A 72,089-nucleotide genomic window follows, 5' to 3' on the forward strand; every position below is an offset into this window, starting at 1 on the left:
GCCCGCATCTTCCCCACCGCCTCCCTGTACTTCTCCTGGTACTCCGGGTCCAGGAGGTGCGCCGGCCTGCGGACGCGCGTCACCCTCGCCTCCGGCGTGAAGTCCACGATGGGGACCCGTGACGCCGGCGGGCACGGGAAGTCTCTGTTCGGGTCCGAGCACTCCACCAGCTTCTCCGTCACCTTCTCGCCCCGCCGGCAGCTCTCCACGGGGTTCGCTTCCAGGGCGATGGAAGCCAGATCCGGGTACCCGACGAAGCTGGCGGCCACGCCGCCCAGACCGGTCAGCACTTCCCGCCGGGGCAGCCAGAGGAGGCGGCTGTCTTCGTCGTCGCCCCGCCGGCCGCTGGCCCTGCACTGCAATGTGCGCCGCCGCCGGCCGGCAGCATTCTTCTTGTTCTTGGGAACCGTGGATGGGCATGCAGAGGGTGTCGGGGCGATAGCAGTCGCCGGGACGAGGAAGCTTGAAGCGGCGCTGGCCGTCGCCATGCCGCGTGGACAAATCAGCTGGAGCCTGGAGTACGTTAGATTGTAGGCTGCCTAGATTGTATCTTGGGTATTATATTGCTGATGAGTGATGAGTTGTGCTGGGAAAGCACGAGTGTGCCTCCGTATATCTCTACAACTGCCCCCGCCCGCCCTCACTCAGCCACGATTCCCAGCCGAGCATCCCGTTGCCCGCCCACCCAACGCCGTGATTCGCGGGCGCTAGCCGCGATTCCCCGCCGCCGAGGATCTCGCACGCGCCCGCGCGAGTCACGCGCACGTCGCGCACGTCGCGCCCGCCAGGCCGCCCGCGAATCGCACGCCCCCGCCCCCGCCCCCGCCTCCGGGGTCCCGAAAACCCCGCCCGCACCGCACGCCCGATTGCGACTCCGTCGACGGCACCATCCGCGGGCGCTGGGGGCCTGGACGGCTACATCGTCTCCGACTGCGACTCTGTCAACGTCTTCTTCCGCGACCCACTACGCGCACCCCCGAGGACGCCGCCGCCGCCACGCTCCGCCTCCGCGCCGGCCTCGACCTCGACTACGGGTCGTTCCTCGCGCTCTATGCCGGCTCCGTCGTCGTCGCGGCCAAGGTCGCCGACACCGACGTCGACGCCGCGCTCCTCAACACAGTCACCGTGCAGATGCGGCTCGGCATGTTCGACGGGGACCCCGCGGCCGGACCGTTCGGGCGCCTGGGCCCCGCGGACGTGTGCTCCAGGGAGCACCAGGATCTGGCGCTCGACGCGGCGCGCACCGCGTCATGCTCCTCAAGAACCGGCGCGGCGCCCAGCACAACAGGGACGTGCTCCCGCTCCGCCCCGCCCTTCGGATTGAAATCCAGCCGCGACCCAAGAGATAAGAGTATTTGGGATTAGTAGATAGGATAGTAGAATAGAAAAGGAGCACTTTCGCTGATGATTACGGCGGAGAAGAGCCCCGAAAGGGAGGAGGAGGAGGCGAACCCGCGCGCGGAGGCTTTTCTGGAGATCATCTGCCGCGTCCCGGCGGGGGAGGTGGAGGCGGCGCTGTCCGCTTGCGGCATCGGCCCCACGGCCGAGGTCGAGGAACTGGTGCTCAAGTCCCGCGAATGCTACAAGCGCCCTAAGTCCGCCGTCCGCTTCTTCCGCTGGGCGGGACAGTCCGTGTCGCACACCGCCTACGCATGGAACCTCCTTGTCGACATCCTCGGCAAGGCCGCCATGTTCGAGTCCATGTGGGACGCCATCCGCTCCATGAAGCAGGAGGGCGGCAGCGGGCTCGTCTCCGTCGCCACCTTCGCCTCCTACTGCACCGCTGGCAACATCAAAGATGCAATCGCGGCCTTAGACGTCATGGACCGCTACGGCCTCAAGCACGACGCCGTCGCGCTCAACTCGCTGCTCTCGGCGATTTGCCGCGTCGAGGGTCGCGTGCAGGATGCGCAGGACGTCTTCGAGCGTACCAAGGCCACCATCCCACCCGACGGCGACACGTTCGCGATACTGCTCGAGGCATGGGAGAAGGAGGGGAACGCGGTGCGCGCCAAGAGCGTCTTTGGCGAGATGGTCGTCCGCATCGGCTGGGACGCAGCCAACGTATCCGCGTACGACTCCTTCCTCTCCACTCTCGTTCGGGGCGGCCTGTTGGACGAGGCCTTCAAATTTCTGCAGGTGATGCGGAGCAAGGGCTGCTTGCCGGGGATCAATTTTTTTTCTACAGCTGTGGATCTGGTCGTCCGCAAGGGTGACTACCTCAACGCCGTAGCCATCTGGCACATGATGGTCTCTGAAGCCGGCCTCGTTCCCAATTTCTCAATGTACAGCGCCATGATTGGCCTCCACTGCAATGCTGGTAGCATAGACGATGCTCTTGGGTTGCTTGACGAAATGCCCCTCAACGACGTCTTTGCAAATTCTGTCACATACCACACCATACTGGAAGGATTCATCAAGCATCGCAAGGCTCGTGAGGCTGAAAGTTTCCTAACGGAGATGAGCAAGAATGAGCAACTACCTACTGCATCCAATTGCGCTGCTGCTATCAGCTTGTTCTTTAAGGAGTTTAACCCATCTGCATCAATCGACGTGTGGCGCTGTATTGAGGAGCACAACATTACCCTAGCTGAGGACTCTGCCAAAGAGCTAATAGCAGGGCTGCTTGATTTTGGCAGGTTTACTGAGGTGACGAAGCGTGCTGATGAGATGATTGACATGAGAGTTGAGTTGTCACGGTCCACAATGGAGAATATGAAGCGTGCTTTTGCTAAGGCTGGCAGGCACCAATCATATGACAACATTGCAAGAAGGCTAAAGCGATATTAGCTGCACATGAATGCTTTAATCAGCTGGTATGTTTTCCTTCCACATGGGTGTAATTGACTGTGTACTTGAGTACCACTGTTTGTATGTGATTGCTGATTATTTGCTTGTGTCACTCACTTCCTAATTCTGCATTTTCTATCTTCTGCTCTCACTAATAAGGAATTAAACTTCTCCACATATGGTTCGAATGAGCCATACCTTGCTGATTCCACTACTGGGAGCCTAGGATGCCCATGAACCCTTGAGTATGCAGAAACTCCAGTAGGCCTTATTGCCTTAATTGTGTCTAAATAAAATAGGTAGCGAGCTTTTATGTTTGACAAGTGCAGGTACCATCCTTGGGACATTAGAAATCTCACCTTTGCTGAAGTATTCATAAGGTACAGATTTGGTTCTCAATTGTTGATTAAACTGCATCCTAGATTGTAAGTCCTAATTGGTACCTGAATTTATAATGCAGAAGTTACACTTTGTTTATGAGTTTTTGCACTATAATTATGTCCTAGCGCGTCACTGAAAGCATGCATTTGTCATGATTAGCTGGAAGCATACAACAAAAGATTGTTCGCCTAGACGCTTTGCTGCAGAAAAATGTAAGCATAAATGATGCTTCTGTCCTTGATCCTCCTGCGTTCTGTTTTGACAGACACGGAGTTCGACTAATTTATTTGTGCCGTTGCAGCTTAAGGGACAAGATGATCTCAAAGCTCTTGTTGAGAGCAACACCAAAAGCATCTCCGATCAGCTGACTGTTCTGACTACTTCTGAACTCCTACTCCAACAAACTGGATGAGATATCCTCAACCCTTTCAATCTTGCCAAAACAAATAGAAACAGATTTGAAGCAACAGAGTGACACCTTCCGAATTTTTAGAAAAGACACGGAGGTAGCCCTTGAGTTTCTTATGCAGTTTTTGCCAAAACAACCTGAAAAATATGTGCATTCACCAGGCAGTTTTCAGAGCGGTTGAACTGCAGCTAAAACAGAATAAAAAAGACGATAGGACTGGGTTTGGGCATGGCGAGGACACTTTTTAGAATGCCAAATTCATGAATAATTTTACATTGTTGAGCTAACCCTTTTATTTTAGGCATTCCATAGATAAAAAGCAAAAATATCAGACCAGCACTCGGATTGTCACCTTAGCTTTCAATCGATTTGTAGTACAAAAAACAACAAAGAACTATCGTCACAGTTCAGGTCAGGATTCACTCATCAGCATGCAACTTCAGTGTTTAGTCTAATATACGATTTCAGAGCTATTGGCGTACAAAACAATTGAGAGGCCTGAAATATTTATAAGAAAAGGCATTCCATCCGTGATAAACAATATTCTCAGGAGAGAATGGAGTGAATGGCCAGGAAGAGAAGGAAGTAAAAGGACCAAAATAAACCTCAACGTCAGGAGCTTCTTTACGGCTCCTCGAATGGCGGTGATGCGGCGGGCACTTCTACTACGGGCGACGCCGCCTTCGCCTCCCACTTCAGAACGGTCCATCGAGGAGCCCGCCAGCCGCACCACCGTGGAGCCAGCCTCCTGCAGTCATACCGCTCGTTGGGCCCCTCGGCGTGGCCCGCGCACACCCGGCCGAAGACGCAGGACACCAAGGTGAGCAGCAGGACCGCCACGAGCACGTCGAAGGTGTCAATGGGCCTCGAGGAGCTATGCAAAGGCCTGCGACCGTCCGTGGATCTCCCATGTTGAACTGTTGATGCTCATTCCAGCATACTCCCGTTGCAACGCACGGGCACACATCTAGTATACTATATGACACATCGAGATGCCCTGATCGAGCCAACTATTCGCTGCTCGATCGCTCCATTCCAAAATGCTGCCATTTTCAGAAGTGGCCTACCCACACTTTGGAATATTTATAGGTTTTATAATTTGTTTACCATGACAAACTACATGCATGTACAGTACCACCGCTTCATCTTCACACCTTTCACTTTAGTACCATAATCCTTCTTTTTACCAATATGCTAACATTGTGATATAGATAAATAAATGGGAATATATCTGGTGCAGACCAATCCTTTCGTGCAACCGTGCAAACTTCTAATCTGAGTCACATGATGTTGATCCAAGGGGACGCACGGGAGTGGATAATTTTGCACTTAACCGCACACTCGTAATCACACTTTTGCAAATATCCCCTCTCACTCCCCTGCATGCCCCTTGGATCAACATCACGCGTCCCAGATTAAAAATTTCCACGGTTGCACAGAGAGGTTGGTTTACACCAGGGAACATATAGCAAATCTAGCCATGTGTAGCAATGCAAGGCAAAAATTTACCAAACTTTTATGGATAATATCAATACATAATGCCTCCACTACATATGTGTTTATGTTTTTTTCCTTTCTAGAACTTTAATGTAACACCCTGAATTTGGGGTATAAAATTTCTTTTCTAATATCCACCAAATTCGGGTGTTACTCTCTCTCTCTCTTTTCCTTAATTTTCTTTTCTTTAACTAAATAGTGGAGAGTTATTTTGCGTGTGAGTGTATATATATACATATGTTGAGTGTAGTAAAATAGAACCTAAAAGGGTCCTTGATTTTTGCATAACATGCCGAGATATTTTATGGTATGTTGAATTGTTGTGGTGGTGCATCCATTCAAACTCAAGAGGTATATTTGAATTTCTGATTCAAAAAAACTATATTTAAATTAAAATATAAATAGATAAAAGATAGAAATAGACTAAAATCAAATAAAAACAAAAGCCTTTCCTCCCTCAGCCCCTGCGGCCCAGCGCACCGCGCGGCCCATCCCTGCTTCCCCCCTCCCTCCTTGGCCTGCGCGCGGTCCAGCGCTATCGCGCGTGCCCGAGCCGGCCCATTAGCGCGCCCCAGCGCGCCGGCGTCCCGCCTAGCCGCCAGGCCAGCTCGGCCCAGCCGCTGCCCCGCGTCCCCAACTCCCGCAGCCCAACCAGCGGCCCACCAGCGTGCAGCAGCCCCGCCCCCAAACCCTAGGTCGCGCCCTCCCCCAGCCGCCGGGCCCGCCTGTCAGTGGCGCCCCCGGGCACTGTTTCTCTTCCCCCACCTCTCTCTCCCGTCTGAGGTGCCCCACGTCGCGAAAACCTCGTCAACCACCACCCCCACGCTGCCCATATTCTTGCCCCAGTCCTGCTCGACCTCTCCCCCTTCCCCATGCCCGCACCTCTCGCCAGTTCTTGCCCAACTCCGTCGCGCTCGTCTCTCTCTCGCCCAAAAATGACCGTCTACCGGAGGCCACGTCGAGCCCATGTCATTCGCCTCCGTCCGCCCATGGTGAGCCCCCCTTCCTCTCTCCATCCCCTCTTCCTCCCCCTCATTGCGCTCGGTGTGGCGGCCGCTTGCCAAGGCCGGGGCTTGGTCGAGCCGGCCCGTGCACCCCGTGCTCCCGTAGCCCGGTCGGCAGTGGCCGAGTCACCACCGCCGTTCATCGGCGTCGCGCAGCCCTTTCGCGCCGTGCGCAGTGCCCTCGCCTTACCAAGCGACGTCGTGAGCCTACGTAGCCCCTTCGCCGTGTGTCCACGTCTCACCATCGCCGCCATCGTGCTCGGCTATTCCCAAGCATCGACGAAGGACCGACGACGCGCCATCCATGTCCGCACGTAGGTGGGCATCGTCGATGCGTTAGTATTTTTTTGTTTCGCCATGTCGCACGTTTTAATAATTAATTATACTTTTGTTTAACTAACGTTAGTTAATTTGACCTTTTAACTAAACTAATTTATAGTAGTTAACTTATGCTCTAATAAATCCATGTCAATATTAGTAACTCAAACGTCTTGCCCAAATGCTCGTTTATAATAAATACGATATTTGTTAGTGATCCTCGAGTGTCGCGCACTGTTGTGCGCGTTGTTTCGTGCACGCGTAGCACGTCGTCAGGGTCCCGACGACATCCGTCTACCCCTACACGACGTTCGTCTACCCCCCAAACCCGTTCGTCTACCCCTACCCCCCGTCTACCTCGTCTATCCCTGCGCTAATTAATTTCCTATTTAATTGTTGGTCAGTAAACTGAATACTCAATCAGATTAAAATTATGGTTTTTGTGTGCGTCGTGTGTGCCACTTACTCATGTCGCTCGCCTTGCCGCGTGATAATAAATTGTTTACGCTTACGAACACTCATGTTAACAATGTTAATCTGTCGGGTCATATATTTTAGATACTTAACTTAAGGCTCGCTCGATTAATATTTATTGGATTAATATTCTAAACAGATTAAATGTATAGTGTTCAACTTGGGCTTTTATAATAAATATTAACATGGATAATATTAATTTAACTACCTTCTACTTATTTAACATTCGTTTAGTATAATCATGTCACCTATTCAGTTATTCTCGTCTGTCGCGGGTACTGTTCCATGTGAAGTGGCGTGCTGCTTCGCGCGTCATTCACGTGTTGTCTGTGCGTTGTCCGTGCGTGATGTGTTCATAGTCGCGTGTTGGTTGCGCGTCATTCGCGCTCGTCGCGCGCTCTGTTTCGTGTGTCGTCAGCGTGCTGTGTCGCGCGTGTCCGCGCGTCGTTTTCACGCTGTCGTGTTATTTCGTGTATTGTAAGTTCTCCTCGCGTAGAATCTCTCGTGTTAATTAAATTACTTATTTGACTGACATTCGTCAGCATAGCGGATTAATCGAACTAAATTATAGATATTAATTATATTTGACAATATCGAATTAGATATTATGATTAAAACTCGTTTAGTGTGGACGCGATAACCTCTCGACCGTAGCCTCGACCATTGCGTTTCTTTGTCCTCGTGTGACCGTAGTAACACACTCTACTTTATTTTGCGTATTTTATTATGTTTTACTTGAATGGTGTAATGTTCTTATGCATATATGGTTGTTTGTTTGTGCCTGTTTGTATTCATTGTGCGTCGTGAATAGACTGCGATCCATTTCCGAGCTTCGAGGAATCGACGGTCAAGCTTCGGCAACCAAGTGATCTAGCTCTTCGAGTTCCACGAAGTTGAAGACCCTGAGCATCTGTTTGGTGAAGGCAAGTGTCCCTTGACCCACTTATGTCCTATACATTCCTTAATTCACTTTCCGCATTTACACAGTTTATACCTAAGGATTGACTAGCTTTTATTATCCATGTCCTTGCTTACCTATTTAGGTTGGATTATTCTGGTTTAGCTTCATGCTAGTGCTTCATATTAATCAATGAACATGATGAGATTTATCAATGATACGTTGTTTCCATTCTTTATTATGACGATATACTTGTGGCATTTAAGGGGACTCGAGCGGTTTCTCGAGTGCCTCTCCGTAAGGACCTGTTCGTTGGATGACCGCCCAGAAAAACAGTGCAACCATGAGTGTGGAATGGGACGCCCTTAGCTGAATAATTAGAGGAACCGGGGGTAGTTCGCTTCGCCGTCGTGCCGTTATTGGGACTCGATGTATGCGGCTCGCTCTGCCAAGGTTGGTTCGCCCCTTGGGGAGGAGTGCGGTGCATTTAGGAAACCTAACGGGCGGCTACAACCCCAGGGAATCTTTGTAAAGGCTACATAGTGATACCCTGTTGGGTCACCTTGGTAGTGATCAATAGAGAGTCATGATCTCCGGGCAGAAAGGGAATCACGACTTGTGGGTAAAGTGCGCAACCTCTGCAGAGTGTTATGAAACTGATATATCAGCCGTGCTCGCGGTTATGAGCGGCCAAAGGAGCTCCATTGATTAGAGATACTTGATCAGAGATGTTTGGATTACAGGTGGTGATGAGAATGATGGTTTTGGTATTGACTATGGTAATAGTAAGTGGTATTCTTTCCGTTTGGAGAGGGTACTTTTGGGTTAACAACTTGGGTTAATACTAAAATCTGGCTCTCTCTACTAGTAATAATAATCTGACCAACTAAAAGCAACTGCTTGACTTACCCACACATAAAGCTAGTCCACTACAGCCAAACAGGACATTTGCTGAGTATGTTGATGTGTACTCACCCTTGCTTTACACACCAAACCACCCCCCCTCCCCAGGTTGTCCGCGTTGCAACCACTACTCAGGAGAAGATGAAGCCATAGAGGAAGACTTCCAGGAGTTCCAAGATTACGACGAGTTTTAGGCGTGGGTTAGCGGCAACCCCCAGACGGCTGCCTGTGAAGGCCGCGTGTATCTACATTTCGTTTTCGCACTTTGATTATTGTTAAAGACTATGTGGATTTCTCAGACATATGATGTAATCGACTATTATTACCTTTTTATGTTATTATTTGAGCACTGTGTGATGATGTCCAGTTATGTAACTGATGTGTACGTGAATTGCTGATCCTGGCACGTACATGGTTCGTGAAAGGGAAATAGGCTTACACCTTTTCCCAAATTGATTTTGGTGGTTGAAATGCCCAACATAAATAATTGGACTAACTAGTTTGCTCTAGATTATGAGTTCTACAGGTGCCAAAGGTTCACAACAAACCAATAAAAAGACCGAGAAAGGATTCAAATAATGAGAGCTAAAGTCAGCCGAAATGTGCCCTGGTCTGGCGCACCGGAGTGTCCGGTGCACCACCGGACAGTGTCCGGTGCACCAAGGACTCCAACTCCGAACTGCTCACCTTCGGGAATTCTGGAGGCCGCTCCGCTATAATTCACCGGACTGTCCGGTGTAGCACCGGACTGTCCGGTGTAGCACCGGACAGTGTCCGGTGGCGCACCAGACTGTCCGGTGTGCCAGCGGAGCAACGACTACTTCGCGCCAACGGTCGTCTGTAGAAGGCATTAAGTCAGAGCAGAGCCAGATGGCACACCGGACACTGAACAGTGCCTGTCCGGTGCACCACCGGACTGTCCGGTGGCCCAGAAGACAGAAGCTCCAACGGTTGGAATCCAACGGTTTGGTGACGTGGCAGGCGCACTGGACTGTCCGGTGCGCCATGCGACAGCAGCCTTCACAAAACGGCTAGTTTGATGGTTGGGGCTATAAATACCCCCAACCACCCACCATTCATTGCATCCAAGTTTTCTGACTTCCCACACCTTACAAGAGCTATAGCATTCAATACAAGACACACCAAAGAGATCAAATCCTCTCCCAAGTACTTAGTTCATTCCAAATCAAATAGCGACTTGTGAGAGAGTGACTTGTGTTCATTTGAGCTCTTGCGCTTGGATTGCTTCTTTTTCTCATTCTTTCTTGATTCCAACTCAATTGTAACCGAGGCAAGAGACACCAATTGCGTGGTGGTCCTTGCGGGGACTTTGTGTCCCGTTTGATTGAGAAGAGAAGCTCACTCGGTCTAAGTGACCGTTTGAGAGAGGGAAATGGTTGAAAGAGACCCGGTCTTTGTGACCACCTCAATGGGGAGTAGGTTTGCAAGAACCGAACCTCGGTAAAACAAATCATGATGTCTCGCTCTTTATTTGCCCGCGATTTGTTCTTCACCCTCTCTCTCGGACTCGTTCATATTTCTAACGCTAACCCGGCTTGTAGTTGTGCTTAAGTTTATAAATTTCAGATTCGCCCTATTCACCCCCCCTCTAGGCGACTTTCAATTGGTATCAAAGCCCGGTGCTTCATTAGAGCTTAACCACTCGAAGTGATGTCGGGAGATCACGCCAAGAAGATGGTGATCGGCGGAGAGAAGTCCGCTACAAGCCACGGGAAGGCTCCATCGAGGGAGTCCACTAACAAGAAGAAGGATGGATCCCCTTCACGCATTCGATCGCACAAGAGTGGCGAGAAGAAGAAGAAAATGAAGAAAGTGGTCTACTACGAGACCGACTCTTCCTCGCCCTCTACATCCGGATCCGACGCTGCGTCCGTCACTTCTAAGCGCCAAGAGCGCAAGAAGTATAGTAAGATCCCATTACGCTATCCTCGCATTCCTAAGCATACTCCATCACTTTCCGTCCCATTAGGCAAACCACCGACGTTTGACGGTGAAGATTATTCTAGGTGGAGTGATATGATGAGATATCACCTAACCTCACTCCACAAAAGTATATGGGAAGTTGTTGAGTTTGGTGTACAGGTACCATCCGTAGGGGATAAAGATTATGATGAGGACGAGGTGGCCCAAATCGTGCACTTCAACTCCCAAGCCACCACTATACTCCTCACCTCTCTAAGTCGAGAAGAGTATAACAAGGTGCAAGGATTGAAGAGCGCCAAAGAGATTTGGGACGTACTCAAGACCGCGCACGAAGGAGACGAGGTGACCAAGATCACCAAGCGGAGACGATCGAGGGGGAGCTCGGTCGCTTCCGGCTTCGCCAAGGGGAGGAGCCACAAGAAATGTACAATCGGCTCAAGACCTTGGTGAACCAAGTGCGCAACCTCGGGAGCAAAAAATGGGATGACCATGAAATGGTCAAGGTTATTCTTAGATCACTCGTTTTTCTTAACCCTACGCAAGTTCAATTAATACGTGGTGATCCTAGATACACACTAATGTCTCCCGAGGAAGTAATAGGAAAATTTGTGAGCTTTGAGTTGATGATCAAAGGCTCAAAGAAAATCATCGAGCAAGATGGCCCCTCCACGCCCGAAGCACAACCGGTCGCATTCAAGGCAACGGAGGAGAAGAAGGAAGAGTCTACATCAAGTAGACTCCCCATTGACGCCTCCAAGCTCAACAATGAGGAGATGGCGCTCATCATCAAAAGCTTCCGCCAAATCCTCAAGCAAAGGAGGGGAAACGACTACAAATCCCGCTCCAAGAAAGTGTGCTACAAGTGTGGTAAGCCCGGTCATTTTATTGCAAAATGTCCATTATCAAGTGACAGTGACAGGGGCGACGACGAGAAGGGAAAGTGGAGGGAAAACAAGAGGTACTACAAGAAGAAGGGCGGCGATGCCCATGTGTGCCGCGAGTGGAACTCCGACGAGAGCTCCTCCGACTCCTCCTCCGACGAGGACGCCGCCAACATCATCGTCACCAAAGGACTCTTCTTCCCAAACGTCGGCCACAAGTGCCTCATGGCAAAGGGAGGCAAAAGGAAGAAGGTAAAATCAAGATCCTCCACTAAATATGCATCCTCTAGTGATGAAGATAATTCTAGTGATGAGGAGGATAACTTGCGCACCCTTTTTGCCAACCTAAACATGCAACAAAAGGAAAAACTAAATGAATTAATTAGTGCTATTCATGAGAAGGATGAACTCTTGGACACCCAAGAGGACTTCCTAATTAAGGAAAATAAGAAGCATGTTAAGGTTAAAAATGCTTATGCTCTAGAGGTAGAGAAATGTGAAAAATTATCTAGTGAGCTAAGCACATGCCATGACATTATCTCAAACCTTAGAAATGAAAATGCTAGATTAATTGCTAAGGTTGAGAGTTCAAATGTGTGTGATGTTTCAATTACCAATCTTAGAGATGATAATGCTAGTTCTTTTGCTAAGATTAAAAAATTGAAAGCCTCTCTTGCTAGCCTTAGGATTGAAAATGAAAAATTGATTGCTAAGGCTAAAGAATTAGATGTTTGCAATGCTTCCATTTCCGATCTTAGAGATAACAATGATATTTTACGTGCTAAGATTGTTGAACTTAATTCTTGCAAACCCTCTACATCTACCATTGAGCATGTTACTATTTGCACTAGATGTAGAGATGTTAACATTGATGCTATTCATGATCACATGGCCTTAATTAAACAACAAACTGATCATATAGCAAAATTAGATGCTAAAATTGCCGAGCATGAGATAGATAATGAAAATTTTAAATTTGCTCGTAGTATGCTCTATAGTGGGAGACGCCCTGGCATCAAGGATGGCATTGGATTCCAAAAGGGAGACAATGTCAAACTTAATGCCCCTCCTAAAAGATTGTCTAACTTTGTTAAGGGCAAGGCTCCCATGCCTCAGGATAACGAGGGTTACATTTTGTACCCTGTCGGTTATCCCGAGCATAAAATTAGGAGAATTCACTCTAGGAAGTCTCACTCTAGTTCTAACCATGCTTTTATGTATAAGAGTGAGACATCTAGTTCTAGGCAATCCTCTCATGCTAAATTGCCTAAGAAGAAAACTCCTAATGCATCAAGTGATCATAACATTTCATTTAAGACTTTTGATGCATCCTATGTTTTGACTAACAAATTTGGCAAAGTAGTTGCCAAATATGTTGGGGGTAAACACAAGGGGTCAAAGACTTGTGTTTGGGTACCCAAAGTTCTTGTGTCTAATGTCAAAGGACCCAAAACCGTTTGGGTACCTAAAATCAAGAACTAAATTTGTTTTGTAGGTTTTTGCATCTAGGGGCTCAAGTTGAATCATCGATAGCGGGTGCACAAACCATATGACAGGGGAGAAGAAGATGTTCTCCTCCTATGAGAAAAACCAAGATCCCCAACGAGCTATCACATTCAGGGATGGAAATCAAGGTTTGGTCAAAGGATTGGGTAAAATTGCTATATCTCCTGACCACTCTATTTCCAATGTTTTTCTTGTAGACTCTTTAGATTATAACTTGCTTTCAGTTTCGCAATTATGTAAAATGGGTTACAACTGTCTTTTTACGGATATATGTGTTACTGTCTTTAGAAGAAGTAATGATTCAGTAGCATTTAAGGGAGTGTTAGAGGGTCAGCTATACTTAGTAGATTTTGATAGAGCTGAACTCGACACTTGCTTAATTGCTAAGACTAACATGGGCTGGCTCTGGCATCGCCGACTAGCACATGTTGGAATGAAGAATCTTCACAAGCTTCTAAAGGGAGAACACATTTTGGGACTAACAAATGTTCATTTTGAGAAAGACAGGGTTTGTAGGCATGTCAGGCAGGGAAGCAAGTTGGTGTTCATCATCCACACAAGAACAACATGACGACTGACAGGCCACTCGAGCTCCTACACATGGATCTATTTGGCCTGATAGCTTACATAAGCATCGGCGGGAGTAAGTACTGTCTAGTTATTATGGATGACAATTCTCGCTTCACTTGGGTGTTCTTTTTGCAGGAAAAATCTCATACCCAAGAAACCTTAAAGGGATTCTTGAGACGGGCTCAAAATGAGTTCGGCTTAAGGATCAAGAAGATAAGAAGCGACAACGGGACGAAGTTCAAGAACTCTCAAATCGAAGGCTTCCTTGAGGAGGAGGGCATCAAGCATGAGTTCTCTTCTCCCTACACGCCACAACACAATGGTGTAGTGGAGAGGAAGAATAGAACTCTATTGGACATGGCAAGAACCATGCTTGATGAATACAAGACTTCGGATCGGTTTTGGGCCGAGGCGGTCAACACCGCCTGCTACGCCATCACCGGTTATATCTACACCGAATCCTCAAGAAGACATCATACGAACTCCTAACCGATAAAAAGCCCAATGTTTCATATTTTAGAGTCTTTGGTAGCAAATGCTTTATTCTTGTTAAAAGAGGTAGAAAATCCAAATTTGCTCCTAAGGCTGTAGAAGGCTTTTTACTAGGATATGATTCAAACACAAGGGCATATAGAGTCTTTAACAAGTCCTCTGGACTAGTTGAAGTTTCTTGTGACATTGTGTTTGATGAGACTAACGGCTCTCAAGTAGAGCAAGTTGATCTTGATGAGCTAGATGATGAAGAGGCTCCGTGTGTCGCGCTAAGGAACATGTCCATTGGGGATGTGTGTCCTAAGGAATCCGAAGAGCCTCCACAAGCACAAGATCAACCATCTTCCTCCATGCAAGCATCTCCACCAACTCAAAATGAGGATGAGGCTCAAGATAATGAAGGAGAAGATCAAGAGGATGAGCCACCTCAAGAGGAGAGCAATGATCAAGGGGGAGATGCCCATGATCAAGATAAGGAGGATGGACAAGTTCCTAGACCGCCACACCCAAGAGTCCACCAAGCAATCCAACGAGATCACCCCGTGAACACCATCCTCGGTGATATTCAAAAGAGGGTAACTACTAGATCTCGTGTTGCTCATTTTTGTGAACATTACTCGTTTGTTTCCTCTATTGAGCCACACAGGATAGAGGAAGCACTTCAAGATTCGGATTGGGTGGTGGTGATGCAAGAGGAGCTCAACAACTTCACTAGGAATGAGGTATGGCATTTAGTTCCACGTCCTAACCAAAATGTTGTAGGAACCAAGTGGGTCTTCCGCAACAAGCAAGACGAGCATGGTGTGGTGACAAGGAACAAAGCCTGACTTGTGGCCAAGGGGTATTCACAAGTCGAAGGTTTGGATTTCGGTGAAACCTATGCACCCGTAGCTAGGCTAGAATCAATTCGCATTTTACTTGCCTATGCTACTTACCATGGCTTCAAGCTTTACCAAATGGACGTGAAAAGTGCCTTCCTCAATGGACCAATCAAGGAGTAGGTCTATGTTGAGCAATCTCCCGGCTTTGAAGATAGTGAGTACCCTAACTATGTATACAAACTCTCTAAGGCGCTTTATGGGCTCAAGCAAGCCCCAAGAGCATGGTATGAATGCATAAGAGATTTCCTTATCACTAATGGCTTCAAAGTCGGAAAGGTCGATCCTACTTTATTTACTAAAACTCTTGCAAATGATTTGTTTGTATGCCAAATTTATGTTGATGACATAATATTTGGGTCTACTAATGAATCTACATGTGAGGAATTTAGTAGGATCATGACACAAAAATTCGAGATGTCTATGATGGGGGAGTTGAAGTACTTCTTAGGATTTCAAGTGAAGCAACTCCAAGAGGGCACCTTCATTAGCCAAACGAAGTATATTCAAGACATTCTAAACAAGTTTGGGATGAAGGATGCCAAGCCCATCAAGACACCCATGGGAACCAATGGGCATCTCGACCTCGACACGGGAGGTAAATCCGTAGATCAAAAGGTATACCGGTCGATGATAGGTTCTTTACTCTATTTATGTGCTTCACGACCGGATATAAGCTTTCCGTATGCATGTGTGCAAGATTCCAAGCCGATCCTAAGGAAGCTCACCTTTGGGTCGTAAAACGAATCTTGAGATATTTAGTTTATACTCCTAAGTTTGGCCTTTGGTACCCTCGGGGATCCACATTTGATTTAATTGGTTATTCGGATGCCGATTGGGCGGGGTGTAAAATTAATAGAAAGAGCACATCGGGGACTTGTCAGTTCTTGGGAAGGTCTCTGGTGTCTTGGGCTTCAAAGAAGCAAAATTCTGTAGCTCTTTCTACCGCCGAAGCCGAGTATATTGCCGCAGGCCATTGTTGTGCGCAATTACTTTGGATGAGGCAAACCCTTAGGGACTATGGTTACAAATTAACCAAAGTTCCTCTTCTATGTGATAATGAGAGTGCAATCCGCATGGCGGATAATCCCGTTGAACATAGCCGCACTAAACACATAGCCATTCGGTATCATTTTCTAAGGGATCACCAACAAAACGGGGATATCGAGATTGCATATATTAACACCAAAGAACAATTAGCCGATATCTTTACCAAGCCACTTGATGAACAAACATTTAACAAACTTAGGCATGAGCTAAATATTCTTGATTCTCGGAATTTCTTTTGATGTTTTGCACACATAGCTCATAAATATACCTTTGATCATATCTCTTTTATATATGCTATGACTAATGTGTTTTCAAGTGTATTTCAAACCAAGTCATAGATTGAAAGGAAAATGGAGTCTTCGGCGAAGACAAAAGGCTTCCACTTCACTCCATCGAAATTACTCATCCTTCGCCGTCACTCCGCGCCGCTCTCCAACTTTGGTATAATCTTCACTCATATTTTGTTCGCCAAAGGGGGAGAAAGTAGTTATAAGGGCTTATATCTCACTCAAGTATCCATTTTTGGCGATTCATGCCAAAGGGGGAGAAAGTATTAGCCCAAAGCAAAAGGACCGCACCACCACCAATTTTTCAAAAATTTGAGTTAAGAAAATATTTTTCAATTGATGATTTTTTTCAATCGATATCTTATTAGAATTTCAAGTTGGTACAACCCTTTCAAAACTAATATCTAAAACCCTCTTGAACACTAAGAGGAGGATTTGATTGAGGGAGAGTTTTGTTTAGTCAAAGGAAAAACATTTGAAACAGGGGGAGAAAATTTCAAATCTTGAAAATGCTTCTCAAAATCTTATTCATTTACCTTTAACTATTTGCAAAAGGACTTTGAAAAGAATTTACAAAAGAATTCGCCAAAACAAAACATGTGGTGCAAGCGTGGTCCAAAATGCTAAAAATAAAGAAACAATCCATGCATATCTTATAAGAATTTATTGGTTCAATTCTAAGTAACCTTTGCACTTACATTCTGCAAACTAGTTCAATTATGCACTTCTATATTTGCTTTGGTTTGTGTTGGCATCAATCACCAAAAAGGGGGAGATTGAAAGGGAAATAGGCTTACACCTTTTCCCAAATTGATTTTGGTGGTTGAAATGCCCAACACAAATAATTGGACTAACTAGTTTGCTCTAGATTATGAGTTCTACAGGTGCCAAAGGTTCACAACAAACCAATAAAAAGACCGAGAAAGGATTCAAATATTGAGAGCTAAAGTCAGCCAAAGTGTGCCCTGGTCTGGCGCAGCGGACTGTCCGGTGTGCCACCGGACAGTGTCTGGTGCACCACCAGACTCCAACTCCGAACTGCTCACCTTCGGGAATTCTGGAGGCCGCTCCGCTATAATTCACCGGACTGTCCGGTGTAGCACCGGACTGTCCGGTGTGCCAGCGGAGCAACGGCTACTTCGCGCCAACGGTCGTCTGCAGAAGGCATTAAGTCATAGCAGAGCCAGATGGCACACCGGACACTGAACAGTGCCTGTCCGGTGCACCACCGGACTGTCCGGTGGCCCAGAAGACAGAAGCTCCAACGGTCGGAATCCAACGGTTTGGTGACGTGGCAGGCGCACCGGACTGTCCGGTGCGCCATGCGACAGCAGCCTTCACCAAACGGCTAGTTTGGTGGTTGGGGCTATAAATAGCCCCAACTACCCACCATTCATTGCATCCAAGTTTTCTGACTTCCCACACCTTACAAGAGCTATAGCATTCAATACAAGACACACCAAAGAGATCAAATCCTCTCCCAAGTCCTTAGTTCATTCCAAATCAAATAGCAACTTGTGAGAGAGTGACTTGTGTTCATTTGAGCTCTTGCGCTTGGATTGCTTCTTTTTCCCATTCTTTCTTGTGATCAACTCAATTGTAACCGAGGCAAGAGACACCAATTGTGTGGTGATCCTTGCGGGGACTTTGTGTCCCGTTTGATTGAGAAGAGAAGCTCACTCGGTCTAAGTGACCGTTTGAGAGAGGGAAAGGGTTGAAAGAGACCCGGTCTTTGTGACCACCTCAACGGGGAGTAGGTTTGCAAGAACCGAACCTCAGTAAAACAAATCATCGTGTCTCGCTCTTTATTTGCCCGCGATTTGTTCTTCACCCTCTCTCTCGGACTCATTCATATTTCTAACGCTAACCCGGCTTGTAGTTGTGCTTAAGTTTATAAATTTTAGATTTGCCCTATTCACCCCCCCCCCTCTAGGCGACTTTCAGTTCGCATTCGGTTTGCCTTCTATAACTGGGTGTGACATTTAACCAGAGCTGTAATTTATTAACTAATGCTTGATATGAATTTTTAACGATAAATAAGACATTCATAATTTGGGTTAATATTATACTTGGCATAAATTCAAAGTGTCCTAGTATTGAAGAACGTATCAAAAATTTACATATATGATGATTAGTTATCTTATTACCGCTTGCTTTATGTTTCAACTAGTATTCACATGATTATGTTGCTTCCTATAGTCCCTTTGCATATTCTTCGATCACATAAGTAAAAACATCATTCACCCTTCGACGCCTCTGAAAGGGAGGGGGAAATGTCATGAAGCTATGTTGCAATTTGCATTACCACATACCAAGAATCATGGACCTTAGAAGTATGAATAATTTATTAACATCTTAAACCTTTTCCCCTAAAACCTTTGGAGGGAAGTAAGATGTTGTTGTTCTTTTCAAAATATCGATGGGTACCCAATATTTGAAACCCATGTAGAAAATATAGAAGAAAATATTACGTCACTCAAAAGAGTAAGAGACGAAAGACCACAGAGTCTTTTGTTAAAGGCTATATTCTATACCTTGTGGTTGATACTCTCAAAACCATAGGAGAGACATACTCAACTCTAGATGCTGACTTATAGAAGGAAACTATTCAGAGTAAGATTAACTCAATTATGGCTAATGGAACTTGGGAAGTAGTTGAAAGTCCATATGGGTGCAAGCCTATAGGGTGTAAATAAGTATTTAAGAAAAAACTAAGGTTTGATGGTACTATTGAAAAGTACAAGGCAAGGCTTGTGCCAAGGGTTATACCCAAAAAGAAGGCAAAGATTATGTTGATACTTATTTACCATTTGTTCGTCTAATGACCATACATGTACTACTTTCCTTGGCTATCTCGCATGGTCTTATCCTTTATCAGATGAATGTTAAGACTTCTTCCTTGGATGGAGAGCTAGAGGAAGAGATCCACATAGATCAACCTCATGGTTTTGTATCAAATGGTCAAGATGAAAAGGTGTGTCAATTATTAAACTCTTTGTATGGCCTAAAACTAGCACCTAAACAGTGGCACAAGAAATTTGATAAAGTTTTGACATCAACTGAATCTATTGTGACTGAAGTTGATAAATGTGTCTATTACCGGTTTGGCAAGGGATAAGTGTGATCTTGTGTTCATATGTGGATGGCATTCTAATCTTTGCTAAAAATAATAATGTGATTGAGGAAGCGAACGACTTTTTCTCTAGTAACTTTGAAATGAAAAATTTAGGGGAGGCTGATGTTTTTATTAACATAGAGCTATTTAGAGAAGGAGAAAATGGTGGAGTTAGTCCTGTGTAATTCTATTATGTGGAAAAGGTGCTAACTTTATTTGGATATAATTATTGTAGACCTGCTCCAACTCTTTATGACCCAAACATGCTCTTAAAGAAAAATCATAGGATAACACGAGATCAATTGAGAGACTCTTAAACCATTGGTTCTATAATGTATTTGTCTAGTGCAGTGAGGCCTAACATCGTGTTTATTGTTAGCAAACTCATCTTGTTTATTTATATTCTGAGAGATGATCATTGGCATGCCCTTGATAGGGTATTGTGCCATCTAAAAGGAATTATGAGTTATGACATCCCATATACCAGGTACCCGAGGGTACTGGAGGGTTATTGTGATGCAAACCGGATATTTGAGGCTGATGAGATTTATGCCATAAGTGGATTTTTCTCACTTAGAGGTGGTGGTGTTTCGTGGAAGTCTTGTAAAAGGATCACCGTAACGATGTCAATAATGGAAGTAGAACCCAAATCATTATATACCACAACATAGTTGAAGTTGAGTGGCTCCGTGAACTCCTTATGTATTTATCGGTAGCTGAAAAGTGATATTATCTATCTCCATGGATTGTGATAATCAGGCAGTGATAATCAAAGTGAATAAAGATATCATGAAGTCTAGAAAGCATGTAAAACACGATTGAAATCGGTTAGAGAACTAACGATTATGGAGTAATTGTGTTGGACTATGTCCACACATCTAAGAATATGGCACATCAATTTACAAAGGCTCTTTCACATAATGTGATAGAAGGTGGACCAAGGGAAATGGGCTTGAGACCCACTCGAGATCACGCCATAGTGGTAACTTGTTCGATGTGGCCAGAGATCCCATGATGTAGAATGATGAAACAAGTGGTTGACTGAGGGAGAGACCCCTTAATACAAAGTCCAGATCATTTGAGATGCATGTTTCTCCTTTTCTATAGGGCAAGATGATTAAAATCGCAATATAATGTGGGTGTTGTAATTAAGCAGGGATGTTATCCTATAGAAGACACTATAAGGAACACACCTATATAAGTTCGACTGCTAGTTATAGTCCATGGGATATGGGTAATCTCTAGATACTCATGAAAGGCCTGAAAGTGTGACTTATATTCTTCAGACCGTGGGGATGCTTTTGCTACCTAGTATTAGTTAAGAGCTTTGGACAAGCTTGTTGGCACAAAATTGTTAATTCAATACATAGTCCATTGTTCAATTATGAATAAGTGCAGCCTTAGTCCTAGGTGGATGTTCAACTTAATAGCCTCCACCGAAACACTAGTATATCAAAATAGCAGAACATCTGAGAGTATTCTTTACGTGCCTTAAAATATTTGGTGTGGATTGTTGAATTTAAATGTTCTAGACCACTTAATACATATAATATTCTATTATCCATAGTAAATGCTCGAGAATTAAGAGACTTTAGTCCTATATTGCTAGCAGAAGAAAAAGTTAACCAACAAAAAAAGGTGTACTTTGTGCACACCTTCTATAAAGTTGGAAAAGGAGATTGGTGTGCCACACGCAAGCTCGCTCGGCCGAACCATGGGCTTGGGTGTGTCATGTCGAGACAAACAAATGGTGCAGTTTTTATGTGTTGTGATTACTTTGCAGTATAACCGGGTGAGTCATCAATGGAGTAACTAACAATCTGAATGGCCTGACTGTTACTTGAAGCTGCAAATTGATGATCATCGATGTGACAATTACTTGTAATTGCTAGATTGATGACCATCAATGTGATTGTTACCTATAATTGTTGATTTATGATCATCAAAGCACATTAGATGGCGTCCAGATTTAGTGAATCGAGCTCCTCCTGTGCCTATAAGGGACAGACACGTCTTCTGCTCAGAGCACCAAGTCACCACCACAAATAACCTGCTTAGAAGACCTCCCTCCTATCCCCTCTATGTTTTGCTGCTGGCTTTGCTTATGCATCTCTATTTTCATAGCTCTACGAGCACGGACCTCGCAAGAGCAAGCCTTCAGAAACGACTGTCGTGCAAACACTCGCTTGAGTGAAGAACGGGCAAACACATTTTTGGAGAGTGTGTGCGACACAACTGCTCAATATCTTCCTGCATCGAATCGTCACTACACCGATGTACGTCGACATCAATCGACACAATATCTGTCGTTGGATATATCTATTATGTTACACTTTTTTTTCTTTCAAGCATTTCTACATTTCGGTTTGTCACTAATTATTGAATATCTATTATGTCACTCAGGGTCTGATCTAAGGGGTTTATCGGGATCAGCCGACCACGACAAAATTTGTAAATCCTTTAATAAAACACAGTAAAATTTGGAAAAAATATTATATCATATAGAGAAGTTGACTCTAATGAGTAATGACCCTAATGATATTCTTGGCTAAATTCGCCGCACTAATTTAGTTTTCCTTTTGATTTTCAACAATGTGCCTTCTATAGTTAGAAAAGCCCGTCATATTCACACACTTGTTTAAATAAGTATACATGGCACTAACAACGACGACACCATGTCGCCGTCCACAGGGTACCACCGTACCACTCGGTTTGGCTGCAGCGTGCAGGGGCTGGCAAGCACATGCATGGACTGACCAGCGAAAAGGATCGTCACGAGCGATCATAAACGTGTTTTGCAGTTGTGGGCCCGGTGCCTATACACCAACTATTTGTGACGTCCTATTCTTTTTCGTATCGTACATCATTTTCTCACTCCTTACTTTCTTGTTTAGTTTATGAAATAGAATGAGTTGATTTATCATCATTTTATTCATCATAGACTAATAATTAGTACTAATACGAGGACTGGGTTCATTCACTAACCGAGTGTTTGGTTTGATGAATCACTCTATCCAAAATGAGTTAGTGCATGATGAATTCATTTCTCAAATCTAGTGTAATGATCTCATTTTTTATATTAGTACTAACTAACTAATATAAGAAATGAGGTGGTGATGCATCAACTTATTTCATTCCACAAACCAAACAAAAAAGTAAGGATTGAGAAGATGATAGACTGCTCATTCATCAAACCAAATACTCTATAAATTTATAAAATAAACTTATGACACAACACTTCATCTAGAATGGATTGACTCTTCAAACCAAACAACCCCTTAGCATCACTACCCGATGTGCAGAGGTTATATCATCACATGCATCACATGTATGTGTAGTCCGAAAGGGAACGTTTTGTCTACACCTCTCTGCCACTCAGTAGTCATCATCATCACATGTAGGAAGTAGTCATCGTCACATGCATGCTTGCAAAATTCTGTTGATTTCCGTGCAAAGAGATTCCGACTCCGACTTATTATTTTGTATGATGAGGTGGTTGGCAAAATACAAAATCGTACACACACGGCACATCATTAGTACTACTGACACGTTAGCCAGTACTAGTGTCGTACGTCTTAATTTAGAGCCGGGTTATGTATCGTGCATGAGTCGTTTCGACTCGCATGCGTGCCGGTGAATCACGTTTTAACTCGATTTAATTATCACTTACGGATACGGTTGCTTGCATACTTGTATTGCATTATATTGCACTATTATTGCATATTTCATATTTGCATAATGGTTGCAGTTGCACTGTTGCGAACATGTAGACCTGCGTAGTTGCATACTACTTGTTGTATTGCGTTTCTAGATCAACGTTGATTTGTGGTTGCGGTTGCTTGCTGTTAGCCTTAGTGCAAATGTGCACTGCGGAGCCGAAATTCTACACATGTTAATATTTGATGGACAAAGAGTCGATGGTAGATTTGTTTACAATGTTCCGTTGCAACGCATGGGTACCATACTAGTCCCACGTCATCTTTTTTATAAATAACCTCTCACAGCTATTTCAAATTAATCTATTGCACGCTTAAAATGTAAAAAACGGTGCAAAAGGTGGGGTTTGATCCCATGCCGAGCTAGAACAAGGGCAGGAGACACTAGGTGAGACTGTCTAACCAATATAACATCATGCTTAGATATTTTTAATATTAAATATAAATTGTATATATATATATACTTTTTTCTAAAATAAAAATATATAATTGTGTCGGGTCGAGGCTACAGTCCAAGCACGTCACGACGTTCTTGACTCTTGCAAACATTAGGTCGTTTCTGAGACTATATTGGCGCAATGGACTCCATGGTGTTTCAGGTTGCTGAATTGGATGGAGCAACAATGATTTGTCACACTAACAGTAAAATGAAAGGTTATTTGTTGGTTTTAAACGTTAATAATTGCTACAAAGTAGCATAATTTATATGGAGCACATCCAGTTTTTATTGGTGCCTGACTTTAACAATCACTCCATATTTTGATCCATCTTTTTTATAAGTTTGAGTTCATGTGACTTATTTTAGAAACTTGAGCTCACAAACTTTCTCTTATTTGGTCTCTGTATGGTGGAATTATGTCATTTTATAATCTTTGTTCGTTCAGTAAGTCGTTGTGAACTCTTTTCTAATCGCTCACTATATTGGTTGTGTTGTACCATGACATATTGCATGGAGTAAACAATAACATCAGTTAGCCAAATCAAAAAATATTATACGGAGAGCGGAGACAATCAATAAAAAATCTTGAATTTTTTTGGTGGATAGTTTACGTGGGTATTGTTGTAAGCCGTCGCAACGCACAGGCAACCGACTAGTAATATATAAACCTATTGTGAGAAATATTGAATGGCCTAAGAATAGCTAGGGGTGGGCATTTTAAAACCGAAAACCAAACCCGAACCCGAATAGACCGAATTGTCGGTCTATTCGGATTTTCGGGTTCGTGTTCGGTTCCTATATGTGCTATATTTCGGGGTATGGTTCGGTTCCTAACCTTTAGAACCCGAATAGATCGAATAACCCGAAATAAAAAAACTCTTAATATGTGATGGTATTATTATATGATTTATGAACTTATTAGCTACAAATAATGATATCATCTTAACGATAGTATATATATCTTTGTATGCTATTTTTATAGTCACTTGTTGTAATAATAGTACTTTCAATTAATTATTCATTGTATATATTTTAACAAAATATACTAGTATTTCTATAATTCAGGTCTATTCGGTGGACCGAATAGGCCGAACCGAAATTGTGAGTCTATTCGGGTTCGGTTCCTAAAATATTTTTAAAAATTTTGGTTCTCATTTTTCAAAACCTGAAATTTCACAAACCCGAATAGACCGAACCAAATTACCTAATAGATCGAATGCCCAACTCTAAGAATAGCAATCCACTTCCAGCTAGGCGGCCAGCCCAACTCTATCTTGGAGGCCGCTTATGGCTTGCATGAAGATATTCGTTGGCCTGCACTCATCGCCACGCAAACAACATGCTCCGTTAAACCGTAGTAGCAATCCCTTGAGAAAGAAAGAAAACCCGAAGTGGTTGTTAGTTTTCTTCGTCATAGAAAGGTCGTTGACAACTACTCCTATTAGCCATTCTAGTTTTTAGAAACTTCGTCATAGAGAATAAGTTTTCAAAAAAAAACTAAACTTCCATCCATAGTGTATCGGTAGATGTACTCTTCAGCAAAATTTCATATTAAAAAATCTTTAATGTTTATACGAAAATTAATTTAATTTCGGTACAGAAACAATTTTCACTTGTGGTTGTGAGTTGTGACACCTTTTTCTGAGAACCCCTAGCCAGTCCTCTACAGCCACACCCACGCGTCACAAGTCGTGCCATTGTTCGCACAAAAAAAAACATGTGCATATCAGCATATGTATGCTGGAATGTAACTCAAATTCAAAACTTGGACAGGGCCTGTTTAGTTCAGTTTTTTCTGATCAGCTTTTCTGAGAATCTGGCTGTGGAGAAAATCTGGTTCTGGAAATAATCTGAATATCATGAGGATTACGTGCGGAGGAAGATGAAGTGGTCCAAAAGGTTCAGGATCTAGAAAGCGACGAATTCCTACTATCGTGGCAACTCGATCGATTCTATGTTCATGTTGATTTTAAACGGTTTTTATTAAAGCGATTCTTATACAAGCGGGCTGAAAAGATGGAGCATTTGATAGTCTGCAGCAGCTTTTGGTGGCCAGAAACTAAGAAAAGCCCAAACAAATAGGGCCATTGTATCTAAGGCACTTGCGACTAAGTGGCCGACAATACATTCCCACCATATCTATTTTAGGGCTAGTTTGGCAACTTCATTTTCACAAGGAATTCCTATTTTTCCAAGAGAAAATGAACTAATTTCTCGTAAGAAAATAGAATTCCCTTGAAAAAATATGTTTTCAAACTAGCCCTTAGTGAATATTTAGTAATTTACTAGTAAAATGCTAATGTGTTGCGACAACACATAATCATATTTAATACTCATAAAAAATTGAATATTAAAGTAAACATATGATAAATATATTAGATATTAAAAAGATAAAATAAATATTACACTTTATCTTATTAGCCAAAAGGTCGAAAAAGGTATTAGTCGAAAAGGTGTCTTATCCCTTTTTATAGGTCGTTTGGTTGATCGTCCCCTTCAAATAGCGAGGCGATACTATGTGATAGCGCTATGTTGCATGTGGCTTGTTGTCATGTTGGGTTGTTGGGCCCATTGTTGGACGAGAAGTGTCAGCGTTTTGACCCCGGGGGGTCCCTGGACCGACGAGTAAAATTGTCGCTGCGTGCCCCAGCCCAGATGGGTTGGCGCAAGATGGAACACAAAGGGGGGAAAACCGCGGCTCGTGTTATCCTGCGCCAAGGGGGGATGTGCTTGCGGTAGGGGTTACAAGCGTTCGCGAGGGAGGGAGAGAGAGTGAGCCGGTTCGTCGGCCCGTCCTCCAGCGCGACGACCCTCCCGCATGAGGGCCCTGGACCTTCCTTTTATAGATGCTGAAAGGGAATTAGGCTTACTCCTAGTTCCTAATTAATTTTGGTGGTTGAAATTGTCCAACACAAATAATTGGACTAACTAGTTTGCTCTAGATTATATGTTCTACAGGTGCCAAAGGTTCATCTACAACTATACTAAATCGACTGTCTGGAATACCGTAGATTATTCCGGACAGGAGAAGCTTTTTGGAAAAACAGACCAAGCGCGGACCGTCCGCAACACCAGGATGACCCTCGGACAGAACCAATGCAAAAATCCAAGTCTGCTTTACGGACCGTTCGGAGGAAAAGCAAGGACCGTCCGTGACCTCGCGCGGACCGTCCGGCCTCAGGCGCGGACCGTCCGGTAGGTGAGGAACCGAAAAACCCGAAGGTGACGGGTTCGGAAAAATGAATTATAGCGTCCTCGCGGACCGTCCGGGGTGCACGACCGGACCGTCCGCGACTGGCTTTATCTGACATCTGACGACGCATTAAATGCAATATAGCCGTTACTGCTGACCGTTGCGTTTTCAGCCATTGATCTACAGGCGCGGACCGTCCGGACCAGGCGGGCGGACCGTCCGCGGTCAGCAGAATGGAGCAACGGCTAGGAAGTGGTTGGTGGCTATAAATACAACCCCAACCACCTCCATTCACTTCACCCAAGCATTCCAACCTTCAACATTCAATACAAGAGCTAGCAATCCATTCCAAGACACATTCAAAGCATCCATCTCTCCAAGTTTCACAATTGAGAAAAGAGATCATTAGTGATTAGTGACTTGAGAGAGAAAGTGATCCGTGTATTATTCGTCGCTCTTGTCGCTTGGCTTTTGCAATCGTGCTTTCTTTCATTCTTTCTTGCAAACAACTCAATTGTAACCAAGGCAAGAGACACCAATTGTGTGGTGGTCCTTGCGGGGAAGTTTGTTCCCGTTTGATTGAGAAGGAGAAGCTCACTCGGTCCGAGGGACCGTTTGAGAGAGGGAAAGGGTTGAAAAAGACCCGGCCTTTGTGGCCTCCTCAACGGGGAGTAGGTTTGCGAGAACCGAACCTCGGTAAAACAAATCCGCGTGTCACACTCTTTATTAGATTGCGATTTGTTTTGCACCCTCGCGGACTCGTGTATATTTCTAAACGCTAACCCGGCTTGTAGTTGTGATTATTTTTGAGAATTTCAGTTTCGCCCTATTCACCCCCCTCTAGGCGACTATCAGATGCAAGGAGAGGGTCCAGGTGTACAACGGGAGTGTAGCTATGCGCTAACGTGTCCGGCAGAGAGGTGTCAGAGCCTTGTGTACATGCCATCGTGGCAGTCAGAGAGGTGCTAGAGCCCTGTGTACGCGGTGTCGTGGCCGTCGGAGGAGCGCTTGAGCCCTGTAGAAGCACAGCTGTCGGGGCTGCTGGGACCTTGCTGACGTCTCCTTGCTTCCGTAGGGGGCTGAGAACCGCCGTCGTCATGGACGCATGCGGGGAGCCATCATTACTTGTTACCGGGGCAAGCCTGGATGGGACACCGGTCTTGTTCCCCCGTAGCCCAAGCTAGCTAGGGATAGGGTAATGATGTACCCCTGTGGCGTGGTCGGTCCGAGCCCAAGGTCGGGCGAGGCGGAGACTCCTCTTGAGGCCGAGGCCGGGGTCGGGCGAGGACGCGATTCCTCCCGAGGTCGAGGTTGAGGCCGAGCCCTGGGGTCGGGCGAGGCGGAGACCACCTTCTGAGGCCGAGGCGGGGGCCGAGCCCTAGGGTCGGGCGAGGCGGAGACCTCCTCCTGGGGCCGAGGCCCAAGATCGGGCGAGGCGGAGCTTCCTGTTGCGCCTGAGGCTGGACTTAGCTGCTGTCAGCCTCACCCTGGCGGGTGGCACAGCAGTCGGAGAGGGGCGAGCGGCGCTGTTTTCCTGTCAGGTCAGTCAGTGGGAGGGCGAAGTGACTGCGGTCACTTCGACCTTGCCGACTGAGGCACGCATGTCAGGATAAGGTGCCAGGCGATCCTTGCATTGAATGCGCCTGCGATACGGTCGGTTGGTGAGATGATTTGGCCAAGGTTGCTTCACAACGAAGCCTACCCGAGCTGGGCTTCGGGCGAGTCGAGGGTGCGCCCGTTGCTTGAAGAGGCCCTCGGGCGAGGCGTGAATTCGCCTGGGACTACTGTTCCCGCCCGAGGCTGGGCTCGGGCGATGCGAGATTGCGTCCCTTGAGTAGACGAAGCCTTGACCTGAATTGCGTCCATCAGTCTCTGCGGCTTGTGCTGATGGTGATTACCAGCCGAGTTTAGGAGTGTTGGGGGTACCCCTAATTATGGTACCCGACAAGAAGCGAGGAGATAGATAGACCTGCGCGCTTCGCAGCGTGACGCATGACGCACAAAACCAGTGCATTAAAGGAGTAGAGATAGAGATATTTGAGATCCTAAACAAATTTAAATAAAAAATTTAACTGGATTTCTAGATCCCTTTAAAAACTACAGCTTTGATCTGGATTATTTCTCCATTCAATGTTATTAAAAATCATAAAAATATTATTTTAAATCATTAATATTAAGATTACCTTTAGTGTAAAAACTCTATTTAGATTGTTGGTTCTATTGAGCTTACAACATGTGAAAATCAGATTTACACCATGTATATCGTAAATTACTCCGCACAATATTGCACCACGCCTTAGGGGCGACAGTGTTCGCGTGTGACACATGTTCGTTCTTTTTCTAACGACTCTATTTAAAATAGCCAAATACTAATCATATTGTTGGATACTTGATTTCAATCTCCTAAAGTCGTTGAAAATCAAGGCAACCCAAGTTAGGAACGTGGACCTTCGTCCTATGCTTAACACTTTTTCAAAAGTGCTAATCGGAAGGATGAAGATCTTTAGAGGCAAATGCAAACGAAAGAATGCATAATAGAATAACACAACACAATTGAGTACGAAAACTTATCTTCTTTGCCTTAACACTTTTATTCCATATCCCATTATGTTAAATGATTTTGCAAGCATACCTTCAGCTTCTTAACACAAGGTGTCGCGCAGGTTCTTCGAATGCTAAGCGACACGAAGCTATGATCCTCGAAAAAATGTACTTTAGACAGAGTATTGTTCATCTATTTATAGAGAAGATGAACCGCATTTGTACAAAATTACAACCGCGCCTCTTGAGGTTTTATGCTCAATGTTTACAGATGTTATAGGGATATTGCTGGCTTTTCCCTTTCTTCACACTTTGTGCCTTCATCGTTTTTCGTCCGAGACCTCTTCTTCCCGAAGCTGGCTACCTCGACTCGCATCTTCCGGTTTGAGTGGGGCAGAACGTCCGTGCATCCGAAACCCGAGAATAAAATCCGAACCCCACCTAAACCACGTATCGGGTTAAAAATTGCCCCTGCCCCGAACCCGCTGGGACATGAGACCCGACGGGTTCCCCCAAAACCCGAATATATGCCCCTGTTTGTTTCAGCTTTTTGGAGCTTCTGGCCACCAAAAGCTACTGCGGCTTGCCAAACGCTCAGATTTTCAGTCAGCTTATATAAAATTCGTTTGAGTAAAAACCATTCAAAATCAACATAAACACATAATCGGTTGAGTCGTTGCAATAGTAGTAATCCGTCACTTTCTAGATCCTGAGTCCTATGGACACCTTTATCTTCCTCCGCACGTAATCCTAATGATACACAGATTCTCTACACAGCCAGATTCTCCCCACAGCCAGATTCTCAGAAAAGCTGGTCAGAAAAAAGCTGAACCAAACAGGCCCTATATATGTTGCTCATCCCGTCATCCGGTGCCATTTGCCACGCGTATGCCAAGTTGCCAACCTGAGCCCCTGACGCCTGACGGGTTCAAGTCTGAAGCCATCGAGTCTGAAATCTTATTACTACTTGTGAGTCACGACTCACGAGATCAAGTGAGGCCATGCTGAGCTCACAAGATCAAGTGAGGCCATGCAATGCATCGCTCCAGCCACGAGTACGTGCAAAAGAAAAATAAAGGGCCCATATCCGCTCCGGCTTTTGTATCGGCCAGCCATGCAACGCAATCATCAAAGCCAAGATCAAGTGAGGCCATTGCTGACCTACGTAGCCGGACGCCGGACGGCCGGACCGAGGAGAGACGACGACAAGAGGTAGCCACTAGCCAGGCGGGGAGCAGCCAGAGGAGTCGAAGAGACAGATGGAATGTTGCGGCGGCCGACAGCTAGGGTAAAAGTGGAGAGCAATAGGATGGATTCTGGAGGAGTATTTCATGGGCCATCTTGGGCTATTGGCTGGGCTGCAAGCTACTGTATTCGGGGTCCGTATCGCACCTGCGGGTGCGAGAGAAAACCCGTCCCGAATCTGTCACTATTCGGGTCTCCGAGCCCGCAGACCCATCTGCTCCCGCCGAGTCCAAAACCCACGGTGACCCATCCTGAATCCGTCTCGCTGCCATCCCTATAGATGACCATTTGGCACTAACACGATGGGCCAGTCCAGGCACGGCACGAAAAAGCACGGTACAGGCACGACCCGGTCCAATTAGTATAGTGCCAGTGCCTGGCACGGCACGGTTATAGTGCCGTGCCTGGGCCACTATCTCGACCCGTAGTGCTGGCACGGGCACGACACGGTTACATTTTTTATTTTAAAAATAATAGTTTACATATATTAAGTATAAGAATTCAACATATAACACAATAAAACTGCAGCTGCACTAGTTAGATGGATGCGTTTAAGCCTCTTATGCACTAGGTTGTGGGTTTGAGCCCCCACAACTACACATTTTTTGCTAAATTCTACAATATACTCAGATGGGCCATAGTGCCACCGGACCGGCCCAGCACGACTAACAGGCTCACGGATCGTGCCTGGGCCGCGGCAGCGGCACGCCGGCCCATCTAGGCACGGCACGATTCGTAGCCGTGCCTGGCGGGCCGTGCCAGCGACGGACCGTGTCGGCCCGTTTGGCCATCTATAGCCATCCCTAATTATAAGTGAATCAATGAGTATTGCGTAATACAAATCTCTACTAATTAACTATAACAACTAACAAAACAAGATTACGCATACATCAAGTTGAAGGCTAGCACTAGCAACAATCTACAATCGGCTCAGCAGAATAAACGGACGCAATCTGTAACACCATACTAATGTTTGATGTTGGTAACATTAATAGATGCTAATAACCATTTGTACTATTATACTGCTAGAGAATATATAAATATTGTTGGGGACTTATTCTCAAATGCTATGAATTAAGAACAAGACAACATAAAATGTTAAATGTTAATGCCCTTCGTCTAACGAAGCATTATTCCCTTAAGGATTAATGAGCCTTGGACGAAGGTTAAAGACAATATGATTACGAAGGTTAAAATCTTCGTACTTGAATCCTAATAGATTAAATAAAATAATATAAAATACGAAGCGTGAAAGGTGAATAAATTATAAACGAACAACATTATTTTCATATTATATCGATTTAATACATTTAAGCATTGGGTACAATTATACCTTTGCATTGACAAAAGATTGATTCTCGAATGGTGCGATCGCTATTACAGGAATGCGTGAACAGTAAAGGAATATTGTTCACTATTTATAGACACGGGACACAGCCTGTGAGGAATTACAATTATGCCCCTCATAAGGGATTACAACAGCGACTCAAACATTTATGGATTAAAAGGTCATTCTACTTTTATGTCGGTTTGTAATTCCGAAGCTTCATGAAAAGGAACCTTCGGTCGTCACATGCGGACAGCTTCAGCCGAATCTGTTTCTTCCTACAAGACCTTCGGCGACGAAGCATAGTCCCAACAGTAGCCCCTTCGCGGTGCTAGATCGTTTTTCGTAACGAGCTTGATCCGTGAAAAAAGTATCTTAGGCTTCGGGAAGCCGAAGGTCCGAAAAAACACCTTCCCTGAGCTCGTTGTCGATAAACGATTTAGTTTCCGAGCGCGTAGCGGTCCCACCTTGCAGAGTTACTATTTGGTCTCTGCGGTCCACCGCGCAGCGGGTGCAAGCAGCTGTTCGCCTGGTGTAAAAATCCTGGCGATTCGCCTTCTTACCTACATCACTCGCCTGGTGTAAAAATCCTGGCGATTCGCCTTCTTACCTGCATCACTATATAAACAGACGGGTAGGTGTGAAGTTACCACATCATTCATTGCTATTTGCACTGTTTTGCTGCCAAAATTTTTAACCATAGCCGAAGCTTGACTCTCGAAATCAAACGAAACTCCAGCTCGAAGCCTACTTCGTCAGAAGAAAATCTTCGGAAGAAAAGTATTTAGTTCCCAAAAAATCCAGAATTAAATGGCTAGAGTGCGTTCTACCGCTAGGGTTGAGCGTGAGGGAGGCGAAGCTGAAGGATCGGAGACTGTTCCCATCTCCGAAGCGATGCAACGATCCGGACTGGTAATCTCGGAAGAAATCCCCACTGCTGAAACAGAACAGGCAACTGCCGAAGCGGAAGAAGGAGACATTGAGGAAACTGATTCCGAAGATGATTATCATATTGCCATGCCAAGTAAGCCCAGCCACTTGGACTTCGGAAAGTCGACTGTCTCTAAGGCTGATCTCTCCAAGATGGTGAAGTCGGGTTATTTCAGTGAGAGTCAGAAGAAGCTACTTCGCTTCGGGGGGGAAGAAACTACCCCGAAGCCGGAGAAGGATGAAATAGTCATTTTCAAGAGCTTTCTAAAGGCTGGGTTGAGATTCCCCCTCCATGGGATTATTGAAGATGTATTGAAGAAGTTTGGGATCTACTTTCATCAGCTGACTCCTAACGCTGTCGTTAGGCTTAGTGTTTATATCTGGGCCCTCCGAAGCCAAGCGGTGGAGCCGTTTGCCGACAGCTTTTGTCGAGTTCATGAGCTGCACTACCAGACGAAGGCTAGAAAAGATGGATTGCATGATAACTTTGGTTGCTATAATTTTGCTTATCGGAAAACCACAAAGTTTCCTGTAATCAGCTACCGAAGCAAATGGCCAGCAGGCTGGAAGTCGGAATGGTTTTATGTGAAGGTTGACGAAGACAAAGAGAAGCTGGTACAAAGCCCTCTTGAATTGATCTTCGGAGAAACAAGACCGCGATGTCAAATGTCATTAGAAGGTCCCACTTGGGCTGCCATGGCTGAGTTTAAAATTATTTCAGAGCATATCGGCACAAGAGACCTGGTTCAAGAGTTCTTGGCCTTCAGGGTTTTTCCTACTTTAAAAGAATGGGAAATGCCGAAGCTAGAGGGGGAGAAGAAAGAAGGGGAACTTGTGCGGTTACCTTACTATTACAAGTTTAAGAAATACTTTAAAACACCTTGCCAAGAGTGGCTGGACACAATTGAAATAATGTGCAATGAAATACTCGGTAATTACTCCAAAAAAGAAGATCAGTTGATGACTGCAGCCTTCGGTACCCGTCCGAAGCGAAGACTGAATCGAGTACTAGACGCCTTGGGTTTTGAATACCCTGACTACGAACAACTGAATAAAGGTGTCGAAGGTCGGAAAAGGAAAAGGGTAGCCGAAGCTTTAAATGAAGATGAGAAAGAACTACCAAAAGAGAAGAATATTCCAAAGAAGAGAAAAGTATCATCTCCGAAGCGAAAAGTATCCAACGAAGAAGAGACTCCCGCATCACGCTCTGCCACTGACGTGGAAGAGATTTTGAAGGTAATGACTGAATCCCTGTCTGTGAAGCTAAGTCCATTAGGGCCTCAACTGACGAAGTTTTTTCAGAAGGAAAAGGAGCCCGAAAAAATGAAGAAAACAATTAAAACAAAGAGACAAAGGATCATCGCAGTGACAGAAGTCATTGACAAGATACCACCGAGAGCCTCAGCTCGGGATATACCAGCGGCTGAGGAAATAACAAATATTGAAGTCGCACCTTCAGAGATTGCGGCTACCGAAGCTACTTCAACCGAAGATTTGAACTTGGAAACCACAATCGAACATATCGACAAAATACTGCTAAACATGGCCACAGAAGAAGCTACGACTGCCGCCGAGGAGACCATGGCCGCAATGTCTGGGAAAGAAAAGGAAATCGCTGACGAAACCTCATAGGACGAAGCCTTCATGTTTCAAAATTTAGTTGGACAAGAACTGTCAAAAACCGAAATAGAAGAGCTTAAAGAATATGCCAAATCTTGCGGATATAAACCAGGAGCACTCCTCTTCGGGGGTATTGACGATGAAAAATTAGACTGTATCCGGGATCAAACTGGAGCTAAGGTTATCGGTACTCTATCAAAGAGTATCGGTTTTCCGAAGCTGGAAACGGATATTAGTCGCTACCGACGACAACATATCGTTGGTAGTTTATTTTATTCTAATTTCAAGGTGAACTACTTTTCTCTTGACTTTTATTGTTTTTAATAATGAAGACATTTCTAACGAAGGTTGTTTATGTGCATAGTATGCTGTTGAGTAAGGCTTTGAAAATGCAGCAGGATCTGGAAGACAAAAAACACGAGGTTATAATTGAAAATTTAGAGAGCAAAATAAAAGAGCAATCAGCTACTATTGAAAAGAAGAACTTCGAGCTTCAGGCAACTGAAGGCTTATTGGCAGAAGCCGAGGCTAAAATAACAGAATTGAATACGAAACTTCTCTGCCAATCTGAACAGTTTGAACAAGAAAAGCAAGAACTTAATGCGAAACTTGAAGCCGAAGTCCAACAAAATTCAAATTTGAAAAAATTATTGGCAAGCCTTCAAGACAAATGTTTGGAGTTTAGCAATAAATGTATTCAACGACTGAGAAAAATCTTCCACTCAGTCGGGGCTAGCAGTGGGAAGTTCACCCCGTCAACTGAAGATTTACCAAAGACCTTCGAACATATCGAGGATGAAATTGATGAGCTTGACGAAGTTATAGCCGGGCACGGTGACTTCTGTGCCTGGGTAGCTTCTCGGGGCACTGCTGCAACTTTTCTGAAAGCTGGCTGCGACCATGGAAAAATTGTTAATAGGCCCAATTTCACTCTATCACCATCAATTTTAGATGATATTCCTGACCTCGCCCGAAGCATTTCTAATAGATTTGTGAAGATGATATGGACAAAAGGCGGGCGAGAAAAAGCTGGAGACGAAGCTCGGAGTCATCTTGAACCAGTAAGAAATCATACCTTGTGCTTACCTTTTCCTTCAAACTTGGTTTTTACTCACAACAACTTAATTCATGTAGGATGACAAAGTCGAGACCGATGCTTAAAGAGTATGACGCCAAAGCTGAGGCCCCATGAAGATCAGTAGGAGTAGACTGTAGAAAAACTCAAGAAACTTTTGAAATAACTTTTGTAAATATGGCTAAACAGTTCTTAATGAATTTTGTTCATACCTTGTAATATGCTCTTACCCTTCCATTAATGTATGAGGTGCTTTGATGTGGACGAAATTACCTTTTTGAGCCGAAGGCGAAAAAAACACATTCCCTTCTTTTCGTACACAGCGAAGCATAAAAAACAGCTTTTCCTTTTTGCCGAAGCTCTTCTTTTCGTACACGACGAAGTACAAAAGACAGTTCTTTTCCTTTTTGCCGAAGCAACCACTTATGCTATGATGATGGTTATCCTACATATGCCTGGATGAATGTTTATGAATGCAAATGTTATGATGTAATGTGGTGTGCAAATGAATGTCCAAACACATATCCGAAGCCATAATCACAACCGTTATTTCCTTAGAAACAATCACATATCAGCGTTGACTTTTCGCTGTAAGCCTCCCTTAGGAGCTTCTTCGCCTTTTACTTTCGGCGGTATCAGCGTTGACTTTTCGTTGTAAGCCTCCCTTAGGAGCTTCTTCGCCTTTTACTTTCGGCGGTATCAGCGTTGACTTTTCGCTGTAAGCTCTGCATTCCCTTTGGAATGACTTCTGAGCAGAAAACTTACACTGCGCCCCCTTTGGAGCGACTTCTTTAGTAACTTCGTCGTGCTCCGCATCCCCTTAGGGACGGCTTTCGAGCTTCTTCCCTGTTTCTTTTCGGCACTCGATGGTGTGTTCTCAGTTTTTACATTTACATCTTTGGGGGATTTTGCTCTTATAGAGCTAAAAAAGGAAATTACATGTGATGGCCACATTAAAAACCTTTCTCCCCCTTCAGAAAGGAAAAGGGTGCCATGAAAGAAAAAATAAAAAATATAAAAAATTACATCAAGTTATACATAATATCGCCGAAGCTCATCCGCATTCCAAGATCTAGGAATGTCGTTGCCGTCCATATCCTTCAATCTGTATGAACCGGGTCTTGACGAAGATACTACCAAAAAAGGTCCCTCCCATTTCAACTGCAACTTGCCCACTGTATCTGGGTTAGCCACTCTCCGAAGCACCAAATGTCCTGGCTCAATATTCTTTAGCCGAACCTTTCTATCACGCCATTTGATTGTTTCGGCTTGATATTTATTGATGTTCTCCACAGCTTGAAGCCTGATCCCTTCTATATCATCTTTTTCCACAGAATTATCAGCTTCAGAATCTGATTCTGCCGAAGCTACTACTCTTATTGATCCAATTTTTAGCTTCCTCCGGAGTTATTGCTTCGTCACCAAACAATAATTTGAATGGTGTAAAGCCTGTTGACCTTGATGTTGTTGTGTTGTGGCTCCATACCACTTTGATTAATTGATCTGGCCACTTTCCCCTGGGTTGATTGAAGATTAACTTCATTATTCCTGTCATTATGATGCCATTGGCTCTTTCAACAAGTCCATTTGACTCCGGATGCCTGACCGATGCAAAATGGATCTTCGTGCCAATTTGATCACAGAATTCTCTGAAAGCTTCGGAGTCGAACTGTGTTCCATTATCTACAGTGATGGCCTTTGGTACTCCGAAACGACAAACAATATTCTGCCAGAAAAACTTTTGAATAGTGGCCGAAGTTATTGTGGCTAAAGGCTTTGCCTCAATCCATTTAGAAAAATATTCCACAGCCACTACAACATATCTTAAGTTTCCTTGGGTCGGTGGTAACGGACCTAACAAGTCAAGGCCCCACCTTTGCAATGGCCAGATGGGTTGTATCAGCTGAGTTAGAGACGAAGGTTGTTTTTGATCTCTTGCACATTTCTGACAACCTTCGCACTTTTGAACTAATTCTGCTGCATCCGAAGCTGCTTTCGGCCAATAAAACCCTTGACGGAAAACTTTTCCAAGTAACGGCCTAGATCCAATGTGAGATCCACACAGGCCTGCATGTATTTCTTTCATTAATTCTATGCCTTCGGCTCTAGATAAACACTTGAGTAATGGAGCACAAACTCCATGCTTGTACAACTCCCCTTCTATCATGACATATGGACGAGCTCTTGCCTCTATCCTCCTGTTATAAGTTTCGTCATCTGAAAGGAAGTTACCCTGAAGGTAAGAGATGATCTCAGTTCTCCAGTCTTCACTATAAACAGGAGATATATTGAGGACTGCTCTTTCAAGAAGTTCCACTGAAGGTGCTTTTATTGTTTCGAAGAACACATCCGAAGGTAAGGGCAGCCCATGTGCTGCTGACTTAGCTAGCAAATCAGCATGCTCATTTTGTCCTCGAGGGATATTTTTGACAGAAAATCCTTCGAAGGAAGCTTCAATCCTTCGGACCGTGTCTAGATATTTTTCAAGCTTCGGATCTTTAGCCTTACAACTCTTGTCGATATGACCCGAAACAACCTGGGAATCAGTTTTAAGAATGGCCCTTCTGATTCCCATTACTTTTAACTTCCGAAGGCCCAAAAGCAGGGCTTCGTACTCAGTAATATTGTTTGTACAACTAAAATCGAGTCTTGCTGCATAGCAAGTTTTAACTTTGGATGGTGAGACCAACACAGCGGCTGCTCCCGCTCCGAAGGTTCCCCAAGACCCATCGCAAAACACTGTCCATACTTCGGCATCTTTATTTGTTTCTTCATCCTGAGCCCCTAGCGTCCAGTCAGCAATGAAATCTGCCAACGCTTGAGACTGGATCGAAGATCTATGCACATAATCAATGCAAAATTCATTGAGCTCTGCAGCCCATTTTCCAATCCGTCCAGTAGCTTCTCTATTTCTCATAATATCCTTCAACGGTTGCGAAGAAGGAACAACAATATTGTATGCTTGAAAGTAATGCCGAAGCTTCCTGGATGCCATTAAAACAGCATATAACACCTTCTCCAATTCTGTATAGTTTTTCTTCGATAAACTAAGAACCTTAGATACAAAATATACTGGGACCTGCTTCTTGACTTGGCCATCAAGCTTCTCCTGGACAAGTGCTGCACTTACCGCTGAGTGCGAAGCTGCCACATATAATAACAAAGGAGCCCCTGGTGTTGGTGGGGTTAATGTTGTTAAATCTATCAAATATTGCTTCAGTTCCTCGAAGGCTTTTTGTTGGCTTGGTCCCCATTGAAAGACTTCGGCTGATTTCAGCACTTCGAAGAATGGTAAATTTCTCTCTGCTGATCTGGATATGAATCTATTGAGAGATGCCAGCCTCCCTGTCAGTCTTTGGGCCCCCTTTTTTGTATTTGGTGGCTCCATTCGAAGTATAGCTTCGATTTTACTTGGATTAGCTTCAATTCCCTTTGTTGAAACCAAGCATCCAAGAAATTTCCCCTTCTTTACTCCGAAGACACATTTTTCTGGATTTAGCTTTAGACCAGCTTGTCTAAAACTGGCGAAGGTCTCCTGCAAATCAGCAATGTGATTTTCTTGTTTCGTGCTTTTTACAATGATATCATCAACATAAGTTAGCACATTTCTGCCTATCTGAGACTGAAGAACCTTCGCAGTCATTCTGCTGAAACTTCCTCCAGCGTTCTTGAGCCCCTCAGGCATCCGAAGGTAACAATATGTTCCACTAGGGGTTATGAAACTGGTCTTCGGCTCATCCTCCTTCTTCATCCAAATTTGATGATAGCCTGAATAATAATCTAGAAGACTCATAAGCTCTGACAAAGCTGCTGCATCAACTAAGGAGTCTATCCTTGGCAATGGGAATTCGTCCTTCGGACAGGCCTTGTTGAGATCCGTAAAATCGATACACATTCGCCATTTGCCATTGGCCTTTTTTACCATAACAGTGTTAGCTAGCCATTCTGGGTACTTTACTTCTCTGATAACTCCTGCACTGAGAAGTCTTTTGACTTCATTCCGAGCTCCTTCGGCCTTGTCTTCAGACATTTTCCGAAGCCTCTGCTTTCTGGGTCTGAAGGATGCGTCAACATTGAGCGAGTGTTCAATAACATCCCTGTTAACTCCGCAAAGATCATTGGCTGACCATGCAAAAACATCTTTGTTGTTGAACAAAAACCTTATCAAGGTTTTCTCCTGTTCTTCGGATAATTGGGAGCCCAACAGCACCTTCTGCTCTGCTATGTCCTCACATAAGAGCATGGGCTTCGGCTGATCTGCCGAAGCTGCTTTCTCCCTTCTGAATTTGTACTGTTCACAAGCTTCAGCTCCATCTATATTATGGATTGCTTTTGAGTCAGTCCAGTTTCCCTCGGCCCTTCTGGCAGCTTCCTGACTTCCATGAATAGCAATGAGTCCTTGATCCGAAGGTATCTTCATGCAAAGGTAAGCAGGATGAAGAATTGCTTCGAAAGCATTGAGGGTGCCACGACCAATAATTGCATTGTAAGGGTATTCCATGTCAACAATATCAAACACAACTTGCTCAGTTTTGGTGTTGTTGATGAATCCGAAGGTCACTGGCATGGTGATCTTGCCCAATGCTACAATCTGTCTTCCTCCGAAGCCACAGAGAGGGTGTGTAGCATCATGAATCTTATCTTCTGGCTGTTGCATTTGTCTGAAGGCCTTAGCAAATATAATATCAGCTGCACTGCCTGTATCAACCAAGACATTGTGGACCAGAAACCCTTTGATAACGCAAGAAATAACCATAGCATCGTTATGAGGAAAATCCTTGAGCTGAAGATCCTCTTGGGAGAAGGTGATTGGAACGTGAGACCATCTTGACTTGATGAAGGGTCCCTGCACTCCAACATGTTGTACTCTTCTCTGTGCCTCCTTCTTCTGTTTCTTGTTAGCCGGCTTTGAGCATGAACCGCCTGTTATCGGGAGAATCAGCTTCGGAGCCGAAGCAGCTCCAGCTTGGTTCTTGAACGAAGCCATTGCCTCACGAAAGTGGAAGTGAGTTCACCGGAGGTGGGCGCCAATGTTGGGGACTTGTTCTCAAATGCTATGAATTAAGAACAAGACAACATAAAATGTTAAATGTTAATGCCCTTCGTCCAACGAAGCATTATTCCCTTAAGGATTAATGAGCCTTGGACGAAGGTTAAAGACAATATGATTATGAAGGTTAAAATCTTCGTACTTGAATCCTAATAGATTAAATAAAATAATATAAAATACGAAGCGTGAAAGGTGAATAAATTATAAACGAACAACATTATTTTCATATTATATCGATTTAATACATTTAAGCATTGGGTACAATTATACCTTTGCCTTGACAAAAGATTGATTCTCGAATGGTGCGATCGCTATTACAGGAATGCGTGAACAGTAAAGGAATACTGTTCACTATTTATAGACACGGGACACAGCCTGTGAGGAATTACAATTATGCCCCTCATAAGGGATTACAACAGCGACTCAAACATTTATGGATTAAAAGGTCATTCTACTTTTATGTCGGTTTGTAATTCCGAAGCTTCATGAAAAGGAACCTTCGGTCGTCACATGCGGACAGCTTCAGCCGAAGATGTTTCTTCCTACAAGACCTTCGACGACGAAGCATAGTCCCAACAAATATAATTAGTCAGATGTCCGTGAGTTGATACAGTTTTTATATAACACATAGGTAGAATTTTATTTAAATAGGACAATACTAGCCATAAAGAAATCATGATTAAGTAGCGATATACTCTATGTCGTCACCAAACCTGAGATATATACTCTATGTCACCAAACCTGAGATGTTTAACCGTTCTTTCTGGGAAATAAACATAAATGCAAAACAAAAGACATGTATCATCCAGATTCAACACACCAAAAAAATGGTATTATTTTACATTATCTAGGTAGACCTAATTAACTTAATGGAATTCAAAGGCACAATTCAAATGACACTTCAAATAACTATAACTGCAATTTGTTTTTTTAAATAGAAATAGGAGGGAAAAAATCGTGTGGTCTACGACATACGGACCCAACCGACTTGATCTAACCTTAGAGATGGTAATGGGAACCCGATCCTCAGTTTACGCAGAGAATTCTTCTATTAGGAAACATGGATAGGATAATTTAGTCCCATGGAAATTGAAACAGGAAAGTCTTGTACCCGTTGGATTTGCGGGGACGGGGTTTGGGACTAAACCTCGTCACCGTTCTCCACATACGCGCCCGTGAACTCCTCTTCAGCTAAATTAGTTCACTAATACATTAAAATCACACTAAAAATCCAATACACAACCTGTTATAAAATAACAAATTAAACTATAAAGTAGGTGTCTCTTGCAATTTTTATAAATTATTTTTGTTCAATTTATATTAATTTAATATAATCAATTTAAATTTACATGTAAATATTGTACTATCTTTATATTTTTTATTTGACGTTAAATATGGTAAAATTGAACTACAAAACGTCAAATACAAAAAATAGAGGGAGTATTTTATGACAGGTATGAGAGAAAATGTATTACCGTGAGCGTTAGGGGGGCGGAGACGAGAGAAAAAATATCACCGTGAGCGTTCACGTGAACGGATAATTTTTCCTCACCGTGGGAACAGGGATCAGAAGTTATTCCCCCAACGGAGAACATCGGACATGCCGCCGATCTGCTGGCTCACCTGCTCCCCTTTTACCCTTTCCGATTTCCATTGCTGGATCGTACTATATTATCCGTTCGGAATTTCGGATCGTGTATGGGATGGGCAGGAAGAACCCGGCCGCCCAGTCCCAGCCATCCCATTCCCATGCAGCCGGTTTCTTCCACGGCAGAACCACCGCGCCGTCGCGTTTGCCCGCATGGCATGGGCAGCAGAGGCGGCAGCAGCAGTAGCAGTGCGCCGCACGGCTCCCGCTCTCACTAATCTGCTGGATGGCAGCTCACGTGTCTAGAACCCACCACGCCATTTTTTTGTCGCTACTCGCTAGTGTGCGGGGGGCTTGGTATTTGCTCCGTATCCGTGTGTGCTACGTACTGCAAGAGCAACGGCAAACGTGGTGACGTAAAACCCCAATCCAAATGCGTTCACCTCAAGCGATCCACACCGTTCTTTTACCATCAACAACAACCTCCTGGTTCGGTACTTGGGTACACTGCTAGCTGCGTTCAAGGTTTACTGAGGTGGACGAAAGTGATGGACAGAGTCAGAGACAGGCCATTCAGACAGACAGACAGATGATCGCAAATATTCACCTGTATAAAAAAGATTAAAAAAATGCTAACAAAAAACAGTAACGTCTGCTCCACTGTGAGCTCGCTCCTAGCATGCCACCGCAGAGATTCGCCCCCCGGCGTGATGTGGATCTGCATCCCAACGTGGATCGATCTACACCAGCCCGGCGCCGATCCGCGTCCTCCAATCCGCCAGCTGGTGACCAAGGCGAGCGCATGTGTATCCATTCTATATATATTGCGTACAAACCTCGCCCCACGACAAAAGGTACTCAAACAAACAGTACACCATGTGTCACTACACACTCGCTTAAATATATTACTCCCCCATTCTTTTTTATTTGTCTTGTCGCGATTTAGTTTAAAGATGAACAAATATTTGAGAACTAAGGTATTGCAACAAAGAAACATGAGCGAGGAACTCGGTACTTAGTGACGCGAGGATTATTCTAGCCTAGTCGAAGGTAAGTTTGCGATGTCGCTAAAGTTAGTGGATATCACAGTGGAGTTCAACTCAATGAACAATTGCGGCATAGCTAGAAAAACGATTCGTCCCGATCCCCCGACCCCTGGAGGTATTCTGAAAAGTCTACAAAGCCATCAGCGTACTTTTTTTTTTGAGATGGCCAGCTTACAAAGTTAGGCCAAAATTCGTGAGAAACTCGCTTCTATCAAAAGTTCGCTTTTCCAAGAAAACAGCCAGCTTTTGAAATTTGCCTCTCAAAAGCATCTTTATTGATTTCTATCGCTGCAAAATCATGTAACCGATCACCAACCAGCACAGTGCACAGTATGTTTTTTTATTTATTTTTTCATTCTAAAGCGGCCTTGCAAACGAACACATCAGTCGGACGACAGCGCGAGCACCTGGCCTTTCCACCTCGCCACGGCCGGAGCCGACGGACCCCAACGCCCCAACCCCAACCGCGCGGCCGCTGCCTGCAGAGAACCGAAACCACGAACAACAACAGCCCCACCTGGCAGTAAGCCAGCCAACAACAACAAGCCGGCCCGGCCCCGTGGCAGCCACGCCCCTCGGGTCCTCGACCGTCGTCCCCGCGCCGCGACCCGCGAGGCAGGGACACGAGCCGGCGCCCCCACTCTGGAACCCGACCCGAGATGGCCAGATCGACACTAACCACGGTCAGACCCTCAACCAGACCCCGTGGTTCGTACTCCAATATTCCCTGCACAGGCTCCAGCGGTCGCCTCGCGACCCCGACCCACCTCCCCGCAGCCTCACTCATCTCCCCCGCCCACTTGCCCCACGCCTCCGGGCTGCGACCTCCATCCATCCATCCATGTATAAAGCCGCCAACGCCCGCCTCCTCCTCAGATCCCTCTCCCCCAACTCAGCTGCGCTAGCCTCCGTCAACCCGGGCCGCGCCGCCTCCTCCGCCCGCCTCGCGCTCTCGCTGCCGTGCGGCGCGTGGGTCGGCCGAAGCGGGCTCGTCCGCCGCGCCGCCGCCTTCTCCGGGACACGGCCGCGTTTCGCGGGCGCCAGGGCGCAGATCGGGGCCGCCGTGCCTGCCGTCGAGCAGTTCCAGCGCAGGATGGCAACCCAAGGTGCGTGCGTGCGTGCGCGCGCTTGTCTTCGTCCGTCCGCGCGTGGGGTCTTCCGTCTGGTCGTGGGTCGTGTGCTTGTCACGCGCGCGCGGGGCGGGGCGGGGCGATCTGGGTGACGTTGATGCGTGCGCCTCGCCTCGTCGCGTTCGCTGCTTCGAGCGCTGTGTGCTCGCTCGTTTTGGACTGGGATCCTGGTCAATCGACGGCCTTATCCTTCTACCCGGATCATTGAATTCGAATTATGTGACGCGGTGTTCCTCGCATCGTGTGGATCTTGTCTTCTGGGGTCGAGGAGTAGATGGGTTCGCTCGCCAGCGTTTCACTCGGGATTTTTTCAAGTGAACCAGTGAATGAAGTGACGTGACCCAGATGCGTTGGAGCGGTTTTTGGATGGCGCATCCACCGGTGCCGACTGACCATTTCCCGTGTCGGCGCGTGGGTTCGTTTGATGTCTAGACGAAGATGCCTCTGCTGGTTTCGGTTGGGGGGCTAGGGGTTTAGGAATCGGGGGCGAATAGATTCCTAGTTCTTCTCTCCCTTTACTTTTTGGATGTGGATATTAGATATTCGGGATGGATATTTTAGTATATTCGGTTCGCGTTTTGAGTTGATTTGACTTGGTTTTCACTGAAGCACACGACTCTTTGCACTCAGGGACTCAGCTTAGATTGCAATTTAAGCTAGTGCCTTCATCCTGCAAGCAGAAGCAGAGCTCGATCTCAGGATGTGATGGTTTGTGATCAGTAGTTACAACCTACAGGTTTGTGTGACCTGTTCTGGTCACTACTGATTGAGTCGGGTACCTATTAAGTGATTAGATTAGGATCTGGTAGTTAGGCAGTTATGTCATGCTTCTTTTGGTTCCCTGGTGGTTGAGACTTGAATGTTTCCTTGTGGAAGACCTCGTATGGATCATAGATGCCTTCAGTGATATCTGGTGGTATTGTTTACGTACTATAAGGATTGCGGATTATGTTCATGTGATTAGCAGTTAGTGGAATTTTTTTGAGATGAGGCTCCCACCCCACTTCCGTTAACAATATAACGGAGATCAGCTAATTTGGCTTTGATACAACATTATGGCTATTTCTGAACCAACCAAGCCATTACTATGGTACTAAGCTGTTGCGGGACCTTAGTGCTAAGTAGGCTATAAGGTTGTAGTGCATGATCTATTGACCTATATTTCAGACTGTTGTTTGTACGGGGTGATTTTGCGCTTGTTATTAATTTATCATCTTGCTTTCCCTATTCCCATATGGATAGGTTAAGGAATCCTATAATATAATTGACTAATTTTCATGTGGCGACCAACTTGATGACTCATTTAGTTGACTTGAAATGTTCTGCACCTCAGGATAAATTTAACTTCGGTGAGATCTGTTAATGCAGAGGCATTTCTTTGTTCCAGTAGCTAATCATGTTGCCTTACTTTGTGTGCAGCTACTGTGCATGCCTTCAAGGATATTCTGACCAGCCTCCCTAAGCCTGGAGGTGGTGAATATGGAAAGTTCTACAGCCTTCCTGCACTAAATGATCCAAGGATTGGTAATTGTGCTGCTTCCTTTTGAAATTGTTTTCTCTTTACTTCAGCAGTTGCTAGGTTACATTGCCAACGGGTGTGTATGTTCAGTGTGATTTTAGTATCCTAAACTGAAGAAAAATTATAATACATGCTTGTAATATTACTTCACTTAAGTTCCCCACTTCCAGTCAAAACGAGGTTTTATTAGTTGTTTTCTATTCTCAATAGTCAATAATCCATGTTAAGTGAAAATGAAATATTGACACAATTCTATGGCATTCCTTCCTTAAGAAAGCTATATATTCCCACATCAAATTTGGACTGGTTAATTAACTTTATACAGAGAACATATCACACAATTCTATGGCATACCTTCCTTAAGAAAGCTATATATAATATATTCTCTAGTCATACCTTTTGTGTTTCTATCAATTCTTTAGTATGTGACACAGCAAATTGTACATAGTTATATCTTCTATTGTTGTAACTGAATGTATATTATATCTTTTGTTATGTATCAGATAAGCTGCCGTACTCCGTCCGTATTCTTCTTGAGTCAGCTATCCGTAACTGTGATAACTTCCAAGTTACCAAGAATGATGTTGAGAAAATAATTGACTGGGAAAACACATCTCCAAAGCTGGCCGAGATACCATTCAAGCCAGCTCGAGTTCTTCTTCAGGTTTGAACTGATAACATCACACATGATCTCCTTTGTTTCTAAATGCCCTTTGCTCATCCATTGACATTGTACTTTTAGGACTTCACTGGAGTTCCAGCAGTTGTTGATCTTGCAGCTATGCGTGATGCGATGGCCAAGTTGGGCAGTGATGCGAACAAGATTAACCCATTGGTACATTCATCTTTTCTCGTTGTTATGTGAGATCTGTAAATTTCATCAATTTGTGCTCAACCACGTGTTATTTCCGGAGAAAAGATGAGTTGACATAGGGCAGAATACCAGAAGTTTATATGCTCTATATTTCTGGTGGACACCTATCCATTGTCTTGGCAATTCTTTTTTCTGATGTGCACATCCTTGTTTGGACTGCAGGTCCCGGTGGATCTTGTTATTGATCACTCAGTGCAGGTGGATGTAGCAAGGTCGCAGAATGCCGTACAAGCAAACATGGAACTGGAATTTAGTCGCAACAAGGAAAGATTTGGTTTCCTTAAATGGGGCTCTAGTGCTTTCCAAAATATGCTAGTTGTTCCTCCTGGTTCTGGTATTGTGCACCAGGTAAATGCTCTTGACTTGTCGAAAATTTCTGTAGTGCTACCATGTCTTCTATGTGTGTAATTCCGCCTTTGTTCTTTGTGTACAAATATCAGGTCAATCTTGAGTATCTTGGCAGAGTTGTTTTCAACACAGATGGCATTCTCTATCCTGACAGCGTAGTTGGTACTGATTCACACACCACTATGATTGATGGTTTGGGTGTTGCTGGCTGGGGGGTTGGTGGTATAGAAGCGGAGGCTACAATGCTTGGTCAGGTAAATCTCATGTGGGGCCACTCATCCTTTAATGACAGATTTCTAATCATTACCTTTTTTTTTGTTTTAAGGAGAAAATTGCTCTTCTGACATTTTTCCCACACCCCAAATTTTTGAATGGCTTATTTACTTTGTGCCCTTTTATTTGTTTGATTATACATGGGATTTAGCTAAACATCAAACTCATTATTAATTGGTTTTAGGCTGGTTCACCTGACCTGTTTGTTATTGCCTTATGCAGCCAATGAGCATGGTTTTGCCTGGTGTTGTTGGCTTCAAGTTAACTGGGAAGTTACGGAGTGGTGTCACGGCCACTGATCTTGTTCTTACAGTAACACAAATGCTAAGGAAACATGGTGTTGTTGGCAAATTTGTTGAATTCTATGGTAAGTCCTTGATGCTAGTAGATGGAATGTTCTGTCCTGATGCAATTTAACTATATGTTATTGACATATTTCCCTTTCTCTTCTCTATCCAGGTGAAGGTATGGGTAAGCTGTCTTTAGCTGACAGGGCCACAATTGCGAACATGTCACCAGAATATGGAGCTACCATGGGCTTCTTTCCTGTGGACCATGTGACATTGGATTACCTTAAACTGACAGGCCGCAGTGATGAAACTGTATGTTTTAGTACCTGCAAATGCAAATTATTTTTGGTTTCTATTGCGATGGTAGTTTGTGGCAAACATACTCATAAAATATTTGTCAATGCATACATATCTCCCCCTGTGGGGATGTGTGAATTCAAGCTTCTCTACTTGCGTTTGTTCAGTAGGATCTGTTCCATATTTGTTCCGAAAAGTGACTCACTAAACTTCAAGGACACAAAGTCGTCTCTCCCAAAATTCCATGTCCTATTGCCATCTATACTACCATTTCCATTCAGCGTCTTAATTTCGTATATAGAACATCATTTTGATTTTTGTGAGAAGAATTCTGCATGCACTCCATTTTATAAGTTAAACCTGTTCATTTAGGTGTCAATGATTGAAGCATACCTGCGAGCCAATAAAATGTTTGTGGACTACAATGAGGTAGATTTCTTTACTCATTGCAGCACTTGAGTCCCAGATATTATTTTGTGTGCAAAATATAAGCATATTTGCATATGTTGGCAGCCTCCAACAGAGAGAATATACTCATCTTATCTTGAGCTGAACCTTGATGAGGTGGAGCCTAGCATGTCTGGCCCAAAGAGGTACGATCCTGAGACTCTTCTGATTGGAAGTTACTGCACTTCATATTTTTAGGGGTGGGGTGGGGTTGTATATTGGGTCTTATGGTTCTGAACTTGTAGGCCTCATGATCGTGTCCCTTTGAAGGAAATGAAATCAGATTGGCATGCTTGCCTGGACAACAAAGTTGGGTTCAAGGTAACTGCTTAGCTGTATATCATATGTTTTTGCATAACATTTGCTTCATATGATGTTACTTACTCGATACATGTATGAGTTTCCAGGGTTTTGCAGTGCCAAAGGAGCAGCAGGATAAGGTTGTCAAATTTGACTTTCATGGGCAGCCAGCAGAAATGAAGCATGGTAGTGTTGTTATAGCAGCAATAACTAGCTGCACAAACACCTCAAATCCTAGTGTTATGCTTGGTGCTGGTCTTGTAGCTAAGAAAGCTTGCGAGTTGGGTCTTGAGGTTAGTCCTCTTGTAATGCAATCATGGGCTGTTGTGCTGAGTGCCTTTCTGTGCTTTCTGTTGATGTGAGATAGCACTTGTTTTCAGGTTAAACCATGGGTGAAGACAAGCCTTGCCCCTGGATCAGGAGTTGTCACGAAGTACTTGCTTCAGAGGTATTTGGCATTGTTTAAATGCGTATCAGATCAGGAGTTGTCAGGAGTTATCATTGAAACGTAGAATTTCAATGTGTATCAGATGTCATTTTAATTGAATCTGGTGATTTCTATTTACAGTGGTCTTCAAGAATACCTCAACCAGCAAGGATTCCATATCGTTGGCTATGGCTGTACCACTTGCATTGGAAACTCTGGTGATCTCGATGAATCTGTATCAACTGCCATTACAGAAAATGGTAAGTTAATTATACGATGATTGACTATTTAGCTGTAACAAATTTCAGTTTTTTTCTTTATGATTGGCTTATTGCTCAGCTCTTTTGCACAGATGTTGTTGCTGCTGCTGTTTTGTCGGGTAACCGTAACTTCGAGGGTCGTGTGCACCCTTTAACTCGGGCTAACTATCTTGCTTCGCCACCTCTTGTTGTTGCTTATGCACTTGCCGGAACTGTAAATACTTTTCTCTCACAAACTATTGTAGGGCTGGCATGCTCAATAAACTTCAGAACATCTGTGTTTCTGGTTTCATGGAAGTAGTTAATATTTGAAGTTGTACTTTCAGGTTGATATTGATTTTGAGAAAGAGCCCATTGGATTTGGAAAGGATGGCAAGGAAGTCTACTTCAGGGATATATGGCCCTCGACAGAAGAAATTGCGCAGGTATATTCTGTACTCAAACTTTGTTGTCTTTCAGTTACTATAGTACCATTCATGTATACCGGAGATGTTTATGTCTCAATTATCTTGTAGCTGTAATAATTGTTATTCAAATGCTACCTTACAGGTTGTCCAATCCAGTGTGCTGCCTGACATGTTCAAGGGCACCTATGAGGCTATCACAAAAGGCAACCCAATGTGGAACCAGCTAACTGTCCCAGAAGCATCACTCTACTCATGGGATTCCAAATCCACTTACATTCATGAGCCCCCTTACTTTAAGGACATGACCATGTCCCCACCTGGCCCCTCTACAGTGAAAGATGCCTACTGCTTGCTGAACTTCGGGGACAGCATTACTACAGATCACATTTCACCTGCAGGAAGCATACACAAAGACAGTCCTGCTGCCAAGTATTTGATGGAGCGTGGTGTGGACCGGAAGGACTTCAACTCATATGGTAGCCGTCGTGGTAATGATGAAGTAATGGCAAGGGGAACGTTTGCAAACATTAGGATCGTGAACAAGTTTTTGAACGGAGAAGTTGGACCCAAGACCATTCATGTTCCTACTGGGGAGAAGCTTTCTGTTTTTGATGCGGCCATGGTATGTATTGTGAGGTTTTATTCCTTTTGCTTCTATCAACGTGACCTCCTAATACCCATGGTCCGTACTGCAGAGATACAAATCTGAGGGCCATGCTACTATAATCCTCGCTGGCGCTGAGTATGGAAGCGGCAGTTCTCGTGATTGGGCTGCTAAGGGTCCGATGCTCCTGGCAAGTTCTATTCAGAGTTTATGAGAATTTTACCTTGTATCGGAAAACATATAGTATTGATTGATGAGGTATGCATTGTTTTCAGGGAGTTAAAGCTGTAATTGCCAAGAGCTTTGAGCGTATCCACAGAAGCAACTTGGTGGGGATGGGAATCATTCCTCTGTGCTTCAAAGCTGGTGAGGATGCTGATTCACTTGGCCTCACTGGACATGAGCGGTACAGCATCGATCTCCCTACCAACCTCAGTGAGATCCGTCCCGGCCAGGATGTGACTGTTACTACCGACAATGGGAAATCTTTCACTTGCATCGTTCGCTTTGACACTGAGGTATAAGCATTTAAGAAGACATCTTTTAACCTTTCTAGCAGGTATGCCATTTGCATTGTTATTGAACTAATCAATCACCAATTCTTGGTTTGTTGTAGGTGGAGCTGGCGTACTTCAACCATGGAGGCATCCTCCCTTATGTCATCCGCAACTTGGCAGCTGCGCATAACTGAGGCAAGATCACACACCGTTTGACCCACAATGGCAGTGGCAGGCTCCATGTTCCCAGGGCTAGCGACCTGGTTCTCAATGTAGTGACATTTGTGATGGATCTAGGGGTCTCTTTGTCGATTCAGCCCATAAATAAAGTGTGAAATAAAAGCCGCAGGTGGAGGCAGGAACCTGCTGATTGAGGGAACAGTTTTGCCTGTGTTTGGTTACATGAAATATCTGTTTCACAGATGTGTAGAGCATGGTGTAAATGCTTCCTGTGCTGTTACTTTCGTTTCGACAAATTGATTATGCTGTAGCCCTTCAGGTTTCATCTAGACATTTCGGTGTCTTGGAGCACATTCTTTTTTCTGATGTTGGTAATGTTTTCTGTAGGCTAGTAGTAGCCAATATTATGTTTGGTTTATATCCCCCTCTAATAATCTTTATTACTTTACAAGAAATTGTTGCTTGGAGGGCAAACGTTGCTCACGGTTTAGCTTGATCAGAGCTGAAAATTTGATCCAGCTGTTGAGCCCGAGCCTCTGCGATGCCTTCTCTACTAGTATAATACAAAATGTTACGTACGTATTTTACAAATGACCATTTGGACTAACTTGATGCTGTATGAATAATCGCTTTGGTTCGGTCAGTTAACCTTTCGTTACCGTTCGTGAAACCAAACAGGGTGTGTTAGGTCCGTTGGTGAAACCAAACAGGGCGTGTTGTGGCTAGAGTGATTAGCTCAATTCATGTGTGAAATAGACATACATATGGTGCTCAATTCATGTGTGTACAAGGAAAATGAAAATTCCTTTTAGAAAATTGGGTGCCAAACTAGCCCTAAACAAACAAAAATGTCCTGTTATGAATTCCTCAGAGTCAGACTTGTCTGAAAACGTGCTCCTGGTGTCAAAATTGGTGAAACGTGACAGTGGTGTTGAGAACGTTAGTGAGAAGTGAATTGAATTAAACTGTGGTACATCACGAAAAAAAATCTGTTTTCTTCTGTATGCGCACAAATTTAGGATGACAAAAATATACGTTGACATACAACAACAACAACAACAACAAAACCTTTTTGTCCCAAGCATGTTGGAGTAGGCTAGAGATGAAATCTCTTATGAAAACCTCAGAGCTCAACCCCAAAGAAAAAAAGGGAAACAAAGGCAAAGGAGAACCGAAAAACGACGAAACGGGGAAACACATAAAAGAGATAAAACCCACAAGAACCAGCAAGATCTAAATGGACACAAGAAAAGGTCAAACGATTAAAGAGGAAAAGCGAAACTATAAATCAAGGTTCTGACACGTGAATCGCACACTTCCACCCCTTCCTATCCACAGCGAGCTCTTTATCAATATTCCACTCCTTCAGGTCCCTCTTCACAGCCTCTGTCCACGTCAAGGTTGGTCGACCTCTACCTCTCTTCACATTCTCGGGACGCCTAATTATTCCGATATGCACTAGTGCCTCCTCAGATCTTCGTTGGATATGTCCAAACCATCTCAAACGATGTTGCATAAGCTTCTCCTCAATTGGCGCCACTCCTACCCTCTCTCGTATATCATCATTCCGGACTCGGTCTCTCCTTGTGTGGCCACATATCCAGCGCAACATACGCATCTCTGCCACGCATAGTTGTTGGACATGTCGTCTTTTAGTGGGCCAACATTCTGCTCCATACAACATAGCCGACCGGATTGCTGTCCTGTAGAATTTGCCTTTTAGTTTGTGTGGCACCCGGGGGTCGCATAAGACACCCGCCGCTTGCCACCACTTCAACCATCCAGCTTTAATTCTATGACTGACATCCTTATCGATGTCTCCATCCTTCTGAAGCATTGATCCTAAGTAACTAAAAGTGTCTTTTTTGGGTACCACTTGCCCATCAAGACTAACATCGCCATCTTCATACCCCATGGCACTGAAATCACACTTCATATATTCCGTTTTAGACCTACTAAGCCTAAAACCTTTTGCTTCCAGCGTCTGCCTCCACAATTCCAACTTTTGCGAAACACCACTCCTACTCTCCTCAATAAGTACCACATCATCGGCAAAAAGCATACACCACGGTATATCTCCTTGTATGTCCCTTGTGACCTCATCTATCACCAAAGCGAAAAGATAAGGGCTCAAAGCCGACCCTTGATGTAGTCCTATGTTAATTGGAAAGTCATCGGTGTCCCCATCACTTGTTCGGACACTTGTCACAACATTAGTGTACATATCTTTAATAAGATTAATGTACTTTGTTGCTACTTTGTGTTTTTCCAAGGCCCACCACATTACACTCCTAGGTACTTTGTCATAAGACTTCTCCAAGTCTATAAAGACCATATGTAGGTCTTTCTTTTGTTCTCTGAATCTCTCCATAAGTTGTCTTAGTAAGAAAATGGCCTCCATAGTTGATCTCCCGGGCATGAAACCAAACTGATTTTGGGTCACGCTCGTCATCTTTCGCAGGCGGTGTTCAATGACTCTCTCCCATAGCTTCATTGTATGGCTCATGAGCTTAATTCCACGGTAATTAGTACAACTTTGAACATCTCCTTTGTTCTTGAAGATTGGTACTAATGTACTCCGCCGCCACTCGTCGGGCATTCTGTTTGTCCGAAAGATGGTGTTGAAAAGCTTAGTCAGCCATACTATCGCTATGTCTCCAAGGCATCTCCATACCTCGATAGGGATACCATCAGGGCCCATCGCCTTTCCTACCTTCATCCTTTTTAGCGCCTCCTTAACTTCATATTCTTGTATCCTTCGTACAAAACCCCTGTTGTTGTCATCGAATGGTTCGTCCAATTCTATTGTAGAACTCTCATTCCCTCCATTGAACAATTTGTTGAAGTACTCCTTCCATCTGTTCTTGATCTCTTCATTCTTCACTAATAGTTGGTTTGCTTCATCCTTGATGCATTTGACTTGGTTGACATCCCTTGTCTTCCTTTCACGAATCTTGGCCATCCTATAGATATCCTTTTCTCCCTGCTTTGTGTCCAACCGTTGATAAAGGTTGTCAAAGGCTTGACCCCGGGCTCTACTAACCGCTCGCTTTGCAGACTTCTTCGCTATCGTATACTTCTCTATGTTTTCCGCACACTTGTCATGATGTAAGCGTTTGTAGCAATCTTTCTTCTCCTTGATAGCCTTTTGGACATCTTCGTTCCACCACCAAGTGTCTTTAACTTCCCTTCTGTGCATGGAAAAAAATTGATTTAAATGTTTTCCTTCATAAATATAGAATCTTTCCAACAACGATGTATCTAGGCTCGTTAGAACTGGTTTATGATATACGCTGAGACTAATTATTCTACATATCAAAGGTATTTATGCAATACAATATATTGTGTACAAAATCTGTTTACTATTGCATGCACATAAATTTAGGATAATAAGAATGTAAGTCGAAAGGAAATGAATTGACATGCATAGAAAAAAAATCTAATTTTCAATGTTTTATTTTATCCATAAATATAAGATCTCTACAACAGTCATGCAGTTAGGCTCGTTAGAACCAATTTATGATATATACTGATACTAATTATGCTACATGTCGAAGTTATGCATTGCGGTATACTACGCAAAAATCAACAAACATTTACATCAAATATGAATAGAAATATCATAAACATACAAAAGATGGAAGGTGAGCCATCACCTGACAATGTATTATAAAAATCTATTGACGTTGGCATAAATATGTATACAAAATAACATAAAAATAGGGCCGTCAATCCGCCACCGCTCGCCGTCTAGGGAAGTCCGTCATCGTCGCTCGCGTCTAGGGAAGGCTGGCGTTGTCGCGGGAGGCGGGACGCCAACGAGCGCCACTCTGGGGCGCGTGCTTCCGAGGAGCCGATATCGTGCGCACGCCTCTGGGATCCACCGCCGCATGCGCTCCTCCAAGATCCGCTAGTTATTGGAAACTACGGGCTCCAAATGTACAAACTATCTATATACTACTTATTAAGGCAGTAAGGGGTAGACTGTCATTCCGTGTTCTGCCATTCTCATTCCCTGCTCTGCCTTTCCCATCCCCCCCGCATTGGAAACTACGGGCTCCAAATGTACAAACTATCTATATCCCTACTACTAATTAAGTACGCAGTGTGGGCGCTCGGCGTGGCCATGCCCCCGCCTCGCCTCACCTCCCCCTCTCAGTTGTCACTGCCATACTGGCCCCGCCTGACGGTCCCCTCGCGTTGCCCACGCCCCCGTCCCGTTGCTCCCCTCGTGTTGCCCGCCCCCAACCTCTGCTCGCCGCGCCGCTCCATCCTTGGCCCCTCCCGAAGGAAGGGTAGAGCCCTTCGCACGGCGACCTCCCTCCACCTCCGCGCGACGGCCTCCAGATCACAGCTTCGATTCTTCTTCCCACCCCCACGGTGAGACCCGCCCCAGCCCCTTTCTTCTCCCTCTCTATCCATCCTCGACCCCTCTCTCGTAATCCAAGGAAGGGCAGAGCTCACCAAGGCGCTCCCCTCGGTTGGCGCAGCGACGGACCAGATCTTGGCGAAGAGTACGCTTGGAGCACCTCTATCCCCTCCACGATGGAGGTCGAGTACTTGACGATCGTGCCCGACAATAACGCCGATTTGATGCCATTTTGGAGGTGAGGCGGGGTGATTTCGAATGCTCCAAGGATTTCATGACTCTGGTTTCCACGCGGAGAAGCCACTCCTCGTGCTGCCCTCCTGCCTCCTCCTCCTCGCCCCGCTCGTCTCCGCCGTCCCCACGCCAAGTGAGCCTCAGCCATGGCCTCCCTCCGCTAACTCCCACCCCCTGCTGTTTCCTCTCTCGGTCTCGGCTGCTGATTTTGTCTGTGTGTTCGTGCGATCGCGGGAAGCCTGCGCCTAGGGAGCCACCAGCAGCACCCGTCGGCTCTAAAGCTCAGTTCCTCTCAGGTACTAGCAATTGGCTGTTTCCGTCAGGTCTCCCGTCTGCTGCAGTGTTTCTCCCTCTTGATTTGGCACAACTATTATTGATCATTCTAAAAAGCAGTGTGTTCGTTCATATGTTCATAAAGCAGATGCTCTGTTGAAGTTTGGGGTTTAGGGTTTTTATATTCTTTAGCTAAAATAGAGCACATGAATCAGGGATGGAAATGGTCAATAATGATTTATATACGCAGACAATTCATGCACAACATTCAGACATTGCTATGATATGTTTCGGCAAACATGGTGTGGTAGTTACTCAGCTAAACAAGGTAGAACTGTTTATAATCAGCACAAACAATTTGAGATATTCTAAATGAAGTAGAAGTGTTTGTAATCAGCACAAACAATTTAAGATATTCTGCATTGTATACTACCAACTTTACTCCATGTTTATCCTTCTATCGGTAATTAACTTTGTTTCAGAGGAAGTATAATTTAGTTTGAAGGCTATATACAATATTCTAGAAATAAACAGATAAAAAATCTCTTTAAAACATGGTAGTATGAACTTTACTCCATGAATTTAAAGTTAAATACATCTCACTACAAGGAGATCATGATCTATGTAAGGCTAATAACAAGGAACAGTATGGCTTCCAAACATGTATGTCCAATCTGGAAGCTAGGGAAAAAGAATTTCTAAAAATTAAATTCCTTGGTTATCCAACTCCTAGACAAATTTTTTTTGGTAAATGCACGTTCTTCTTACTACCTTTTCTGTTTTTCCTTTTTATACATATTTTTTAACATATAGAATATAAATGCAGTAGGTCTTAATGTTTTCCTGTGTCCACTAAAATACAAGGTGTATAAAGCAAGGACAAAAAAATATGATAAACACACACATATTTTCAAAAAAATCTATATTCATCAGCAAAATTCATGTGTTGGGTTCCTACAAGTAAATTCACAACTCGAATTAGCAGGAAAATTGCCCTCTCAGCCTAACAAAATATTCTCTGCCAGATCGCTATACTCTGCGCAGGCAGTAAACCAGTTCTGAGATTATTTATGCCACATCTCAAATTAAAGTTACACTGTGCGCAGGCAGTAATCCAGTTTTTTATGCCATTTTATGTCAGTATAAAGTGTATTTGAACTTTAATAAGCTGAACTGGATTAGTTCATGATCAACCATCTCCTCATCCAAATTATAGGACTACCTCAGAAACTCCTAATACATCAGGAGAAACAATAGAAGAAATAACATGGGCTAAATTACTTCGTAGTGCATTGGTCACTCTTAGGAGGAGGTGGCGTAGATGCAGGCTGAAGAACTGGATTAATTAGGAGCAAACCTTCTAAGCTGGTTTGCATATAGGGGGTAACCAGAATCAACTTAGACGATTCCAACCCAGCTTTTTTTGGAACAATAGATGAAGACTGTCAATCATACCTATATTCATCAGCAAAATTCATGTGTTGGGTTCCTACAAGTAAATTCACAACTCGAATTAGCAGGAAAATTGCCCTCTCAGCCTGACAAAATATTCTCTGCCACATCGCTACACTCTGCGCAGGCAGTAAACCAGTTTTGCATATGATGCTGGCAGTAAACCAGTTCTGAGATTTTTTATGCCACGTCTCAAATTAAAGTTACACTATGCGCAGACAGTAATCCAGTTTTTATGTCATTTTTATGTCAGTATAAAGTGTATTTGAACTTTAATAAGCTGAACTGGATTAGTTCATGATCAACCACCTCCTCATCCAAATTATAGGACTACCTCAGAAACTCCTAATACACCAGGAGAAACAATAGAAGAAATAACATGGGCTAAATTACTTGGTAGTGCATTGGTCACTCTTAGGAGGAGGTGGCGTAGATGTAGGCTGAAGAACTGGATTAATTAGGAGCAAACCTTCTAAGCTGGTTTGCATATAGGGGGTAACCAGAATCAACTTAGACGATTCCAAACCAGCTTTTTTGGAACAATAGATGAAGACTGTCAATCATACAGTAACCAGAATCAACTTAGACTATTCTAAACACAGTACTGATCTAACATAGTGCTGTTTTTGTGGTTATTGGATGAGGAGTGATAATAACAAACTATTCTGTTTTTATTTTGGTTAATCAAATCTGTGCCAGTGATAGTTACAAGTTCATTTTCTGCTTCGTAGATAGCTTCAGAGTACCATGATCTTACTTCATCAGCCTAGCATAAGGGTAACAATTCCCATCCTGTGTGACTGTTTTGGTTCTTACATAAATAGTTTCTTTAAATGTTAAACTAAATATTGTTCTCAGGATCACTGTTGCCCATTGAAGAACCACTACTAGAATTAGAAAGGCCACCAATTTTTTCAGCACCATTATTTTCCAGCTTCATTATACCTGCACAACAAAATAAGGTACTACTTAACTGAGAAACACTACTTCGAGCCACACTAGGATTATTCAAGACCAGCCGTCTATATAAACACATATAATTTTATATCTTTGCTACCAATCAACATAAAAATAAAGAAAACTCACAACAGTAAGCCATTCCAGCTTTTTTTTGGAATGGCATATGGTAGTCTGATTTGGAATCACATATGGTAGTCTGATTTAAAATGTATACTCTGATTTGGAATACAGAAAATGAACAAAAACTTTTATGTTCAGTCACAATGTGGTTGCTTCATATGATGCATTGTTATTTAAAGTCACGATTGTTCTTGTTCTTTTTCATGTAGTAGAGCAGCTCAAATTAAAGTTACACTCCAAGCCGAAAACCCATCCACCATCATCCTCCTCGCCTCGCGTCGTGTTTGCTGCTTGTGACGATCAAGTTCTCTTCAATCGCTTTGCCGACGGTGAGTTGGAGAAACTGTTCTGTAATCCAAACTTGTTCTGTATTGGTTAATTCATGCTTTGAAGTAGTGTGTTGAAACATATACTCGGTTCATATTCTTTATGAAAACCGAACTTGAACATGTGGTAGGATAAAGTTCTTCAACAGGGGTACTGATCTAACATAGTATTGTTTTTGTGGTTATTGGATTATGAGTGATGATAACAAACTATTCTGTTTTTATTTTGGTTAATCAAGTATGTGCCAGTGATAGTTACAAGGTCATTTTCTGGTTCGTAGATAGCTTCAGAGTACCATGATCTTACTTCATCAGCCTAGCATAGAGGGTAACAATTCCTATCCTGTGACTGTTTTGGTTGATCGGTGACTGTTTTGGTTCTTACGTAAATATAGTTTCTTTAAATGTTAAACTAAATATTGTTCTTAGGATCACTGTTGCCCATTGAAGAACCACTACTAGAATTAGAAAGGCCACCAATTTTTTCAGCACCATTATTTTCCAGCTTCATTGTACCTGCACAACAAAATAAGGTACTACTTAAATGAGAAATACTACTTCTAGCCACACTAGGATTATTCAAGACCAGCTTGTGGCACTTATTTGTTTGTTGATTGGATCCAAGTTTTGTAGCAGTCAAGTCATTAGATCTGGTTTAGCTACCTGTTCACTTAATAAAGAATCATTTAGATTAAGCGTGATCTGTATTGTTTTCTGGCGAGTTGGGGATACAGGTGAGCTGTTGAAGTGTCTGAATTTTAAAATAGCAGTCCATGTTAAAACTCAACAGCGTTGATGGATTATAGCTGTATTAAAACGAGTTTTCTACATGTGTCTCGAGCATTGAGAAGTAGACATAGACAAAGGCATTGGTTTGTTTGCATGTTATTGGTGATAATCTGAAGGTTCGGCACCATGAGTACACTTCACATCATTAGAACTATTTTCTGAAGATTCGACTTCATGTTTGGTGTACATACCTGTGAATCAATACTACCACATCATTAGGACACAAATATAGAATAGCATAAAGTTTCATCGACTATGTTTAGTTTGACACTGTGATTTAGGTATTTAATTAGTAACGTCTAGGAAGCTCTCCATAAATTTATCTGTGATTGATCTGTTAGTTATGAGGACAATTTATTAATAGTAGCTGCTATGCTTATTAGCCAGGACACCATGGCGTGCATATGGCTGGACCAAATCACCTAGCTGACAAAAGGTCGAACAAGTACTCCATCATTTTCAATAACAGGTGTTTTCGCTATACTGTTTCAGTTATATATCTGTTGCCTGAAATTTTTGTAGTGACAATAATTTAGACAGAACAAATTATCCTAGAACATTAATACTGCAAACAACTCTGCTATTAGTGGAGAAATTCTACACGCTGATAAAGTGTTAGATGAAATGTCATAATGGTGCAGAGAGAAAGAATCTCTTGTGGTTTTTATTGATAACGAGGATGAGATCACCTTTTCATTTGTTTCTCAACAAAATAGGAGGAAGTATCGATGCATATACTAGAGGTATTGGTTTGGCGGTTAGAGCTTCAAGCAACAGATAAAGTTGTTTCTCTTCTCCTATACTGGATTCGTCTCTCACATCAGTACCATGGAACAAGTTATCAGCAAAAGTAAGATTACTCAAGGTGCAATTTAAAAGATATTGAACTCCTTGCTTTTCATTAGTTGTTATTTTTATTTGGTACATCATAATCTTCGATGCCTCAGCTATATGTTTTATTGTTGAGACATGTGGTTTCCCTTTGTATTAATTGTTGATACATGTTTATTAGAAGAAAGTATCGGTGCTGAAGAAAGATCGTTAGCTCTTGCAAAACAATTATCTTTCCATGGTCAAAACCGAACCATGCATTTGTTAGGACAAATTGAAAGCTAGAGAACCCAAAAAGACAGGGTTAGTGGTGTCATCTCAACTTCTTTTTCTGGCATAATGGTTTGCCCTGCAAAAATACCACTGTTGATGTGTTCCAAGGGTCATGCTAAATGGGACGAGGAGAATTTAAATGACATTGAGTCAAACAAACCAGAAAGAGAGAAGATCACTAACCTAAGACACCTTATCACCCTATGCTTGATATGATGAAGAGGAAGGTACTGAATCAAGATCCAATAAACCACACTAATAAAGATTTTTGGTCCTTCTGTGATCAATGCTAGAAACTGCAGGTTAGCTAGATAAATATGTTTCATCACTGAATTAATTTTGAACTTTGTGAATACGTCTGAGCACATTGTGTCATGTTTTGTTTGTTTATTTTAGTCCCTTATTGGATTTCATTTCTATCCTACCCGACATTGAGAGCAAGTGAACGCAGAATGAGGTTGTTCAAGGCGTAGAATGAGTTGACGGAGCGGCTTATCAACGAGCACCGAGTGGCCGCCACGGTCGGGAGGGAGTAACGGCTTAAACGATTATGTCCAGCTTAGCTAAATTAACTAGATTATCACTTATAGAATAAGTTCTCATTGAGGTGTGCTGCACTTCGGTGGCGAGACGACAGCAGACATGTAATTTGTGAGATTCTTAAATAACATGCTTCTAAAACTTTGTTTTGTGATATTTGTATTGTATAATTTAATTTGTATCGGTTTATTTCTGTATTGATTGTTGCCAAATTTTTTTGAGATATTGGGTTCGATTATATATGTGGTGTTCATTTTTATGTAATTATTGTGTAAAAATATTTTGTATTGCCGTTGCAACGCACGGGCATCTAACTAGTACTACTTATTAAGGCAGTAAGGGGTAGACTGTCATTCCGTGTTCTGCCATTCTCATTCCCTGTTCTGCCTTTCCCATTCCCCCCCCGCACAGTCCATTCTCATGTTCTGTCACCATTTTTTTTCTGTCATTCTCATTCCTTGTTCTGCCTTTCTCATTCTCCCTGCCCACAAAGCCCATTCCCCTCACCTTGTTCTGCCTTTCTCATCCCCCCTCCTCGCAAAGCACATTCCCATTCCCACGTACATCCCATGCCTAACTAAAATTAAATTAAAAAAACACAAATGGCTCCAAGGGGATTTGAACCCGTGACCCCTCAAGCAAATGTGCTTGTAGCTACCACTACATCACATGTGTGTTTACGTCTACATCTATTACAGTAAAAATATCTACTACATCTCTCCCAAAGCCCACCTGGTACCTTTGCACAATGTGTAGTAGTAGATAAATATCACCGAGATTCTTGAATTATATTTTTTGGAGGGAGTAGTATTTAAAGAAGAGCATTGCATGCAATTTATTTTGTTTGAATAATGTTTTTAACTTAAATTCATTTTTTGCATGTGTGACATTTATTCTCCGTAATATTTTTCTATGGATCTAACATTTTCATAAACCAACGTCGAAGATGAATCCATGTTTCTTACTTGGAAACCCCGAACAAACACCACTAGTAGGAGGCGATCGTGTTGACGTCGCTCATCGACGACGAGAAGAGGCTTGGCGACTGCCAGTTCGACCTCTGGAAACAGTCCTACGTGGCCGCATACGCCGCTGTGTAAGGCAAGCTCCGGCGCAGCCGCCGCTTGGACGCGGTCCAAAGCGCCTGCACCGCGCTGTCCATCATCAAACAGAGGGACCTCATGGTCGTCGTCAACGTCAGCTGAAAGGGAAATAGGGTCAAACCTTTTCCTAAATGATTTTGGTGGTTGAAATGTCCAACACAAATAATTGGACTAACTAGTTTGCTCTAGATTATATATTATACAGGTGCCAAAGGTTCAACACAAACCAATAAAAAGATCTAAGTTAGGGTTCAAAAGAAAGGAGCAAAAGAAACCGAAGAGAACCCTGGTCTGGCGCACCAGACTGTCCGGTGCACCACCGAACAATGTCCGGTGCACCACCGGACAGTGTCCGGTACCCCAGGGACCGTACAGGCTGAACTCTTCACCTTCGGGTTTCTAGAGAGCCGCTCCGCTATAATTCACCGGACTGTCTGGTGGGTCACCGGACTATCCGGTGTGCCAGCGGAGCAACAGCTCAAGAGCGCAACGGTCGACTCCAACTGTCGCCTGCAACGTGAACAGTGCGCGGACAGTTCGCCCAAAGTCAGAGCAGCGCCAGAAGGCGCACCGGACAGTGAACAGTTGTAACATCCCAATTTTCAACCCAGGTTTGGAACCCTAATCTAACCCCCCTTCTTATTATCTATCCCAAATCTCCCTAGGTCTTCTCATCATATGCATGTACTTTGTGTGATTAGAAGCACCTCACTTAAATTTTATTTCTAGCACCTAAGATTATCTATTAAATTAATTATTCAAAAGAAAAGAATATAAAAATGGATATAGAAATTGGAAAAGAAAAAGAAAAAGAGAAACCCTCTTCCCCCCTAGCTGGGCTGAATCCAGCCCACGCCCGCGGCGGCTTCCCCCTCCCACGCCCGCGACTCCCTCCCCCTCAGCCCACCTACCGGCCCACTCCGCGCTCGCGCCCGCGCACACTGACACGCCGTCCCCACTTGTTAGCCTCGCCCCCTCGCCCTCGCTCGCGGTCGCTCCCACTGGCAGACTGGCCCCACCCGTTAGTCACCTCTTCGTCCTCGCCGCGTACGACTTCACCGCGGTCACCTCCGACCACCGTCCCCTCCCTCGCCCCGTCCCCTCGCCCATCCCCTCGCCGCACAGGGAAGTTCGGCACCACCCCGTCCTCGCCGCTCGACCGCGTCCTTGCCCGGTACCGCCCCCGCCGTGCGGTCTCGTCGTCGCCGCGTCATTAATTCCGGCGCTGTGTACCTCACCGCGTCCGCCGAGCTCCGCCGCTCCCCTCCCCTCGGGCGCCTATAAAAGGGTCGCCCTGAGCACTTCCTTCCCCGCACCGGCCTCAGCCACCCCTCTTCTCCCTCGCCCGAGCTCAGTCGCAGAAGCGCCGCCGTCTTCTTCCCCTCCGGTAAGCCTTCCCCCTCTTCTCCCTTCCCCTCTGGTGGTTCAGCGAGAAATTAGTTAGGTCCATCAGTTGCGCCACACCGCCGCGAACTTGGGACATCGCTCCCCTACCCCAATCCCCGCCCGAAGCTCACCGGCGGTGACTCCCGCCGCGGAGCTCCGCCACCTCCCCGCGGACAACCCCCTCCCGGCCCCCTCTAGCCAAATTGAGCCCGCCCTAGGTTCGCCAGCCCCTCCTCGTGCTAGGGCGCCTGCCCGTTACCCAAGAATCGGGTCACCGGCGGCGAATCGCCGCCAAGCCCACCGGCGGTCGGGTTCTCCCCCGCGGACGGCCGGTTCACCCTGCCGTCGACCGCTGGCGCCGTCCCCCTCCCCTTCCGCTCTCTCTGGCGTGTGGGCCCCGCGGAGACGCCGTCCCCCTCGTGCGCCCGCGCCGTCTCCCGCCTTGGACCGCAGCTGGGCCGGCGCAACCACGCGCCCGCGCGCGCCCTGCGCCTGGCTGGGCCAGATTCCCCCCCACGGCCCACCAGAAGCTTAATTCCTTTTCTTTTTTCTTTTTCAGCCTTTTCTCCTTTAAATTATTACATCTCAATATTTTATGCACCAAAAATTATCAAAATACTTTCTAAAGTCACATGTAATAATAATGTTAAAAAATGACACACTCCAATTAGTAAGCCACTATTGATGTATTGTTTATTGCCTGTTTTACTAGAAGAAGCGGGGACCGTCGATCCGGAACCCGTAGCCCCGGAAGAAGGGCCGGAGCCCAATCTCCCGGAGGTAGACCTTTTGTGCCAGGAAAGCTTCGACGAAGGCAAGTCCATCCTTCCCTTGATGCATAAATTACCTATTCTTTCTACCACTACCTAGGCCGGGATTACATGGTGGAATTTTGCATTGTGAGTAAAGAGATAGCCCGCATTAACATATATCATTTGGATACTAAATATGAGATGGGAGAAAGGGCAGGGTGTTTCTTCAAAAGAGGTTTTCGAAAAAGGGGATGTGCGATGAAGGGTATTCACCCTCATCACCTTGGAGTGGGATGATCAGGGACTCCCTGGTTTAGGGGAGGGCCTAAGGTGTTGGCTCAGCTGGTTTAGGCGTGAGCAGAAGGATTGTCCCCTCATATAAGGATCGGTTTGTCATTTTTCACTACCTGTACTCATAAATAGTACAACCACTCGAGACTGTGTGGGCAGTCACTCGATCCGAACTCGTACGGTCCGACCCCAGGGTTATGAAGGCTAGGGAGCACCGGGAGGATAAGGAGGGGGAAAGTTTTGTCTGGTTTGGACATGGCGGTGGCCTGACTCCTTCCGGTATAACCGTTAAGGTTAGGACGTGCGAGGAAAGAAAGAGATCCGACATTTGGGTCTCACGACGGTGAGATCGCAGGAACCGGACTAGTGGGTAAAGTGTACACCTCTGCGCAGAGTTTGAAAACCTATTCGAATAGTCTGTGCCCACAGGAATGGACGAGTCTGGTGTGGTATGACAATTAGAGATTTTTTTATAACCTCCGTGAACAGGGAAATGTGTGTGTAAGTGCGTACTGAAAAAGAAAACAAGGCCACGGGAGCGGGAAGCTCAGTGGTGGTTGAGTATTTTGTTACTTTTAAGTCTTCGGGAAAAACCTTACATCAACTGCCTTTCTCTAAGAAAATGAAGAGTGACGTCAACTCCACCAAATAAAGCATGTATGATATAGGTCTCTTTCTCTTTACAGGAGCGGGGTGGGATTGCGGAATACCTAGTGTATCCACCCAGATTTATTTATGTTTTTCAGCAGCCGAAGACTTCTTTTCTGCTATGCTTGATTGAGAGGGCTGTGTCTGCACCTAGTTCTGCCTGTGGCTTGGGCTAGTGTACTTTCTACTGCGCTCTATATTCTGGCTCTCTCGAGCTTGTACCCCGGTATTGTAATAACTTTTATTTAAACTTTGTACTATTTGAAGTAAGGAATGTGGTTACTAGCCTCCTGGAACTAGTAATTGTATCACATTTGAGTCCCAAAGGATCGAGACGCTTCAGGTGGTATCAGAGCCATAGGACTGGCCGTAGGTCGCAGCCCTGACCTTAAAACTTGTCTTAAAAGAAAATACCTCTTACCCCAAGAAAAATCTTCTCTCCTTTCCCCTGATATTAATAGACCCTTCTTTTCCTATTCCAGATGGAAGACTCTCTGGTCATTAGGACATCCTACTGCTCAGAGGTGTAGGGGTTCCCACATCTGTTGCGAAGTTGTGCGCTTCGCATGGGGATCCGCAAGAAGCCAGAATATGTATGGAAGGAATATCTTGAGAACGGAATGGAGAAGTGCTCTATGGCAGTCTACCTGGGAGAAAGCCAAAACTATCCGAACCATCCTTCTTTCCAAGTCACTTTCACCGGATACTGCTTCCCAGATACTTGCCAAAATGTTGCCCGAAAAGTCCTCCGACAACTGTGCCAGCACTACAGCAGAGTAATCTTTGAAACCCCCCTTCGCTACTTTCCACCCAGCAACAAAAATACCCCCACCTGGAGGAAAAGACTTCAGGCCCTGTCGGGAAGAGACCCTACCGAGGATGACCCCACCATCGTCTATATGGCTGGATACCTCCACACTCTCGATAACCAATATGATGACCTTGCCTCCCATTGTACTCACCTAAACTCCTAGGTGGAAAGCCTGGAGCATCAAGTCAGGGAACTTACAAGGGAAAAGGCGTCCCTTCAAGAGAGCCTCGAGATAGCGGAAGGCGAGGAAACCAACACCCGTGAGGCCTACCGCACCCTGAAGATGGATTACGACAAGAAGCTAAAGAGGCTCACCCCCGCAAGAAAAATCCGCAAGAAGACCAGAAGCCAAGGATGCCAGACTGAGCAGAAGGAAGAAGCCCCTCCAGCCCTACCTCCTACCAGGATAGGGAACTCATCCGACACCGAGGAAATGTCCCTAGCCAGCCTTGATGACCTTCTCAAGGAATTTGGGGACACTTTAGAGAAGGAGTTCAGGAGTACCCTAGATAGCACTCGCGTGTAATGAACTTATGGTAGTTGTATGCTGTAATGAACTTGTGTAATGAATAAAGCAACTGGTTAAAAAAATTGGCATGTGCATGGTAGTAACTCTTTTCCCCTGGCAGATGGCTTCGGATAAAACCACGCCTACCGCCTCCGGGATTGGAGCAGGATTTCCCCTAGGAGCCGAAGGATAAGCTAGCGGAGAAGGGAGTGAGACCCACCTCCCCGCACCTCCAGAACTACCACTAGATTTGGCCCAAGTTCTAGCCAATCAGACCCGACTCATTGAAATCCTCACTAGAAGTCTGGAGAACCAGCGCCCAGGTGGTGGAAGACCACAGGACAGGATGGGAGAATTTCTGAGACTCAAGCCTCCCACGTTCGCTGGGTCTAGCAATCCCCTCGATGCCGACGACTGGCTGCGCACGATCAAGAGGAAACTGGAAGCCATCGGATGCCCCAAAAATCAGCGTGTTCAATTGGCTGCCCATCAACTTTCTAGGATGGCCCTAGCATGGTGGGACACCTTCAGCGCGGCCGTCAGGGACGCTACCTGGGCCGAATTTAAAACTGCTTTCCGTGAGCACCATATACCCCAGGGGATCGTTCAACTCAAGGAAGATGAATTCCGAGAACTAACTCAAGGTGAAAGATCTGTAAGTGAGTACGTGCACAAGTTCACAGAGTTGGCTCGTTACGCGCCTGACGATGTCAACACCGAGACCAGGAAGATGGCCCGTTTTCTGAAAGGGCTAAGACCAGAACTCAAGACCATCCTCGCCAGCCAAGATTTCCTCAACTTCTCGCACCTCTCCAACAAAGCCATCCAAGTGGAAAGGGCAAAAGAGGAAGAAAAAGGGCACCTCAAGAGGAAATTCCAGGTTCTCCGAGCTCAGCAGCAAGACCGTCACCAGAGAGCTCGATCCTTCGGGCTTCCACCCAAGGGACCAAGCTTCAATAGACCAACTGGACCCACTCCGTCACGTTACAGTCAGCAGAGTCAGAGCTCCTTCCAGGCCCCCTCGATTGCAAGCAACCAACCACCAGCAAATGCCTGTTAGCACTGCGGAGACCCCAGTCACTTCAAGAATAACTGCCCCCAGTTGAAGGCACCCAAACCTACCTACTCTAACTCGGTGAATGGCCCCAAGATTCCCTCAGCACCTGCCTCCAAGGCACCCCCTCCAACAGTCAGCAGAGCAGGACCCAGTACCAGGGCAGAGCACGAGTTAATCACGTCGACGCTCAAGAGGCCCAGCAAGCTCCGGGAGTAGTGCTCGGTGTGTTCCTTGTTGAATTTACTCCCGCTACTGTGCTTTTTGATTCATGAGCATCCCATTCATTTATAGCAACTAGTTTTGTGGAAAAACATGGCATCCCCTCTACACCCCTAAAAATCCCCTTGTTCACCCGAACCCCGGGGTCAGACCTTCTATGCCAGCTCAAGTGCTCCCAAGTCAGAATTCTTTTAAGTGGGGTAGTGTTCCTGGCAGACTTAACCGTCTTGCCATCCCAAGGGATTGATGTGATCCTAGGAATGGATTGGCTAACTAAGCACAAGGGCATCATAAGTTGCGCAAGTAAGACCGTCCTTCTCACCGACCGCCAAGGAAAAGCAGTTTCCTGTCAGGCCCAACTGCCCGCCAACGATCCAATGATGTTTAATCTGGCAGCAGAAAACATACCCGTAATAGAAGAATTCATGGACGTATTTCCGGAAGAGTTGCCTGGAATGCCATCTGAAAGAGGAGTGGAGTTCTATATAGATCTCATTCTAGGCACTGCGCCTATCGCAAAGAGACCATACCGCATGGCCCCCACAGAGTTAGCAGAATTAAAACTCCAGATTGCAGAGCTGCAACAAAAAGGGTACATCCATCCCAGTTCGTCTCCCTGGGGAGCACCCGTCCTTTTCGTCACCAAAAAGGATGGAAGTATGAGGATGTGTATTGATTACCGGTCCTTGAACGAAGTTACAATCAAGAATAAGTACTGTTGGGGACTTGTTCTCAAATGCTATGAATTAAGAACAAGGCAACATAAAATGTTAAATATCAATGCCCTTCGTCCGCTGAAGCATTATCTCCTCAAGGATTTAATGAACTTCGGACGAAGACCATGAGCAGAATATTACGAAGGTTTTACCTTCGTAATTAAACTTACAAAAATAATACAAAGTAATATAAAATGTGAATCGTTAAAGATAAACATATCAGAAATAAATGACATCATTCACATATCTCATTATATGAATTTAAGATGTTTGAACATAATGTTTAGGTACATTTATACCTTTGCCTTGACAAATAATAATTCTCGAGTGATGCGTTTGCAATTACAGGAATGCGTGAACAGTAAAGGAATACTATTCACTATTTATAGGCACAGGACACAGCTGTGAGGAATTACAATCATGCCCCTCATAAAAGTTTACAACATTGACTCAAACCCTTATGGACTAAAAGGTCATTCTATCTTTAAGTCGGTTCGATCCTTCATCTTCGGATATGCTGTAATACCGAAGCTTCATGAATGGTACCTTCGGCATCACGTACGAGCAGCTTCAGCCGAAGCCGTTTCTTTCCGCAGGACCTTCGGCGACGAAGCATGGTCCCAACAGTAGCCCCTTCGCGGTGCTAGATCGTTTTTCGTAACGAGCTTGATCCGTGAAAAAAGTCTCTTAGGCTTCAGGAAGCCGAAGGTCCGAAAAACACCTTCCCTGAGCTCGTTGTCGAGAAACGATACAATTTTCGAGCGCGGAGCGGTCCCACCATACAGGTTCACTTTTTGGTTTTTGCGGCCCACCGTGCAGTGGGTGCGAGCGACTGTTTTCCCGGTGTAAAAATCCTGACGATTCATCTTCTTACCTGCAGCACTATATAAACAGACAGGTAGGTGTGAAGTTACCACAACATTCATTGCTATTGCACTGTTTTGCTGCCAAAATTTTAACCATAGCCGAAGCTTGACTTTCGCATTCAAACGAAGCTCCAGTTTAGTCTCTGCTTCGTCAGAAGAAGAGCTTCGGAAAAAAAGGTTATTAATTTGCAAGGAATTTTTAAGAAATTCAAAATCAAATGGCCAGAGTGCACTCTACTGCTAGAGTTGAGCGTGATGGAGATGAGGCCGAAGCTGCTGAAGCTGTTCCAATTTCTGAAGCGATGAAGCGCTCCGGGCTAGTTACAATAGAGGACACACCTACTGCCGAAGCAACACAAGCTGATGTTGAAGAAGTTGGTTCTGAGGATGAACTCAGCTGCGGGGTACCAACTAAACCTAGTCATTTGGACTTTGGAAAGTCCACCATCTCTGAAGCTGACCTTCCAAAAATGATGAAGCTGGGCTCCTTCAGCGAAGCAAAAAAGGAGCTGGTTCGTTTTGGCGGAGAGGAAACTACTCCGAAGCCGGAAAAGAATGAAGTGGTAGTGTTCAAAAGCTTCTTTAAAGCAGGATTAAGATTTCCTTTGAATGGGATGATTGCTGATGTTTTGAAGAAATTTGGGGTTTACCTTCATCAGCTGACCCCTAATGCCATTGCTAGATTAAGTGTTTATATCTGGGCCCTTCGTAGTCAAGGAGTGGAACCGTTCGGCGAAGGTTTCTGCCGAGTCCATGAACTACACTATCAGACTAAAGCCAGGGGAGATGGTCTTCATGAGAATTTTGGATGTTACAACTTTGCTTATCGCAAGACTACGAAGTTTCCAGTGATAAGCTACCGAAGCAAGTGGCCAGCCGGATGGAAATCTGAGTGGTTTTATGTTAAAGTTGATAAAGATGAAGATACACTGGTCCAGAGTCCACTGGAGCTAACCTTCGAAGAAACGAGGCCCCGATGCAACATGATAAGGGGGAGCCCGAGCTAAATTGCTATGGCTGAATTTCGCGTGATTTCAGATCACATTGGCACTAGAGACTTGGTACAGGAATTTCTGGCTTTTAAAGTGTTCCCAACAATGAGGGATTGGGAAATGCCGAAGCTGGAGGGGGAAAAGAAAAAGGGAGAACTTATTCGATTGCCTTATTTTTACAAGTTTAAGAAACACTTTAAAAAACCCTGCCAGGAGTGGTTGAACTCAATCGAGATTATGTGCAATGATATCCTCGGAAATTATTCTAAGAAGGAAGATCAGTTGATGACAGTAGCCTTCGGTAGTCGCCCCAAAGGAAGGTTGAATCGGGTGTTAGATGCCTTGAACTTTGACTATCCTGATTATGAGCAACTGGGCGGAGATGCCGAAGGCCCAAAGAGAAAAAGAATTGCCAGCGCCCTTGACAAGGAAAGCACCAAATTGGCCAAAAAGAAAAAAGAAATTTCTGAAAGGCTGAGCCCTGAGCCGAAAGTAGCTGCTTCAAGAAAAACAAAAGCTGCATCTCCAGAACCAAAGACATTGGTCCGAGAGGAGGAAGTTCCTGCGACACCTTCTGCTGCCGAAGTAGAAGAGATTCTGAAGGTAATGACTGAATCTTTGCCTGTCAAGCTAAGTCCGCTGGCACCGGAACTAACGAAGTTTTTTCAGAAGGACAAAGAAGCTTCGGCAGCAGTGCAAAGCCGAAAAAGCGAAGAATTATCCAAGTGACAGATGTGATTCATGAGACACCGCAGCGGTATCGGCGTTTGTTATTGCCGAAACCGCCGAAGCCGCCGCAGCCAAAGCTACCGGAGCCGAAACCACTGAAGTTGAAACCGTCGGAGCCGAAGCTACCGGAGCCGAAGCCACCGGAGCCGAAGCCGGGACCACTGAAGATTCGAACCTGGAAACCACACTTGATGTTATTGACAATATACTTCTGAAAATGGCTGAAGAAGAAGCTGCTGTGGCTGTGGTGAACACGGCTACTGAAAAAGGAAAAGAGCAGGTTGAAGACATTTTGGAGGAAGGAAATTTTAACTTTCAAGATTTACTTGGACAAGAATTAACAAGTGCTGAAAAAGAAGAGCTGAAGAAATATGCCATATCCTGTGGATATAAACCAGGGTCTATGCTATTTGGTGGGGTCAACGAAGGGAAGCTAAGATGCCTTCGGAATCGCACCGAGGCCAAAGTTGTTAGGACCTTCTCCAAAAGCGTTGGCCTGCCGAAGATAGAAGCGGACCTTTGCAGGTACCAGCGACAACATATCGATGGTAGCTTGCTCTATGCTAATTTTAAGGTAAAAATATTATTATTATTTTATTATTATTATTAATTTTTATGTCGTTTTCTGACGAAGGTTGTTTTGGCAGAGTATACTATTAAGTAAAGTGCTAAAAATGCAACAAGATCTTGAAGAGGAGAAAAACAAAGCTGTCATCAAAGATTTAGAAGACAAAGTTGAAAATTACGAAGCTGTTCTGAAGAGGAAGGACTTCGTCATTCAGGACCTTGAAATCATAGCTAAAGAACACGAAGCTGCCTTAGAA

General features: G+C 44.7%; 3 protein-coding genes across 4 annotated transcripts in view; 2 read left to right on the top strand and 1 right to left on the bottom strand.

Moving 5' to 3' along the window:
• LOC100275424 (uncharacterized) overlaps positions 1-588 on the bottom strand; it is a 2,237-nt gene extending 1,649 nt beyond the window's left edge. Inside the window, 1 exon segment of the mRNA NM_001149499.2 lies at positions 1-588. This exon segment is cut by the window's left edge and continues 457 nt beyond it. Within this exon segment, the coding sequence (NP_001142971.1) occupies positions 1-488 (488 nt within the window). The 5' untranslated portion in view covers positions 489-588.
• An 816-nt stretch (positions 589-1,404) lies between these two features.
• LOC103653005 (pentatricopeptide repeat-containing protein At1g77360, mitochondrial) lies at positions 1,405-2,826 on the top strand. The gene has a single exon (XM_008679983.2). It carries the CDS (start codon positions 1,405-1,407, stop codon positions 2,788-2,790), a length of 1,386 nt encoding a protein of 461 aa, XP_008678205.1. The 3' UTR covers positions 2,791-2,826.
• A 40,811-nt stretch (positions 2,827-43,637) lies between these two features.
• On the top strand, positions 43,638-51,438 carry LOC100216599 (aconitase1). Of its 2 annotated transcripts, none has more exons than XM_020551315.2 (20): positions 43,638-44,273; positions 45,717-45,821; positions 46,320-46,480; positions 46,559-46,651; positions 46,853-47,038; positions 47,131-47,292; positions 47,534-47,678; positions 47,771-47,913; positions 48,271-48,327; positions 48,412-48,491; positions 48,591-48,666; positions 48,753-48,938; positions 49,026-49,093; positions 49,214-49,332; positions 49,425-49,573; positions 49,659-49,757; positions 49,882-50,361; positions 50,435-50,533; positions 50,619-50,861; positions 50,960-51,438. In XM_020551315.2, exons 1-20 carry the CDS (start codon positions 44,009-44,011, stop codon positions 51,032-51,034), a joined length of 2,991 nt encoding a protein of 996 aa, XP_020406904.1. In that variant the 5' UTR covers positions 43,638-44,008; the 3' UTR covers positions 51,035-51,438. The 2 variants fall into 2 exon arrangements, with proteins under 2 accessions (XP_020406904.1, NP_001304293.1); NM_001317364.1 differs by having other exon boundaries at positions 44,008-44,273; positions 49,425-49,546; positions 50,960-51,437.
• Positions 51,439-72,089: the final 20,651 nt, after the last annotated feature.

This window comes from Zea mays, chromosome 4 (assembly GCF_902167145.1).
Source record: "Zea mays cultivar B73 chromosome 4, Zm-B73-REFERENCE-NAM-5.0, whole genome shotgun sequence".
Lineage (NCBI taxonomy): Eukaryota > Viridiplantae > Streptophyta > Magnoliopsida > Poales > Poaceae > Zea > Zea mays.

Excerpts from the sequence above, each read along its gene's own strand:
- LOC103653005 (XM_008679983.2), top strand. The coding sequence starts at position 1,405 with ATGATTACGGCGGAGAAGAGCCCCGAAAGGGAGGAGGAGGAGGCGAAC.
- LOC100216599 (XM_020551315.2), top strand. The coding sequence starts at position 44,009 with ATGTATAAAGCCGCCAACGCCCGCCTCCTCCTCAGATCCCTCTCCCCC. Across the intron at positions 48,328-48,411 it reads TGTTTGTGGACTACAATGAG|CCTCCAACAGAGAGAATATA; the intron begins GTAGATTTCTTT and ends ATATGTTGGCAG. Across the intron at positions 50,534-50,618 it reads CTAAGGGTCCGATGCTCCTG|GGAGTTAAAGCTGTAATTGC; the intron begins GCAAGTTCTATT and ends CATTGTTTTCAG.